At 33.1% G+C, this 72,089-nt stretch overlaps 2 protein-coding genes across 3 annotated transcripts; one reads left to right on the top strand and one right to left on the bottom strand.

Annotated features, from left to right (window-relative positions):
- Positions 1–49,163: 49,163 nt before the first annotated feature.
- Positions 49,164–51,727, top strand: LOC131612250 (F-box protein PP2-A13-like). Its single transcript, XM_058884064.1, has 3 exons — positions 49,164–49,832; positions 49,985–50,103; positions 51,133–51,727. The coding sequence occupies exons 1-3, from the start codon at positions 49,500–49,502 to the stop codon at positions 51,551–51,553; spliced, it is 873 nt and encodes a 290-aa protein (XP_058740047.1). The 5' UTR covers positions 49,164–49,499; the 3' UTR covers positions 51,554–51,727.
- Positions 51,728–55,953: 4,226 nt separating this feature from the next.
- LOC131612235 (dihydrodipicolinate reductase-like protein CRR1, chloroplastic) lies at positions 55,954–58,632 on the bottom strand. 2 transcript variants are annotated; one of them, XM_058884055.1, is made up of 9 exons: positions 58,406–58,630; positions 58,197–58,319; positions 57,886–57,960; positions 57,365–57,430; positions 57,176–57,271; positions 56,951–57,067; positions 56,659–56,850; positions 56,301–56,387; positions 55,954–56,206 (listed from the first exon to the last, which is right to left on the bottom strand). In XM_058884055.1, the coding sequence occupies exons 1-9, from the start codon at positions 58,526–58,528 to the stop codon at positions 56,174–56,176; spliced, it is 912 nt and encodes a 303-aa protein (XP_058740038.1). In that variant the 5' UTR covers positions 58,529–58,630; the 3' UTR covers positions 55,954–56,173. The 2 variants fall into 2 exon arrangements, with proteins under 2 accessions (XP_058740038.1, XP_058740029.1); XM_058884046.1 differs by lacking the exon at positions 55,954–56,206 and having other exon boundaries at positions 56,265–56,387; positions 58,406–58,632.
- Positions 58,633–72,089: the final 13,457 nt, after the last annotated feature.

Below are 72,089 nucleotides of genomic sequence, written 5' to 3'. Positions count from 1 at the left end.
CTCCTCGCCATCTTCTCTATGTTGAAAACTCCTCTTTGTTATTGCAGATTGCTTAATTGAAATTTGAAATTGTTATCTGGAAGTGTAATCAATTTTAAGATGATCTATTAGAGATTCCAATTTTGCAAATAAGTTTTTTTTCTTCTTCTTATTACTGTAAGTGAAAGATGTTGTTTGAGGATTGGTGAAATCATTAAAAGCAATACAAATGTATCAATTTTCCTATGTCGTATTGTCATACTCTAAAATTTGCCCTCATATATTTGCAAACGTCATTTTATTTCAAATAAGTGACATAGCCCAATTGGTAAGGATTTGAGGTTAAAAGGTACAAGAGCAAGAGGTCCCAGGCTCGAATCTCACTTCTAACATTTCTCCTTTTTTATTTGTTTTCTAACTTTATTTCCATTTATTCAAAAATCATAAAAATTGCATTTTTTATTATTTTAATTTAATTTTCGCACTAATTAAATAGACATTTTTTAAAATAGTTAATTTTCACTTTTATGCACTATTTAGTCAAAAAATAATCACAAATCATAAAATATTCAAAAAATCCAAAAAACAAGTTTTTAATTCTAATTTTCATTTTTATTTTAATTTATTTTGCAAATATTAATTTTTAATTATAATTCATTATTTTATGCATTTTATAGCTCAGAAATCAAAAAAAGAAAGTTTTAATTTGTTATTTTCATGTATCTTTCAAGAAAAGAAAGATTAATATAATTTGATTAATACAGTAAGAATCTAAAATCAAATTAATTTTGATTTAAGGTTTTAATTATGTTGATTGAAGAGTTAATTTTATTCTCTTTTTATTCTAACCTAATTCATTAGTATAAGAGGCTACTTTGACTAACATTTTGGAGGACCATTATTCACTCACCTACAGCACACAAAGAATAAACCCTTATTTTCTAACTCTCTCCCACGTACAGCCTCCATCTCTCCCCATACACCAATTTACTCTACATTAGAATACACAAAAAAAACTAACCACAACCCACTTTTTCCTTTGATTCTTTCATCACAAATCAAGCTCTTCCATCTATGTATTCTTACCTTGTATCGAATATGCATAACTTTAGTTTCTAGATTTTTTCAAGGACTGAAAGAACCTTTCTACTGCTTTTTAGGTAGGTTTAAGAGATATCTAGTTGTAACATGTATAAGGTAAACCAAATTTTAGTAGAAGTTAATATATTGCAAATGTGATTGTCATTATATTAACCCATGTGTAATCTACCAACACTTTATGTGCAATGTTTTAGAATATGCTATTGATTTTGTTTCTTCTGCATGTGTTTTTTTACAGGAAGATATTGGTATTTGTAGATCGTGCCTATCAGCCCTCATTAAAAACATATATACAGGTCAATTAGTGAACAAATGTAAGTTCATTTAACAATGATGTATGTTGTTATGGATTCTTATATAGACCCTAAATCATCAGTATTTACTGTTAAAATATAGTGTAAAATCAATGGAATGACTAAGCATAATTTGGTTTGAGTCATATATATTTTAGATGAAATTTAAGATTTCGATACTATTATTTATATGATGATTACATTGTTAATATAGTTGATGCCTTCTCTTTGGTTATTAATGTTTTTGCAGATCAATGGAAGAGGAATGAAGTTTGTATGGGCTAGTCATAGTTTTGATGTATGGGAGAATTGGACATGAAGATTCCATAGATGAACATATATTTGATAATGATTGTTTGTCATGAATAATAGTAAGGTAACAGTTCAAAATATTAACAATGATAAAGTTGATGTCCTGCATCAAAACAACTTTATACTTTTGAGGTTAAGTTTGTGTAACTGTTTTTTCTAAGCTTTGTTTATATAATGTTAGTTGTTTTGTTAAAACTGTTGTAATGTAAGACTTGCTTTAATGTGAGTAGTTGAAAGTTTAGAGTTTAATCAATTGTGAATATATATAAGGGTTAATACCTATTTTTCCCCCTGCTATATAGGCGACATTTGAAAAACCCCCTTGCAAAAAAAAAAGTTGCAAGAATTTCCCTAACATTTCAAGATTCTCTCATTTTAAACCTTCGTCAGATCCAGTCATCCAAAAAGCTTACGTGGCATGTATTTTTTTGATTTTTTTAATTTTTTTCGTTGACTAGATAGCCCATGTGGCTTTTTATATTTTTTCTTTCAACTTTTTTATCCACATGGCGTTTTTAATATTATTATATTGTTTAGTTCTTAAAATCATAAATATCAAAGTTTAAAAATTTGGTCCCAACAAGGGTTGAACCCAGGAACCATAGTATACAACTCAAACTCTATACCACTGCGCTGGAGCTTGTGTTTTGACATATATTTCCCTTAGAAGATATATAATAACCATCGTTTATGTTATTAAAATTAATATTTAATGTTTACATTATTAATTAATATTAATATTATTAGTTAATAATTATTAGTTATTAGTTTATATTTACGAGTTAATGTTAATGTTATTAGATAATATTAGTTATATTATAAAATAATAATTAATATTTATTTTACTGTTTAACTTAATTAAATTATAAAATATAAACTAAAATAATTAATTTTAAATAATATTAGTTTATATTAATTTAATTTAGTTTAATTTAATTTATATTTTATAATTAATACTATTTTAGTTTATATTTTACGGTAAATATTATTAATTAATATTTGTTTATATTATTTTAATTTAGTTTAGATTTTCTAATTAATATTAATTTAATTAAATTTAATGTTTATATTAATGTTTATATGTAATTTAATTTAATTAATGTTATTTTACCTTTAACATTATATTTAACTTAATAAATTTAATTTAAATATTTTATATAAATGTTTATATCTAATTTAATTTAATTTATTTTACTTTTAAGGTTATTAATTAATATTTGTTTATATTAATTTAATTTAGTTTATATTTTATATTTAATATTAGTTTAATTTAATTTAACATTTATGTTTAATTTAATTTAATTTATTTTTATTTAATTTATTTAATATTATTTTGCCATTAACGTTATATTTAAGTTAAGTAATTTAATTTAAACAATTTATATTAATAGTAAAATAAATATTAATAATAGTAACTTTATTATTTATATTATATTAATTTAGTTTAATTTAGTTTATAATTTAATTAACTTTAACAGTAAAATAAATATTATTATTTAATATTAATAGTAAAATAAATATAAATAATAAATATTAATTATATTAATTTAATTTAGTTTATAATTTAATTAACTTTAACAGTAAAATAAATATTAATTATTATTTTATAATTTAGTAATATTAATTAATAATATTAACTATTAACTATTAATTATTAACTAATAATATTGTTATTAAATAATAATGAAAATAGTAATTAAACAAAAACTAATAATGAGACGTTACACTGTCTATTATAAAGTAGCTAAGTCAATACTACAGCATAATATGAAGCCCAGCGCAGTGGTTAAATGTTAGTGTAGGATGTTATGGTTCCTGGTTCAACCCTTGTTGGGACCAAATTTTTAAACTTTGATATTTATGATTTTAAGAACTAAACAATATAATAATATTAAAAACGCCACGTGGATAAAAAAGTTGCAAGAAAAAATATAAAAAGCCACATGCGCTATCTAGTCAACGAAAAAAATTAAAAAAATAAAAAAAATACATGCCACGTAAGCTTTTTGGATGACTGGATCTGACGAAGGTTTAAAATGAGAGAATCTTGAAATGTTAGGGAAATTCTTGCAACTTTTTTTTTTGCAGGGGGGTTTTTCAAATGTCGCCTATATGGCAGGGGGGAAAATAGGTATTAACCCTATATATAAATATGAAATTGCTTTTTAGTCGTGTTCTCATTTTAAAATTTCAATTTTGTTTATTTGAACAAATGTTTAATTATTAACAATTACGATTTCCTAAAAATTAGTTTAATATGAATATTTTACAATTTTGCCTGATTAATTATTTAAAAATCGCTTTAAAATTTAGTTTGAGATTTATTACAATAATTTTGTAGCGATATTGCAGCTGAATAGTTAGAACACATAAAATCAAGACCGGCGTTTTGCTACCGTTTTGCCGTAGTTTAGCTAGGGTATTTTAAATTTTAGCTTTTTGTTAGGGAATATTTGCCTAGAAAAGTAGTCACTCAATCTATGCTACGACATAAATCGTAGTTAATCCACAACAAATCTCCAACTAACTTTGTTTTACTAGAGATTAGCTACAAATTATCTAGTATATTTGCTGTAGCTAATTGCAGATTTTCTTGTTGTGATATAAAGGAACTAGTTGGTGTTTCAAAATGAAATCGATAAAGGTGATTGAATTAAAACAAGTGGATGACAAGTCTAATTATTATTCATGTGTGATAGAAGAGTGTGTTAAAATGTTTGACCCTAATATTTCTCGTGTAACAAAAACATTTAATAAATTCAAAGAGGATGGTCATTTGAAAAGAAGAAGAAGAAAAATCAGGGTCATATGTCTCGTTTGACTTGTTTGTTTCCATTGCCGTGACAGCGAGACAAATTGTCGTGAGGATTAAGTAATAAATTTGAGATTTAGTAGTATGTTTATGTTTATTTTGCATTTAGATATTTCTTTAAATCAATATTAGAATATGAATTTTTTAAAAAGGTTAGAATATTAAATAGATATATTACTTAGGTGGACAAATACTCCTTATAGTTCACATTAATGCACATGTGACATGTCTATCAACCTATCACGTATTTATTATTTTAATCATGTGGCCTTTATGTTCATGTATGCTATTTTATTTTATTTATAGAATCAACTACTTTTGGGCCCCAGAAATCCTTAAGCCAGTTATTATATAAATAATATAATTAAAAATCCTCTTCAATAATCATAGCCTTTGACTAATTAACCCCTAATAAATTTTAAGTTTGCATTGTGATGTTATATAACCTGTCAAAAGATGTTCATACATAAAAATAAATAAAATATTAGTTAATAATTATAAACAATTAAATTTAAAATTAACAAAATAATTTATTATATATATCATTGAAAATTGACTTTTCAAAATACACATAATTTGTCATTAAAAATCAAATATTTGTAGGTATAAGTCTGAAAAACTTTTAGTAACACTCCCTTTAATGTCAACTAAAAGGAGGTGTGATGTGACGCTAATTTGAAGGTCACTGTAACTTCTAGCTACAGACAATATTTTAGCTTCAGTTATAATGACTATCATTATATGTTATCCTAGTTTTACATGTGTTGAATTTCTGAAACAACAATATCAGCAAAAAATTTCATAAGTCTCCAAGAGTAACAAATTCGACAAACATTAGACAAAAACTTGATTTTGTAGCTTCTAATATTGTTGACTGAAAACAATATTGGTTATTGTACGTCTATTTTAATATTTAAGAGGTAAAATAGAAATTACAAATCCAAACAAATTTTTTAAAAAATAAAAAATTTCACACTTTTTTCGTTTTGTTATTTTAGAATGGATCATTATAATAGGAAGTACGATTCATATGAATAACAATTCACATCCAAATACCCAACTCTTAACTCGGAAGAAATATATAAACTAGGTGTCACAACTAGAAAGCATTTAAAAATGGGAATGAACCTGATCATAAATAAGGGTGGTTTTGTCAAAGCATTTTTGTACTTCTTGCACTAAAAAAAATCTAATAGAATAGAATCTACGTATATAATTGACTCAGAAATTTTATTGTTGAAAGTCTACATCACTAAAACAAACATGTATAAAGTAAAAAGCTTAAAATGTTACCACCTACATGTATAAACATATAAACATATAAAGTAATGATGCTCACTAAACTTACTCAGAGGTCGATCAATTGTGCTGCATATCTTGGTTGGATTTGCCAGTCACTCCAAAAGCGCACTAAACTTACCCAGAGGTCGATCAAGGTTTTGGATGAATGAATCACTTAAAACTGATTTGAATTGTATTTACATTTGAATGAACGAGGTTATTTGAAAACTGATTTATTTTCCTTAAATACATCTTAAGAAACATCTGTAAATAGATGCATAAGTTTGAGACATTTCTATGAAGGTTTGCAATAGTTTAAAATGACAATGGTTCATGAAAAAATATAGTTCTGCATATAATACCCAGTTTTTTAAATTAGTTACACAATCCCCTGATTAAAAAAGTAAAGAAAGATTTTCAAATTTTAAATCGGTTAACTAGTTACCTGAGTTGAAAATTGTTGATTCAACGTTTTAAAATTTCTGGCATAGTGGGTATGTAATCGATTACCCCAAAAGTGTAACTGATTACCACCCTATAAAATTTTAAAAAAAATATACTTTAAAAAGGCTTGAATTTGGTGGTTTTGATGCATGAATGCTTAGGAACATTAGAGATGAAAAGACGGGTGTTTTTTTTAGCATCTAATGATATACATAATGAATTGCAATTGATTACCTTAGCATTAAGATCAATTTCCTTTTCTTCCAAAATATCCATAAGCTTATGTATTCTTGATACAAATTTCCTTTATATTGGTCTTTTATATGCTGACACTGGAAAAGTCGATGATTTAAAGAAAAAATTGAAGTCTTCTTTTTCAGAACTTTATATTCAATATCGAGGTTTTGAAGACTCTCAATCTAGCCATCTAGACACACCACCATATGAGGATGATGATAATATTTTCCGCCATTATAGTCAAGAAACTGGGCATAAGTTTGATCCTAAGACTGAAATTGAATCATATCTACAAGAAACACGGGTACCATATGTTAAAGGAGTTGAGTTTGACATCTTAGGCTGGTGGAAAGTCAACTTAATTAGATATCCTATTTTGGCAAGCATAGCTCGAGAAGTGTTGGCTATTCCCGCATCTACTGTAGCTTCAGAATCTGCTTTCAGCACGGGTGGAAGGGTTGTTAGTGATTATCGCACTTGTCTAACACCTAAAATGGTGGAAGCGCTTGTTTGCACGCAAGATTGGTTGAAAGGAAAATCCATCTCCTTATTTTCTGAGGAGGACCTTGATGAGATTCATCAATTAGAGCAAGGTAAATCAATTTTCTAACTTTTTAATAGTTATAATTTTTCAACTATAGTGATTCACATGAAAGTGGTGGAAAACTTTCAATTTTTAAAGGAAGTTATTCACATGGTTAATTTTATGTTAGTGTGATTTTTCTCAGAGTCCTTAGTATGTCTTGGATGAATTCTTTACTCAGTATTTTGAAAGAAAACTTGTTTGTAAACAACCTTATTTTAGAAGCCATATTTTCCTATTCAGTATTTAGAAAAACTACCAAGCCACTTTCTTCCTTCTATACCGTTGTTATTCTGGTTTGCTCTTTGAAAGTTGAAACACTGTTGTTGCTGGTCTCTGCTTGTTCCTTTTTTTTTTGTTGAGCTTTACTAGTTTGAAACTCTGCTGTGCTCACTAGTTACTGTTATTCTTTGGAATTCTCCATCCAGTTAAGACCTTTTTAAGTGCTTGTTGAATTGAGTGCTTTTCTTGTGTGTACAAAACAAAACTTACTAGGTGGGCCTTGTTTTGCCTGGGAATCACTTGTTAGAGAAAGAGCAAAGAACAATACAAAGAGTTTGGTTCTTTGGTCTATAGTTAGAACTTACTTAAGAGAAAACATATTAATAGCATTATATGGATTAATCAGAACTGTTTCTGTTGCAATTTCACCTCTAATACTATATGTGAGTCAAGATTGGAAAGATGATTGTTGATATAAAGTCATCTTGTTGTGCTTCTTGAGTTTCCATGTGGTATGAGGCAATTGAATAGATAATTGAAAATAAATAATCAATTGAATAGTTTGAAGTTCGAAAACGATTGATACTTGTAGTTTATTCTTAAATTCGGATACATTTAAGTGCTAATTTTGGAAGACATGTTGGTTATGGTTATGTTGATATCTTTCTTATTTGTCATTGTAATTTTGGCTTACATTTTAGTTGTGATATCTAACTTGGTTATGGTTATGTGATATCTAACTTGTCGTTGTAATTTTGATTTTGTTTTGTAGAGATAACATCTCCGACATCGGTAAATCTTGATGATGATGAAGACTTTGCAAGTTAAAAGAGTTTCAGAAGACCCTAGTTTAATTTTAGTTGATTTTGGTTTAAGAACTAGTTAGAATGAATTTTTGTTTAAGAAATGGTTCGATTGAATTTTTGTTTAAGAAAAGTTGTATTTAGATACTAGGATTGACTTTTCCGAGCTTATCTACTGATATAAGTTCTGTGACACTGTTTGCGAGACTTTTTCGAGCTTATCTACTGATATAAGTTTTGTGACACTGTTTGCGAGACTTTATCAATATAGCTTATGACATTTTTTGCTATTAAAATGACTTATACAAATTTTTTCATAAGTGCTTATTTTATAAGCAGTTGTGCTATAAGCTGTAAATAAGTTGTTTATCCAAACAGTCCTAAATATTGTAAAAATTAACTAATTTATGATTTTTTAATGAGTTTTGACTTTTGCAATTTTAAATTAATTTGGTTTTTGATTATCAATGTAGATAAAAAGAAATTAAGTTTAAATTATGTATAATAGTATATTGAAAAAAGCTTATAAGAAAATGCTAAAAATAAATTTAAATAGATTTTTTATTAAAAAAAATTAAAATTAAGTATAACGGTTCGGTTCTTCAGTAAATGGTTTGGTTTATAAAAATTGTCTTCTAATGGTTTGGTACGGTTCGGAATTCCGAACCGTTATGCCAAACCAAAACTTTTGGTTCAGTTCGGTTCTAAAAAAATTAAAACGGTTCGGTATGGTTCGGATGCCTTTATATAATGGTTCGGTTCGGTTCGGTTCAGTTTTCTGATAAAACCAAACCATGAACAGCCCTACGAAATTGTTTCTTTTTTTATATTTCTTTTTTGATAAGATTTTGTCATCATCAAAACTAAACTAAGATAGATGATGAAACATCTTCTTCACAATATTTTATATAATTTTTATTATATTTTATATAAATTATTAAACATTTTCATTTCTTTTAGTCTAATAAGGCTCGAAATAGATTTAATGCATACCAATTATGATTCTTATGATAAATTTCCGTTTTAATGCAATATTTTCTATTCTTTTGATAAAACTTTCAAAAGATGTAAAAGAACAATTAAATGCTAAGGAGATAATGGAAACTTCCATGGTAGCTAGCGATGAAGATCAAATCAATTTGGGGGAATTTTGACCCAAAATAGAAATTTGAGTACCATGCCACAAACACGCTATAGCCTGGGAACACATTGCAGCAAGGCACATTGTGTTTCCTCATATCCAAACGCAACATGTTTAACAAAGGCTCGTTTTTTATTCAATTAATCCCAATTTTTGCATTAATTACTACCAAATATTGAATCCTTGTGCATCAATAAGTGCGAAAATATAATCTCATGTTCATCAATCACTACAAATAATAGGATCTTTGTACTATTTTTAAGCAAAGGTCGGGAGTGAAACCAAAAGATTAGATTTTGAAAATAAGAATACGACAGTATAAAGAATAACATCATTGAAGGTGAAGAAAGAAGACACTCTTCATATATGGAGTTAGAGCTTCTCCTACTAACAAGGCCGGTCCCGACTTTTTAGAGGCCCGGGACAAACAAAAAAATGGACCCCTAACAAAAAAAATTACGTTTTACTCGGCTCCAAAATGAAGAAGAATTTCAGAGACAATATCAAAAATACGAAGTCTTGGTTGTTTCTAACTATAAGAAAAGTTTCAATGCAGATAAATAGTCATCTGCAAATTATTAAAGAACTCAAAATTGAAATATGATTAATTGAATTAAAAATGATTTTTTTTTAAATGTTGCTCCAATTTTTAGGCAACACCCACCATCTCAAAGAAATGAAAGTGACGTTTTCTCTTGCTTTAATTGCGGAAAACCAAATCGTATGGCTAAAAAAATAGGAATAGTAGCCGTAAATCATGTCCTGACCCTAATACGCAGGTTTACCTGATTGGTAAAAAGTTTATATGAAGTGATAGTGAATTTAATTTCATTTTAAAAATTTAATAAGAAATGAGTTAATTGTATGATAAACTTTTAAATATGTCTCTAAAATTTATATTAAAATAAATAAAAATAAAAATAATAGGAATAACAATAAATAACCATCTAAAATAAAATTTGATTTGAAATCTCATTATAAATTGTAATTAATTATATATAAATTATTTTATAATTAAAATTTAAGAAATGTTAATTGTCACAAAAATTACATAAGAAATTCATTGCAAACCTATGTAATTAGGTGGCACAGTATAATTGACTAATTTTGCCTATTTAAATGAATAACTATACTATTCAAAAAAAAAACTATTTATTGCCATCTTTATTTATTGGGTGAAAGAATGGAGTGTTCATGTAAAAGTTAATAATTAAAAAATTTGGAAAGTGTGAAAGAATGGAGTGTTGATGTAAAAGTTAATAATTAAAAAGTTTGGAAGCCACAGGGTCTCGAACTGCTAACACTAAGGTAACAAATAAGTGGCAGAACCGCTGGGCCAAGAGCAACGAATTGTTAATAGTTCCATTGATAAATATATATTTTATAATTTTAGTATTATAATTTTCTATTTCCACCCCATTTGAGGCCCCTATTTTTTTGAGGCCCTGGGCTGCGGGCCTGCTTGCCCGGGCCCAGGGCCGGCCCTGCCTACTAATATTTCTCGTGTAATTACTTTATTACTTCTATTGCAACAAAGTGTCATCAAGAACAAACCAATCTATATGTGAGAAAGATTGAGTTTCTTGAAAAAACACCAGAACCCTATTAGGTTTTTATGAAAGAGAGAGAAGAGAGAAGAAGAGAAGAAAATCAGGATTAGTTATAACTGTTTTACTATTCATTTACCCAATAAGGGTTCAAAGATTACAAGTGAATAACAACAATCAACCTCTCAACAATCTGAGAGCACTAGTCTATTTATAGACTACTAAGCTAACTTAAGCTACAAGCTAACTTAAAGCATGCAATGTCGAGACTAGAGTTCGATCCCAAATCTCACAAATCTCCACCTTGGAATAAACTTTACAATATCAAGGGAACAAACTAGCTTTCTTCATGCAACTTTATCAACTCCATACAGTGGATAAACTTGCAGCTTGGCAATATCTTGGTGATCAAATCAACAACATTATCTTCAGTTGAAACCTTCAGCACTTGGACATCTCCATGCTAGATTATTTCTTTAATGAAATGCAGTCTCACATCAATGTTCTTGCTTCGCTCATGATAGACTAAATTCTTCGACAGGTGTATTGCACTTTGGATATCACATTTAACAGTGATTGCTTGACCTTGAAGTTTTATCTCCTTAGCAAAACCTTCAAGCCACAATGCTTCTTTCACAACTTCAGTGAGGGCAATATATTCCGCTTCATTGGTTGGTAAGGCGACAACCTTCTGAAGTGTCATTTTCCACTGATTTATGTACCAAAAATAGTGAAAATATTATCCAAAAATATATTTTTTGGAATCCATACAAGAAGCATAATCAGAATCAACAAATCCTTTAATTTCTACTTTGCTATCATCACCAAAAGCTCCACCATAAATTAGGACTCTGCTTAGAGACTCATTTATGTACCTTAGAATCCCATTCAGTGCTTGCTAGTGCGCCTTTCCAAGAATTGCCATATACCTGCTTACAAGGCTCACTGCATATTCTAAGTCTAGCCTCGTACAGACCATGGCATACATCAAAGAACCTACTATACTAGCATATGGAATGCTATTCATAAAGGCTATTTCGACTTCAGTTCCAAGACACTGAATTATGCTGAGCTTGAAATGAGGATTTTTCGGAGTCGTAACTAGCTTTGAATTCTACATACCAAACTTATTAAGAATATTTTTCAAGTATGTATCTTGAGATAAGCATAATCTCAATTATTTTCTATCTCTCCTGATGTCAATCCCAAGGATTCTGGTGGTAGTACCACGATCCTTCATCTTGAACTCCTGTCCGAGTTCAGCCTTTAACCTTAATACTTCTTCGACACTATCACTTGATATGAGGATATCATCCATATAAAGCAACAAAATTATAAGTGAACTTCCAGGTAGAAATTTGAAGTAAACATAATGGTCAAATTGACTTCTAGTGAAACCTATGTGTGTCATGAATTTGTCGAATCTCGTATTCCATTGTCGAGGAGATTGTTTCAGGCCATACAAAGATCTATTCAGTTTACAAACATAATCATCCTTTCCATTTTCTTCATACCCTTCATGTTGCTTCATGAGGATTATTTCATCTAGATCACTATACAAGAAAGAAGTCTTCACATACATTTGTTCTAGTTCTAGGTCGAACATTGCCATCATGGAAAGCAACATTCGAATGAATCTGTGCTTTACAACAGGGGAGAACACATCATTAAAATGGATTCCATATTTCTGATTAAACCCCCTAGCAACTGATATTTCCTTGTATCTCTTCGAAATAACTCATTTGATTCCTTCTTTCACCTTGAAAATCCACTTACAATTGACTAATCTGGCTTTTGTGGGCTTCTCGATCAGCTCCCAAGTGTGGTTATCATTAAGATATTTCATGCCATCATCAATGGCCTTCAGCCATTCAGTCTTGTCTTAACTCCTCATAACTTCCTTATAGTCTCTAGGTTCTTTCTCTAGAACCTCTCTTGTAGATATTAAGTCATAAGATATAAGATTTGCATAGCCAAGTCTCTAAGGTGACTTAATGACTCTTCTCGACCTATCTCTTGTCAACAGGTAGTCATCGATAATTTCCTCAATTTCTTCAACATCTTGTGCTTCTTCCTCGACTTCATCTGGGTTTTGCATTTTAGCATCGTCATGGCACACCTTAATACGAGTCTCTTCCTGTTCCAGATTTTCTACAGAGATCTCAGTATTTCGACCAACATTATTAGCTTTCTTGAAAGTCATTTAAGCCTCATTAAAACTATATCATGACATGTGATACACCTTTTATGACCTAGTTCTAGGCACCATAACATATAAGCTTTTACTCCATCAAGATACCCCATAAACATGCATCTCATAGCTCTAGGTTCGAACTTGTTTTGCTTAATAGGAGCATACGCTACGCATCCAAATATTCTAAGTTTGTTGAGATCTGGTGGATGACCCGACCAAACTTCTTTAGGCGTTTTCATCCCCAAGGCAGTCGAGGGACACCTATTTATCAAGTATACTACAGCCCCAACAGTCTCAACCCAAAACACCTTCTTCACTCCAGCACTAACCAACATGCATCTAACCATTTCAAGGATTGTTCGATTAAGCTTCTCTGTCAGGCCATTTTGTTGAGAAGTATCTGCAGCAGTCTTGTGCCTTGCAACACTAGACATGACACAATAACTGTCGAAAGCTTCATTACAGAACTCAAGGCCATTGTCGGTTCTCAACCTCTTAACCTTCTTTCCAATATGATTTTTGACTAGAGTCTTCCAACTTTTGAAATTTTCAAAAGTTTCATCATTAGTCTTCTGGATGAATACCCATAGCTTTCTGGAATAATCATCAACTATGGATAGAAAATACCTTGCACTTGAATGTGTGTGACAGCTTGCAGACCCCCAAAGATCAGCATGGATGTAATCATGAGATCCATATGTTATTTGTTTGCCTTTATTGAACTTCACTCTACAAGATTTTCCAAATACACAAGGTTCGCAAAAATCAAGCTTTTCAACCTTGTCACCACATAGAAGACTTTGTTTCAACAATTAGACCAGGCCTCTATCACTAACATGGCCAAGTCTCATGTGCCATAGCTCAGTCTTTGACACACGTTTTATGGATACCACATCTGTTGAACCACTTACAACCTTAGCCTTAAGGGTATGTAGGCCTTTCCTTTTGATGTCTCTCAAGACTTCCTTCGACCCCTTCATTACCCTTAAGATACTTTGTTATCCTTTGAAAACATATCCTTTCTTGTCAAATCCACCAAGAGAAATCAAATTTCTCTTCAGATTAGGTACATACCTAACACAGTAAATAGATTGATTGACTCATCATGGAGGATGAATCTTATAGATCCCATTCATGCAATTTTGAAGGCTTTGTTGTTTCCCAACAGCACTGATCCACCATCTTGATCACATAATTCCTCTAACACATATTTGTTTGAAGTCATGTGACAAGTGCAAGAACATCAGATGATTCAAAATCATCCTGCATAATGGTTACGTTACCATTATCCTTACCACCATGATTGTTTTATCGATCAGGGCACGCCTTTTGTGTGTGACCCTCCTTCTTACAATTATTACACCTAATTGCAAAAGTATCACCACCATAAGATTTTTGTTGACCTTTACCCATCTTATTTTCAAACTTAGCATCTTTTTTCGAGAATTTCCCCTTAACGGACAAACCTTCACCAACAGACGGTGGTTTATGCTTCTTCCTCTCGTTCAAGTCCTTTGAGTACAAGGCAGATTGAACTTCTTCAAAGGTCAAGGAATATCTTCCATACAAGAGAGTTTCTTTGAATTGAGCATGAGAATGTGGTAAAGCACGCATCAACAATAATGCTTGATTTTCATCATTGATCTGGACATCGATATTTTCAAGATCGAGAATCAGCTTGTTGAACATATCCAACTGCTTAGCCAAGACTTTTTCTTCACTCATCTTGATTGAGTACAAAGCTTACTTCAGGTAGAGACGATAAACTAACGATTTGATCTTGTACAAACTTTGAGTTTCTTCCATACACCCGCTGTCGTCTTCTCCTTATCACCAAGGCTAAATACGATGGCAGGATTTCTATACCATCGTCATTTTCTCCTTCCCCGTTAGCGCATCATCCATGGTTGCATCTCCTTTCAACGCTTCTAGCAAATCCTGCTGAACTAGTAGGGCTGACATCTTCAATCGCCACAAATCGAAATTATTCACACCGGTGAATTTCTCAATCTCATACTTCATTGAAGACAACTTCTTCTCCATGCTCACTGCACCAGTTTGTTGTAACGAAGTATCATCAAGAACACAACAAAACTATGAGAAAGATTGAGTTTCTTGAACAAACACAAGAAACCCTATTTGATTTATCGAACCAAGAAGCTACCCTTGTCGAAACTAAATTTCGATCCAAAATCTCACAATTCCATTTGTTTTTTCTGGTTGAATAAAGAGTGCTTACCCCTTGTTGGGAATACATAATTGATTTTTGAAATAACCTGGTAGCATAACTAACATTTACAATTTGAATAATTACCATTGGGTTGTTTATCTAGTTTATGTTGTTAATTCTTTTATTGTTTGACCAATTCTCAAATTATTATGTAGTTTAACTTGTGAAACGAGAGTGAAATAAATGAATGCTTTGAACTATATATTCTAGTCGATCGCTACTTAGAGATCTGATGGGACTATAAAATTTATATTTTTGTTTATTAATAATGTTTATCCTTAATTTATAACTTTTCAAGATATTAAGGGATTCGTCTTAAAGGGGATAAAAATTTAATTGTTAAGAGATTAAAATTAAATAATGTTAAAATTGTATAACAATAGATAAAAAGACATTTAATTGGTAAGGTTAAATAGTACAAATGTTAATTTATGGTTTGACAACTTAGAGAAGAAGATGTAACTATGAAGTTAGGGTTTTTGAATTGCGGAAAGAGATGCAAGAATCTGGTAAATTGATATTATCACTGAAAAAAGTTATTATTATTAATAAAAAATTAATAGCATTAACATTATTATAAACTTAAAAAAATAACATGAAATAGAATTTAGCAAATAAGACATGAGACATCATCATACTCACACTCAGTACTAAGACAAAAACGAAAATAAAACAATTTTAAAATGAAGGGATACAAATTTAAAAATATAAAAAATAGAGAAGAAAATTGAAATTAAGATAAAACAAAATTTAAAAACAAACACATATCGACTTCTTGTCTTAAACAAAAATAAGCTCTCCTAGTACTTTTTATGGATTTTCTCAATCATGAGTACACTCATACAGTATATATGAAAACAAAATAAAAAATAAATAGATATCTCATTATTGAAATTCCAATATTATTTGTCACGTGTGAGTCTAGTATTTTTCATTAAATAAAATTCATATTTAATTTTTATTTTTATATTTTTTTTTTTAATAAGCAATTGAATATAAGAAATCACACTAGGGGTGCAACCCTTACAACGAAAACACACTAGTTAGTGATGTTACAAAGCAATGGTAGTTTATACCAATCGTAAAAATCGATCCTACGCAAAGTATCCCTCCTACTAATCCATCTCCATGAAAAGTACATAATATTTGATATCACCTCATCATGAGTAAAAGAGCCACTATCAAAAATGATTGTGTTTCTCATGTTCCAAATACACCAAATAAAGGCTAACCAAATTGTGTTAATAATAGCTTTGATGTTGTTGTTTGTCACCTTTTCTTGGATACTCCCGAAGTGCTTAAATTCTTCTTGAGACAAACTTGCATCGTCCCCCAACCAAAGATAAATTCTATTCCAAACCTCCTTTGTTACTTGCATTGGTAGAAAAGATGATCCAAAGATTCCGGATAATTAGAGCAAAAAGGGCAATCAATGGAAGTTGAGATAGGCACACCTCTATTAACAAGTTGATCCTTTAGCGGTAGTCTTTTGATGAAGAATCTCCACGCAAAAATCTTGATCTTTGCCGGAATGGTTGTCTTCCGAATAACATCCAATAGCTTGATGATGGAATTTGGCCAAGCTATCTCTTTTGCACTAGACATTAAGGTCGAGACACTAGACACCGTGAAGACTCCGTTAGAAGTGAGGTTCCAATGAAAATCATCCCTAGATGTTATGTCCAACACAACACCTTGTAAGAGCAAAATTAAAGCCCTAAGTTCGTCACCAATTGCCTTGCTCGTATCGGATAAGTTGGTTAAGTTGGCGTTCGGTTCCATATGCATCAAAACCTCATCACCGAAGATGGCTTCCCAAATCCACAAAATGTCACCATTGTTCGGAATAATAATGTCCTTCACCGTGCATAAGTTGTTGATTGTACGGTCAAACAAGAGTGGAAAATAAACACGGAGCGGTTGGTCGACCAACCAAACACTATGCCAAAAGAGAACATTATTACCTTGCTTTATGTCACATTTGATCCGATCCGTGAACCCATCGCCCAAAGCCTCCTCCTTGTAGTCATTAAGAACAATGTCTCTCCACCATCTAGAATCATCCCGGTTTATAAGATCCTTGCTAGCGGCTAGCACTTTTATCTTCGGGTTATGGTATCTCAAGCGTAAGAAATTACTCCATATTGCCTTATCTTCCTTTAATATTCTCCACTTCCATTTTAGGAGAAGAGATTTGTTCATTTCTCCCACATCTCTAATACCTAACCCACCTTTCCCTTTGGACTTGCAAATATTCTCCCATTTTACCCAATGGATGCATTTAGATTTTGTATTCCCGCACCACAAAAAGTTGCTAAGAAGGCTTCTTATCGCTTGGAGGATTTTGCTCGGGGCTTTGTAGAAAGAGAGGGTGAATATGGGAATAGCATTAAGCACGGAGCCAATAAGAGTAACCCTCCCTCCTATGGATATGTTCCTTCCTTTCCACTTGGATAGTCTAGATTTTATGTTGTCAACCACCTCTTGCCACACTTTTTTCTTGTTAGCACCTTCACCCACCCATATTCCAAGAAATTTAAACGGAAAGCTACCTTTTTTGCAAGCAAGAAAAGAAGTCGCGGATTTAATAAACCAATCTCCAATGTTGTTTCCAAAAAAGTTACTTTTGTGGAAATTGATCTTCAATCCGGAAATCAACTCAAATCCTCTTAACAACACTTTTAAACTCCAAAGATTATCGTAAGTAGGTTCTCCTAGGATAATGGTGTCATCCGCAAATTGTAAAATGTCCACAAAGTCATTTGCTCCATACTTGAAAGGCTTAAAGTCTCCCACCTCCACCGCTTTCTTGGTTAGAGCGGTCAAACCTTCCATAGCAAGAACGAATAAGAAAGGTGATATGGGATCCCCTTGTCTTAAGCCTCTTTGAACCTTGAACTCTTTTGTTGCACTTCCATTTACCAATACGGACATGTAATTGGTAAAGATACTTGATTCCATCCATTTCATCCATCTTTTACCAAACCCCATTCTCACCAAAATCCACCTTAGATAATTCCAAGAAATCGAGTCATAAGCCTTTTCAAAATCTACTTTAAGAAGTAAGCACCCCCTCTTCTTTTTTTTTGCCCAATCTAGTATCTCATTGACCAAAAGAACCCCGTCCATCATACTTCTTCCCGGAACGAAAGCGGTTTGATTGGTAGAGACCAACTTATCCACTACTCTTCTCATTCTCGCCGCTAAAATCTTAGCAATGATCTTATATAAGCTCCCCACTAAACATATTGGCCGGTATTCAAACAAATCTTGAGGATTCTTCTTTTTCGGAATGAGAGCAAGGAAGGAAGAAGTGATGGATTTAACAAGAGTACCTCTAAGATAGAAGTCGTTGCAACACTTCATGACATCGCCTTTGATAAGATACCAATACTTTTTGTAGAACTCCAAAGAAAAACCATCCGGCCCCGGGCTTTTGTTTCCATCACACGACCAAATTGCTTCCTTTACTTCGTCTTCCTCGAAAGGTTTCTCTAATGCCGATGAGTCTCCCGAAGATAAAGAGTTAAGGTTGATCCCACTAAGCTCCGGCCTACAAGGATTTTCTTCTTTAAAGAAGGTTTCGAAATGCTTGCAAGTGAACTTTTTAATGTCTTCTACACCTTCCAATCTTCCCTCCGAGGTGGCAATGGAACAAATAGAGTTTCTTCTCCTTCTATCTTTTAAGGAGTTGTGAAAATAGCGGGTGTTGTCATCTCCTTCGGAAAGCCAAAGTTGTCTCGACTTCAATCTAAGCAAGCCTTCTCTCTTATTGATGTTGTCCCAAAAGTCCTCCGCCACTTTTATTCTTTGGACTACAACATCTTCCGGAACATTACCTTCCTTCTCCGCACAAAGACCTAGAAACCCTTCGCCTCGAAAGCTAAAAGCAAGATTGAAGAGGTCCTTTTTCCACATCGTTAGAATGCCTCCCGACGCCCCGATAGCATCCAAGTGCGACCACTCCACATGATTATCACCCCACATATCTTTTACAACACTAAACTCTACTCCTCTTAACTTTGTCTCTTGAATGAAGCAAATATCTACATCCCCTTTTTGAACATGGTAGCCAACTCTCTTCCTCTTGGCTCGACTTCCTCCTCCTCTTAAGTTTAAGGAAAAAATAATCATGGAGATGGTCTAAAGTTGGTCCCCGTATTCACTACTACTCCTTTGGTGTCCCTATGTTCCATCTCTTTTATTTTTGTAATTGGATCAAAATTGTCGGAAGTGTTCTTGATGCCCAACTTAACCATTGAATTCCACAAACCCTCCGCTGCCTTGTTGAACACTCCATTGGATATTCTTTTGTTGCAGTTTGTAATATCAGTGCTAGAAATAGATTCACAAGTTAAAGGTAATCCTCTTGATAAATAATTCGATTTCAAAAAAAGTGTTTTCTTGTTGTGATGAGGGGAGGCTCCATCCACACTTGAAACCTTCTCTTCTTGTTGCCGAATCTCAACAGGATAAAAGAAATTTTCTGCTTGTTCCCCTATATCCAACACCTCTCTAATTTTCCTCCTTTCCTTTTTGCAATTCTTCACTCTTTGACAATGCTCATCGAAGCATAAAATCTGTTTTCCTTTATTCACGTGTTCCTTCCTCTTGAAATTTTTAACCACTTTCTTTATGGGCACTGCAAAATTCTTTGAGACTTTTTTGTTGTTTAAAGATATTCCTTGCATGCATGCTACGACATCCTCTGTAGTTCTCTTAAATTCAAACTCGCCCTGGCCCACCTTAACATTTAATAGGCCCAAATTTTCTTTTGGAACTTTTAAAATACTCCACTCCTCTTTTGTCGTTTCTCTACTTGCCGTGGGGATCACAACTTTCCCATGTACTTGTGAGCTTAGTCTCTCCAAAACCGGTTCCATGTTACTTTTCTCCGCCACGTCATCACTAATTAGAACGTTTTGAATTACTTGATTATTGTGAATAACCATTCCTCCTGGTCCCACCCTATCAACGTGGGTGTTAAAAGGGTTTTCTTCTTTTGCAACCTGCGTACCCTCGGTCCACTCCTTCTCCCTAGTGTGCGTTTTCTCTGAAATTGGATCTGAAGTACAGATGTTATCCGAAAGGTTAAGGGATTTCTCCCCTAAAAACTCAACGCATTTATTGTTTCCTGAAACTCCTCTTCGTCTCTGTGATCCGTCGCTTTCGTTATGCAGGTTTTCGACTGTGAAGTCGACATCACAATTAATGCTATGGTGCGGATTCCTAGGCGTGTAGCTGCTCTGTTTCGACCGGCGCCGCTGCGAATCGGTTTCTCCTCCGAGAGATCCCTGAATAGATGATGTGTTGTCTCCGATCGACGATGAGTCACACGAAGATAGGTTAACATCCGATTCTCCTGATGCCTAGGTCTGTTCTTCGATGACTAAAATATTGTACCAATCTCCATCTAGATTAACCCTAGCTCTGCTTCGAATTAACTCCAGATGATCCGTGGAAATCATGACTCTGCAAATGTCTAAACGGTTTTCTTTTTGATTCAGAAATTGGGGATTCAGCATCTTCCCATAACCTGCCAACAGGGTATTCAAGAATCTTTCGTTTCTGGAAAAGCAAGGAACACCGTAGATGGCCACCAACGCAATTCTAGCGCATTCAACATCCATTTTCTTCCATCTCCGCACTTCTTCAAACCAGTATTCCAACCAATCTTTCCCTTCCCGCATCAACGTTTCGAGTTCTCCGTCCGCTGTCTCCTCTAACAGACATAAACTTGGACCTAGAGCGGTTGCTGACACGGTGAATATCCCCTCCTCCAATAAATTGTTAGCCACAGCGTAAGCGTCTCCTACTCTTCTTGTTAAACCTACCATTGCTTTGATAAATCTCAATTTCTCAGACTCATTAGAAGTAAAGAAAAAGGACTGACTGGCTGTAAATTCCTCTGCAGGTTTCGGCGCTATATTTCCTTTGATAATGTGTGCGAAGGACTTCGAAGAACCCTCACCTCCCCCAACCTTAGTAGCCGTATTGGTTTTCCTGATAGCATTAGCTGAGAAACTCACCCTTTTAGGTAAAGTGTTCATCTCCTGATTCCTAGTATTAGCAGCAGAGTTATAGATATTTCTCACATCTTTCCTTTTGATCCTTGAAACATTGGCACTAATCTTATTTCCATCAAGCCAAACGTTGTCCATCTTGGTCTCCAAGAACTTCTCGTCTTCTACGTTTACGAATCTAACAAACCCAAATCTTTGACCGCGCCAATCCCTTTTTGGGGGTATTACTATCTCTTCAATCTCTCCCATCTCCTTGAATTCTATGTAAAGGTCTCTAGCGCACCATTTATCTGTGAAATCTGTGATGAAAATGGTGAGAACATCCTTCCTGTTTGACTCTATTTCCTTTCTTACAATGTCCCATTTGGGTCTCTCCATTACAGGTCTCTCCCTACGACTGTTCCTCTTCCCTGTAACCCTCCGCCAATCTCCTTCCAGGTCTATTATTTTTATATTGATATTGATATTCAAGCCTATGTTTTTTTTTTTTAAATAAGATTAGCATAGTATCAAAATAAACAGTACAGAACGAGAGGGACCAAACCAAAACCCTCTCAAGAAACAACAAACCTAAAGAAATACAAACTTAGTCTATTCTTTACAAAATCTGCCATATGTTTGCCAGTGAATCCGCACAACTATTACCTTCTCTGAAAATGTGAGAGACCACAAAAGAAATATTACCAATGATATTAATACAGTTCACTCATCTAGTACGGATTTTTTCAAGGAATATGTTAATAATGAACTGTATTACATTTTTAATGTAACAAAATTATTAATACTATTATTCTACACTTTAATCTGTTTTTTTTTCTTCAGGCGAATAAGTTCTTTGTTCTCCAATTGGACACTTCACGACAAAGAAAAGTTTTGTGATCTAGCTGTTGGATTGAAGATATTGTTTGATAACCTTTTTTCATGATCTTATAAAGTCAATGAATACTGTATATATGTGTTCATGGTGACACTAGCTGGCTAATCGAGAATCACGTTGTTACAATATTTTATTTTATTGTGAGAAAACTGTTGTTACCTTTAAGTAAAAAAATGGGAGAGTAGGTAAAACTTAGCCGTCTCTATAGAAAGAGTTTGAATAATATAATACATTAATTATATTTATAAGTATGGTACTTTCTCCGTCCCACAATGAGTGGTTCAGCACACCATTTCACACAGATTAAGAAAAATATATAAAAGTAAGAGAAAAAATGTTGTTTTTACTATAGTACTCTTATATGTATTGAAAATGGTAAAATTTTATTAATTAGAGGGTGGAATTAGAAAAAATTTATTGAAAATTGAAATGGGTAATAGGACATTATTTTATTCTAAATGGATCACTCAGTGTGGGACAGAGGAAGAATTCATTTTATAATTTGGATTTTGTATAAATTAGTTAAACCCAATCATTGTTTTAAGAATTTCTTTAAAAGAAAACAATTTTTTTCCCACCATATGTAAGAGAAGAATGGCTTAAGATCAATTTAAAAATACAACCACTCATTTACTTTGGTTTTTCAGTGATTTATGATTTTATTTATATTTTTGTGTGAAGTTGTTTTTTTTTATATTGTTTATTTGATTTAAATTAGCTAATCATATTAAATTCAGCATATTTAATAAATGATTTTGGTGTTGAGCATTTTTGCATGTGCAGAGGCATGGTATTCCAAACATATTCGTATACATTAGTTTTGTTAGATTTTAATTAAAATAATAGTATCTATGACATTTTTCCCACACTTTTCTGGAAAATAGGAAATTATTAAGGCATTTTGCTAGGCAAGTTTATCCTTGGCATATTGAGCAAATGTCGAAAATTTTGTGGGGGTTTTGGGCAAGGAAATTTGCAAAGCGAGATAGGTATCTCACAAATCACAATGCTAGCCAATAACAAAAAAGTATAAATGTTCTGCAAGATCAATTTCACTAAGCAAGCAATGTGGCAAATACTTTAGGGTGAAGAAATCCTTTCTTGTGAGGCGATCACACATTATATTTCGTTAGGAAATACGTCACTTGCTCATAATCTATAAATATAGCCTTATATAAGATTTTGATTATACCATGCATTTCATAAAAAGATAATTGTAGAAAATATAGCTCATCAATCTTGACGATTCGAGATGTTGATGCAATTTCATCTTCTCTACATCTTTGTGTAATCATGAGTATGGGTAATTAATTTTATATGTTGAGAGTAATGATAGGCTACGAGTGCACTATTCTATCAACTTAGTAAAAATTAATCGTTCTACGTAGGAACGTTCAAATTACCAACTTCTCTTACTGTGGTGTATAGTTAAAACAAGGATTTTTTTGATTTTGAATGATTTTAATTTGTTTTAAACAATTTATAAAAAGGGATTTAAGACTTTGGATTCTATCCTAAATTTGCTCACACGTGTTCTCATTATCTATTAATTATGAGAAATTTTACATTGTAGAAATGAATATTTAAATTTGATAAAATCAATTTTCGTTAGTGTATTATCTTGTCTTAAACTATCGAACTATCTATTTTTGCGACGCGGTCGTTTATTTAGAATCCTTTAGATTTGACTATTTTAAAAATGAGACTTTTATAATGATGGATGGCTTTAAGTCAACCTTTGTATCATAATAGTTTCTATGATTGGTACAAGTTACCGCTTTTCTGTTACAACTCTGTTTAGAGTTCTTGTTTTGTAAGGGTTGCACCCCTAGTGCGATATCTTATAAATTTGCTTATTGAAAAAAAAAATGAGACTTTTATCAATTAAACCAGAGACACTTTTTTAGTATTGATTTAACTGTTTAAGTTTTCTAATTCATATATCAACTATACATCGTAAGTATATGATTGATATCTATGAGCATCTCTATTTTTGTAGAGATATACACGTTTAAAGCAGAAAAGTAAAACAAACATATGTTTCTCGTTATTAATATATTAACAGGAAACTTACATGAGATCTATCATTTGGACAATCCTCATGGTCTTAAATCCTAAGGCGACTACTCAGACATGGATAAGGTAAAAAACATGCATTGTTTTGAATGAAGAAGTAATAAAGTAAATAAACGATTGAACGTGGATTGAAGTGTACAAGAACTACGTGCTCCAAAGATACTTTTATCAACTTCAAGTACATCTAACAAAATAAACTTATACAAAGAAATATAAAGTAATCTAATGAAAATAGAAAATATAAGCAATAATAATCTGAGTTTACAAGGTAATTAATAGGCCTAAGACCATAAAAAGGGACATAATTTCGTATTTAGAACCTCTAAAGCGCAACTATAACAATAATCATTGAAAAGATAAAAGAAACTATTCAGCAAAAATAGAATCAAATGTTGGTTCCAAGTGCACTACGACCGTAGTATCCACTACGCACGGGTCGTAATGTTCTCTATCTACATATCGGGCGCCAGTTTAAAAAAGGTGGAGTCATACAGCCACTATGATCCATACACTACACAGTATTGTTTTATTTGTATTTACCATGCCATTGTATGTTGTTCAGAGATCAGTGTCTCGACATCTCTTAGGACATCTGAGATCTGAATACTAAAATTCCAAGTTGTGTCGTTTTTAGGGTGACAGAAGAGGTATGGCTTACTGGTATAACATTATCGACTATGAATGTCTTCAAAAAATTTGCTTGGATAGTCGAGTCAGATATTTTAAAACAACATGAAGTCCATTTTGTCCTAGTTGATAAGTCTGTCATATTTCACAAATATCAGCAGCTATCTCATTATATTTCCACTTTCCTTTTGCCATTTGTATTGAAGAAGGATCTAACTTCCTATAGGACATGCCATATGATTGTTTTCAATATATTCATGAATGACATCCCAATCATATGGAACTTTGTAACGCCCGAAAAAATAATTATTGGTTTAATTTAGACATTTGCGATGTTTACTGAAATTTTCGCGTTTTGGGGCGATTTAGTCGGTATTAGTTCGGGATAGCGGATCGGCATTTAATCGAAGATTTTAATTTTTTAGTATTAAAAATATTAATGAGTTAATGTTTAGCGTTTTGGGAATTTTCTGAGTAATTAAGATTAGACCGGAAATATGAGACACTGAGTATTCAGTCGGTATATTAAAATAATTGGATTTTATTTTAATGATATTTAAGTGGAAGTATTATTATTATATTAAGTGTAGAAGGATTTTTGGCTTAAATAATGACATCTCTAAGTATTAAGGGGTATATTTTGTTAGACCCATTTGTATATTAAATGACTAAGATAGTCCTTTTTTAAAAATAAAATAAAATCATGGTAGTAGCATAGAGAGAAGAGTAACCGAGGAAAGAAAAGAAGGAAAAGAGGGGAGAAAAGTAGGGTTTGTGAAGAGGAGAAAAGGAGACCCAAAAGTGTTGCTCTTAAGTGCCATTTTCCGCAAAATTTTCATTGTTTCTTTTTAGAGCTGCACTTAATCCAAGGTAAGGGGAATTCTTTCTACCTAAATAGGAATATGATGGATTGTATTTAGGTTTAGGATATAGATTTGTCATTGTATTGTGTTGTGTTAATTTTATTCTCTACAATTGTTTGAAAATGTGCTGTCATAGAAAATTGAAATTGAGATAATATGAATTATGTGTGTATTTGGAATATTGGAAAAATAGGTCTCGTTAAGCTTCCTATTTCCACTTGCATTTTATGCTACTGTGACATATTTTCATTTTCTTTCTATACTTACTGTTGCTGTGTTGCTGTGTGGTGTTTCTTTAATTTTCATTTTGTTTTCAATATGTGCCCTGTTTCCATTTTGTGATACTATTATTAGAGGAATATATACATTGGTATGTTATAATAGAAAGGAGCCATAATTATGAGATGTTATAATTGAAACAGTATGGAGAAAAATTGTGAACAGTAACAATTATAGAACAAATGTAATTCAAAACAGTCTCATTTGACCGAAATAGCTGAATTAAGCGGTATAATTAGTTGTCCGGAATTTGATGAAACTTTACGTGGTTGCTAAGTTTAATTAGTAGGTTAACGTGGTAGTGATATTTTGTTGAAATTGTGCTATTTTACGAATCGACCGAAATTGTGTGGATATGAGTTTCATTTATATTAAATGTTAGTTTTGGAATAGAAAATGAAATAGTAAATTGGAAAATAAATTGAGAATAGAATATTGAATTGAATTAATATAATATGATTATTAATTGGTTGATTTAATCAATAGTAGAATTAATTTCAATAAGTCTATTTAATTGGAAAATACTTAGACTTGAATAAATTATTCGGTTTATCGGTGAATTACGGTATCTTGAGAATTTGACCGTAATTGTGTCTTGGTTGAATATCTATGTTGAGAATAATATATTGCTATTCCAATGATGTCGTTTTGATAATTAACATGATATATAATTTAGTTAAATGTTAATTGGAAGTTGATTCGGTTTACTTGATAAATTGGCATACTGAGATTATTTTGAGAATTGACCGAAAATTGTGATTTTATCTTACGGATTGGTTGTGAATATCTTTGTGATTATTTGCTATTAGTATTGACCGTTGATTTAATGAATTGTCGGAATCGTTCCGTGGTTATGTGAAGTTGTTGTATTATGTGTGAATTGTTAATACCTTTTATGAATTGATGATTGTGATATGGGTGTGTGCCTTGTGACGAATATTTTGTGAAGTAAATGATAAATGATGATGTTGTGGTGATTTTGTTAATATGCGAAGTTATATGTTTGTCGTGAAATACCGAAGCATGATGATGTCGTGATGAGTTTATTTTTATGTGAAGATGAATGATTATTTGTGACGTTGAATTACCTCTAATGATTGGTAATTACCAGTGATGTAGGCGTATGCCTCGCAGTGACGTGTGATTGTGATGAGTATGTTGTGTATGTCTTGTTTGTCGAGTCACATTGCATATGCATACTTTGTGACGGCCTGGATTGGCAAATTAGAGACGAAGGCTTATGCCTTGTGCCTCAGAAATGGGAAATTGGTGACGGGGGCTGAAGCTCCGATTGGTACCACATGCATATACATGAGTCATGTCCCATGTGTCTTATGTGATTCATAGTTGTGACGTTTTGTGACTACATTGTGATTGTATCTTGTGACTTGTTGAAATTGCTTATATGTTGACTTGTCGAGGTTGCTTATATGTGATTTGTTGAAGTTGCTTAAATGTTGACTTGTTGAAGATGCTCATATGATGATATTGATGATTATATGTTGACTTGTTGAATATGTTTATATGTTGATATTATGATTATTCATTGATGATGTTATTGGTGTTGTTTATGTTGATGTTGTGCGAAGCAGTGATTCATTTATATTCTTTACCTGATATATAATTTATCATGATCCTATTTATATAGTTTGATATCTCACCCTTTCTGCTGATGTTTTCCCTACCATGGGAAATGGGCAGGTACTCAAGTATAACTGTGGGAGTTTGTCGCTTCATCGAGTCCAGTTGGTGTGTCACTCTGATACGTAGCACTCGGGATGGGATAAATGAAATTGTTTATGTTGTTTCTATGATGGTTGTTGTACTAAGTTGTTGATGTTTTTAGTTGTTGAGTTCTAAGTTGATATTTGACTGTTAATTCGAATGCTATGTATCATTGTCGAATGAAATACAAGTTGAAGTTTTTAGTTAATATGTGATACTCCAATTTGTTGTTTAAAATTTTAAATACTCTGATATTTTCCGCATTATAATTTCGAGTAGAATTTGGGGTGTTACAAACTTCTCTGCTCCGTACCCAAGAAACTCTTGCTTATGGTACTTTGTCATTTGGGTTGGTGTTAGGTGCCAAATTGTGTTTATATTTAGTTTAATTAATGGCACCTTTCGACCGTTTTTATCGGATATTCGTACAATTCCCTGAAGTTTTAGATAATTATTTATAGTTTATAATATTAAGCTTTCATTTTATGTTAATATGTGTTTTAGTTATGATTTTTGTAGGTTTTAGCCAATTTTGGGGAAGTTTGGAGCTTGTTTTGAGCTTTGCAAGAGAGTGCCTGGCAGAAGTATGCGCGCGTCGCGCGGAGATGTGGGCGCGTCGCGCCCTGGGCGAGATATTTTGGAGCTTCCAGGCAGAGAGTTGCGCGCGTCGCGCGCATGGGCGGTTTATAATTTTAAGTGTATTGGCGCGAAGCGCGCTGGAGGGCGCGACGCGCCCTGGACAGAATTCAGAAATGCTATATAAAGGGGTTTTCAGATATTTTGTTTTTTGGTTGATCTTGAGAGCAAAAGAACACTTGTGCACTGTAGCAAACAAAGAATCGAAGATTGGAAGCTTTGATCGTCGATTAATCGCCTTTGATGCTTGTTGATCTTCATCCTTTACTTCTTGTGCAAGCTACCATTCTCATGGATAGCTAAATCACTTTTGTATCAAGATAAGATGTAATCTTCCTAGCCTTTTGTATGTTTTTCTTGTGAATATATGTGTATGAACAAGTGATGATCAATATAGATGGTTTAGTTTGTTTATTAAAGCTTTTTCTTTGGTATAAGTGTTTGAGACATCAATGTTTGTATCTAGACCTAACTAATCATCTTTCAAACTATAAGTTGCAGACATGGATTTAGAGTTTGAGGTTTACTAAGTATCGGTTCTTAAAACGTTATTTGTATTGTTTAAACGGTGGAGAAATCGTCGGTTAAACAATACGGTAAATCTAACTATATCGTTGCGGACACGGACGATATAGGTGTCGATACGTAATTATATTGATCGTTAGCAAGTTCATAAGCATCTATTTATAAGGAGACATACAAATTTAGGTCGATGAAATCGAATCTTGATACATTTTCTTTAACTTAGAACTTTCATTAATTTACTCTTTGCTACTAAAAGAATTGAATGATCTTTTGCAAACCCAAATTTAAAGTAACATTAACTCAAGACAAAATAGGCTATAGAACGGCGGTGATATCGCAATAATCCCTGTGGATATGATAATAGCGAAAAGTACACCACAATACTCTTTCAACAAAATGGCGCCGTTGCCGGGGATTGTTGTTTAGATATTGCAAGCATTGCAATAGTTTGTTTTGTATTGAGTCTTATAATTAATATCTTGTTTCTAAATTTATTTTCCTTGTGTTTGTTAATTTGCTTGGTTAGTTTTTCAGATTACAGTTTATGCGAGGACGTGTACCTGCAGATCAACTCCTTTTTGATCCTGAGATTGAGAGGACTGCTCGTAGAGAGAATAGCAAAACTCGTAGGAGGAGACAACTAGCTAGGGAAAGAAGACAGCAACAAGAGGCATCTTCTTCTTCAACTCCTGTTGAAAACTTGGTTGAGGAAGAAATGGCTGCGGATCCTCCAGCTCGAGGGCCATGTGTTAACAGCCCTCGTCTCAATGCACAATTTGCTCGTGATCAGGCCAATGGAAGAAACTCCGAAATGAAGACGGGGTTACTTCAATTATTATACCAAAATCCGTTCACAGGGGCAGATCACGAGGATCCATTTACTCATCTAACAAAGTTCTACGAGATTGCCGGAACAATTGGTGCTCCGGAAGACCAAGAAGAACAGGTGTTCAGGAGACTTTTTCCTCATTCCTTAATTGGAAAAGCTAAGGAATGGTACCTTGATCAACCTAATAATGTCATGACAAATTGGAACGAGTTAGAAGAGAAGTTCTTGGATCGGTTCTTTCCTCACAATAGGTTCATGGAAGCGAAAACTTCTATTGCGGTGTTCTCTCAAGGTTCGAATGAATCTCTCAATGAAGCATGGGAGAGGTTCAAGTCCATGGTTAGAAAGTGCAAAGGTCATGGGTTTGATGAGTTGTCTCAAATCCATATCTTTAGAAATGGACTCCAACCTCAACCAAAAACTCTTTTAGATGCTACCGCGGGTGGTTCATTGATGTCAAAAACTGCTGCAGAAGCGATTGCTATCATTGATAGAATGGCTTTGAATGATCATCAAGGGCAACACAACCGTAGTGCATTGCAAAGAAAACCGGGAGTTCTTGAATTGAATACTAGTGATGCAATACTTGCTCAAAACAAGTTATTGACACAACAAGTAGAATTGCTCACTCAACAAATGTCAAAACTCCCTCAACAAATCAAAGAGATAAATGGGAGCCCTTCTAAAAATCAACATGTGATGTGTTGTGAATTGTGTAGGGGTGACCATCAAACAGGTTTTTGTCCTCCACCGGGTGAAGAGGTGAATTATGTGTCTAATCCTAATCAAGGATATGGTGGAAGACAACAACAACAACCTTACAACAATAACCAAGGTTACCAACAAAGAGGTAATCAAGGTTATCAACAAGGATGGAGGCCGGAAGCGGGCCCATCGAATCGTCAAAATCCTTATCAAGGCGGTTACAATCAACAACCTCAACAAACAAAGCTTTCTATCGAGGACACTCTTAGCCAATTCATGCAATTGCAAATTGCAAGCCAAAAGAGTACGGATGCCGCAATTAAGAACCTTGAAACTCAAGTCGGGCAATTGTCAAAGCAACTTGCCGATCAAAACAAAGGTCCTTTTCCGGCTACTACACAAGAAAATCCTCGTGAGCATTGTAAGTCAATTCTAACTCGTAGCGGTAGAAATATTGATATGGGTGTAGGAGAAATAGTTGAGGAGGAAATTGTTGAGAGTGAAAAAGATAGGGTGATTGAAGTAGAAAAAAATGTTGAGGGTGATTTAGTTGAAAATGAGAAAGAGAAAGAATTAGTGGAAAAAGAAACTCTTGAGAAAGTTGTAGAAAAAGAGAGAAAAAAATTGAGTGTGAGTGAAAAGGGAAAGAAGAAGGTGGATGATTCTATACAAGTGAAGAAATTACCTTACCCTCCCGGTCCGTCAAAGAAAGAAGATGCAAAGCACTATGCTCGGTTCTTGGACATTTTTAGCAAGTTGCAAATCAATGTCCCTTTTTCCGAAGCATTAGAGCAAATGCCGATGTATGCAAAATTCATCAAAGACATCATCACTAAGAAGAGAAGATTCTTGGATCCGGAGGTAGTAACGGTGAGCTCTTGTTGTAATGCGTTAATTCAACGCACTACTCCGATAAAATCAAATGATCCTGGGCGGGTAACCTTACCAGTGTCTATTGGAAATGTTCACATAGGCAAAGGTTTGGTAGATACCGGTTCTAGCATTAATTTGATCCCATTGTCTATGGTGAGAAGATTAGGAATCAATGATTTGAAGCCGACAAGAATGACGTTATCATTAGCAGATAAATCCACAGCTCATCCTCATGGAGTTGCGGAAGACTTGCTTGTCAAGGTTGACAAATTTTGGTATCCTGTTGATTTTATCGTCATAGACATGGAAGAAGATCCTGAGATTCCATTGATCTTAGGAAGGCCTTTTATGAAGACGGCCCGAATGATGATCGATATTGATGATGGCTTAATGAAATTAAGGTACCAAGATGAAGAATTATGTCTTGATCTCTTTGAAGCCATCAAGCATCCTAATGATGAGGATGATTGTTTTAGAATCGATGCTACCGAAAGGGCTATTATGAAAGTGGAGAATCAAATGCACTTGTCGAATCCTCTTGAGAAGACTTTAATGGAAGCTCTCGAAGTTCTCACCAAAGATCAAGAGAAGGAAATTGAAGATTGCTTGAGAAATTTAGAGGCTTGTGAGGAGATGAATCCATTTGAAACTCAAATTGAAGAGTTGAAGGATGAACCTAAAGTTGAAGAGCAAAAGGTGGAGTTGAATGTGTTACCATCTCACTTGAAATACGTGTTTCTCGGTGACAATTCTACTAAGCCGGTTATCATTAATAGTGGTTTGTCTAACAAGGAAGAGCATCGATTGAAGGAAGTGTTGACGAAGAATCAAGAAGCAATAGGATGGGTTTTATCCGACTTGAAGGGTATTAGTCCGGCCTATTGTATGCATAAGATTATGTTAGAAGATGATTTTCGGCCCGTGGCACAACCTCAAAGGCGATTGAATCCAACCATGAAAGAAGTTGTTAGAAAAGAGGTTGTGAAGTTATTAGAGGCGGGGATGATTTATCCCATCTCCGATAGCGAATGGGTGAGCCCGGTGCATGTGGTTCCTAAGAAGGGTGGATTGACAGTCGTGAGAAATGAGAAGAATGAGTTGATTCCTTCGAGAGCGGTGACCGGGTGGCGTATGTGTATTGATTATAGGAGGTTGAACCAAGCAACAAGAAAAGATCACTTTCCATTGCCTTTTATGGATCAAATGTTAGAGAGGTTAGCCGGAAGAAATTTCTATTGTTTCTTGGATGGTTATTCGGGATACAATCAAATATCAGTGAATCCGGCGGACCACGAGAAAACTGCTTTTACATGTCCTTTTGGCGTTTTCGCTTACCGAAGAATGCCATTTGGACTATGTAATGCTCCTGCAACATTTCAAAGGTGCATGCAAGCTATCTTCTCTGATTTGATTGAGAAAAGCATCGAGGTGTTCATGGATGATTTTTCTGTGTACGGGTCGTCATTTGACTTGTGCTTAAAGAACCTTGATGTGGTAATGGAGAGATGCATTGAAACAAATTTGGTTCTCAACTGGGAGAAATGCACTTTCATGGTGACGGATGGGATTGTTCTTGGCCACAAGGTTTCTTCAAAGGGTCTTGAGGTCGATCCGGCAAAAATTGAAGTTATTGAAAAACTTCCCCCTCCGGTGAATGTGAAAGGCATAAGGAGCTTCTTGGGACATGCTGGGTTCTATAGAAGATTCATCAAGGATTTCTCCAAGGTCGCAAAGCCTTTGAGTAATTTGCTCAACAAAGGTATGGAATTTAATTTTGATGAATCATGTCTAAAAGCTTTCCTAGAACTTAAAGCAAATTTGACCACCACGCCCATAATTGTCGCTCCTAATTGGTCGCTTGAGTTTGAACTCATGTGCGATGCGAGTGACTATGCGGTTGGTGCGGTCTTAGGCCAAAGGAAGAACAAACAATTCCATGCTATACATTATGCGAGCAAAGTTTTAAATGAGGCACAGGTTAACTATGCCACTACCGAAAAAGAATTGCTCGCAATTGTATTTGCATTGGAAAAGTTTCGCTCTTACCTCATTGGTTCTAAAGTTGTGTGTTATACTGATCATGCCGCAATCAAATATCTTCTCACCAAGCCTGATTCAAAACAGAGGCTTATTCGGTGGATTCTTTTGCTTCAAGAATTTGATCTTGAAGTGAAAGATAAGAAAGGTACAGAAAATTTGATTGCGGATCATTTGTCTCGGTTAGTGAATACCGAGGTGACAAACAATGAAAAAGAGGTGAGGGAAGAATTCCCCGATGAAAAACTGTACATGGTACAAGAAGTTAGACCCTGGTTCGCAGATATGGCTAATCACAAAGCATCTGGCTGGATACTGGAGGATCTAACTTGGAATCAAAGAAAAAAGTTTTTAAACGATGCTAATTTTTATGTTTGGGACGATCCTCACTTGTTTAAGTTGAGTAGTGACAATCTTTTGAGAAGATGTGTCGCGGATGAGGAGGCAAAAAGCATTTTGTGGCATTGCCACAATTCGCCTTATGGTGGTCATTTTAATGGTTTGCGTACGGCCACAAAAGTCCTTCAATCGGGATTTTGGTGGCCTACTTTGTTCAAAGATGCTTACCACCATGTTGCCTCATGCGACAGTTGTCAAAGAACTGGTGGAATAGGGAAAAGAGAGGAAATGCCCCTCCAAAGTATTGTAGAAGTTGAGGTATTCGATTGTTGGGGCATTGATTTTGTTGGACCATTCCCTTCCTCAATGTCAAATGAATACATCTTGGTAGCTGTTGATTATGTGTCTAAGTGGGTGGAAGCGATTGCTTCACCCAAAGCAGATGGTAAGACCGTGATAAAGTTTTTGAAGAAAAATATATTTTCGCGGTTTGGCTCGCCAAGAGTGATAATTAGTGATGGTGGATCTCATTTTTGTAATGCTCCGCTTGAAAAAGTGTTGGAGCAATATGGAGTCAAGCACAAGGTAGCTACTCCATATCATCCACAAACAAATGGGCAAGTTGAGAGGACCAATCGAGAGATTAAAAGAATTCTTGAGAAAACTGTGTCTAGTTCTAGGAAGGATTGGTCAATGAAGTTAGATGAAACCTTGTGGGCGTATCGGACCGCTTTCAAAGCACCGATTGGTCTTACACCATTCCAAATGGTGTATGGTAAAAGTTGCCACCTTCCCGTAGAACTAGAGCATAAGGCATATTGGGCCTTGAAGCTTTTGAATTTTGACCACAAGTTGTGTGGAGAGAGAAGAAAAATCCAACTTAATGAGTTGGAAGAGATGAGATTGCATGCCTATAAGTCCAATTCGATTTACAAGGAAAAGACCAAATTCTATCATGATAGTAAGGTTAGAATGAAGGACTTTAAGGTAGGGCAATTAGTTTTACTCTTCAATTCCCGGTTAAGACTTTTTCCGGGAAAGTTGAAGTCTAAATGGTCCGGACCGTTTTTGGTCAAAGAAGTGAGAAGCCAAGGGGCTATTGTGATAGAGGACCAAAAATCAAACCAAGAGTGGGTAGTAAATGGTCAGAGGTTGAAGGTGTATCGAGGAAGCGATTTTAATCGTGAAACTTGCGTTTTATCGTTTGGCGATCCTTGATTGCCTTTGACCGTCGAGCTGACCGACGTTAAACAAAGCGCTCTTGGGAGGCACCCCAAGTTGTATATATTCACTTGTATTTGTGTTATTTTTGCAGGTGGGATTTTTGAGTTGTCGTCGAGCCAGAAACGATCTACCGGTATTTTTGGGCGTGCTAAAACAATGCAGTTTTTCTGCTGTTTCTGGTGTAGCGCGCGTCGCACCCATATGCGCGCGTCGCGCGCTATGTGTACTCAAGGACCCCTTCCAGGCAGAGATGAGGGCGCGTCGCGCCGAGTCTGCGCGCGTAGCGCGCTGTGCGTATTTTTAAAAAAAAATAATTTTGTTTGGGCCCACCCATGCTGGGCCCGACCCAAACCGAGGTTAGAAGGGGAGTTAGGGTTTTTGGAGGTCTGTTGCCTCCATTGTTTCACCCTTTTCCTCTTTGTTTCAAGAAAAAAAAAAAATCAAACACACACAAAGCTCTTAGTTCCTTGTGCAATTTCCTCACTAATTTTCGTCTCCCCATAATCATCATCATCAAAGGTTTGTTCTTGTTCCCTTCTCTTTCCATTAACTTAGTTTAGAAGTTAGGTTTTTAGATTTAGGAATTTCTTGATAATTTTGAAAAATTAGGGTAGAAAACATGTTATTGCTGTATATAATGCCTGCTGGGACCCTTAGAAGGGAGGAGAAGCTTGTTCTCCTCTTCTGTTTTGCATAAAATTGAAGAATTTTTCTGGGTTTCGCAGAGCGCGCGTCGCGCCCTGTTCAGCGCGCGTCGCGCCCTGGGTTAAATTTTGAATTTTTTTTATGCATTCTGTGAAGTTGTATAGGGTCTGTTTTGTGATTGATGATGAATGTGGATTGATGTAGGCTATTTAAATTGAGGTTATGCTAACTTTGTTTCAATTTGTGTGTGTTTTGTTTGATTTTAAATTTGTGCAGGAATGGCACCCTTTTTAAAGAGAAAGAAGACTGGTTCTGGTGAGGGATCTTCCTCACAAGCTGGCAGGTTTGATCGGACGAGGTTTCTAGGTCCGGAGCAAGAGGCGAGGTACCATGAGCTTGAAAGCCGCGTTGTGTGGAGTGAACGCACGGTGGTTCCTATTGACCACGGCCTCTTCCAAAGGGCGTGGACTGCTTTGTCTGAAACATGCTGGGACAAGTTGTTCACTCCACCACAATTCTATCAGGTGGAGATTGTTAGAGAGTTTTATGCAAATGCCTTGCCTCCGAGCAGTTGGACAGGTACTGAAGCTTACCCTTTTAAAACATGGGTGAGAGGTAAGGCCATTGATTTTAGCAAAGAGGCTATTTTTGATTTTCTGGATAACCCTCTTGCTTTGGTAGAAGAGTGTCAGTACCATCCCAGGTTGAATAGAGGAAATTGGGATGCAGACAGCATTAGGGACAGGATTTGCAGCACTGGTTTCACCTATACTCTGACTAAAGCTGGGCTGCCAAAGACTTTTACTCGTAGTCAGTTGACGGAGGAGGCTCAGTTGGTGGCTTCGGTGGTCCTTTACAACATTAGGCCACGGAGTCACACTTCTTCCCTCACCATTGATACGGCAGGTTTGGTTCAGGGTATTCTGAATAGTGATAACATTGATGTGTCCAGGATTGTGGCGAATGAGCTGAAAAGAGTCGCCCTGAATGGGACTCTTCATGGAGATGGGGTGAAATGTAGGTTGATTTTTCCTGGTTTAATAATGGGTTTGTGCAGGAAGGCTGGTGTCCGGTTCCCAACTGGTGGGATGATCCCCATGGATGGTATTATAGATGATATTTTTGCTAACAGGTACTGTTTGCCTGGAGGTCGTCCTTTTGGTGTTGCTGCTGGTGCATCTGACCTTCCCGATGCTTCTCAGGCTGTTCCGGTTGCTGCTGCACCGCCTGCTGGTCCACAGTATGGTGATGCAAGTGATTGGAACTATCAGATGCATATGGCGCATCAGAGAGCGTTTATGTTTTTGCAGGACTCTATCCGGCAGCTTTCTCTGCAGCAGCCTGTTGGTTCCAGGGATGATTTATCGGCCTATGCTGCATGGCCTGAGGGCAGGCCAGATCCTGAGGAGGGGATGGAGCAGGATGATCCGGAGACTTCCGATGAGGAGTAGACTTTGTTTTTTATTATTGCTTTATGTTTTATTGTTTTTAGTTTTATGTTAGAACAGTTTTTAGTTGTCTTTGTTTTTAATTTTGTTCCATCCTGGTGGATGAGGTACTTTGAAAGGCTAAGTTTACGCCTTTGGATAATTAACACCGTTTGGTGTGGTTTTTATTTTTATATAAGTTCAGTTTATTTTATTTTTGCATTTATTTATTTTTAAGTAGTTTATTTTAGTTTAGTGTTTATATTTTAGAAATAATGGTTTGACAAGTTGTCCTGATGATTAATTAGCTGGAACACAAATTTTTATTGCCACGATGAATTTGGATGATGCAACACAATTTGAGTGATGATGATATAAGTTGAAAACTGTACGCGCAAGGTACATCCTTTATCGTTTTATTTATCAAGTACCTTTGATTCTGATGCTTTTAATTGTACAAATTAGTTGTCATTAATTTCTGTGGATAAAATTAGTTCAATTGTGAATCACTTTAGCCTAGCTGTAGTTGTGAGGAGACTTTCCACTGTGTATATATATAAATTGTGCTGGATACCAGCAATGTGCGTTTTAACTCGTTTTTATTATGATTAATCTTGCATTGTTATTAAATTGTGTTAAGCATGAAAGTGATCAAGGCGTTTTGTTCTGCACTACGAGTATAACTTCTCTTCCAAATATAACCTACCCGGTGAGTGTGTGAGTATTTGCTAACCACTTTGAGCCATTTTGCCAAGATTCAATCGGTATCATGTCATGCCTTATAATTGCCGATTTTTGATTTGAATCTTGATGACTTTCTTTGAACCTTGAAAAGTACCATGAAATGTGGTTAGGATTGATTCCTTTTCGCCTTAGAATAGGGAGCATTCGTGATTATGTGGTGGTAATATTCAAGTTGGGGAGAATAAAATTTTGATCTTGGTTGTATTGGTGTGTAGAAGAAAATAAATAATTGCTCAAGAGAGAAAAAGAAAAAGAAAAAAAAAAAAGAAGAGAAAAAGAAAAAGGAAAAGAGAAGAGCTTTGTATATAGCTAGTTCTTTTAAAATAAAAAGATGAACTCTTGAGCAATAAAATTGTGTGATCGGTTGATAAGGATGTGTGGATATAATCATGATTTGAATGCTCTCTTAGGAATTGACCCCTTTTGTTTCAATGGCCTTGAGAAATGACACTTCCTTGTTAACCAAGCCAAGCTACAACCCGAAAGTCCTTAGTGATTCATGCTTATATACTTTTTATATATCTTATGCTTAGATGAGTTTATAATTAATTCGGTATGTTTGCGTCATTGTCTGGTGAGTGTTAGGATCCTCCATTTTTGTTCTCTCAGTAGAGAAATACGTAGGTGTGATTCATTCTTGAACTTCTTTTGCTTTGTGGAATTTCTGACATAGAATTTGTATATAGGATTAGCATTGTTATCATGGTACTTTGATGAAAACTGGTAAGGATTGATCTTTGTGTACTTTTGGAATTTGAACCATTAAATTGTTCTTGTTTCTGCCTTGTTGTTTCATTTGTGATATTTTGTGTTCCCGGTAATTTATCATTGTTTTGTTTGAGGACAAACAAGAGTTTAAGTTGGGGAGAGTTGTTAGGTGCCAAATTGTGTTTATATTTAGTTTAATTAATGGCACCTTTCGACCGTTTTTATCGGATATTCGTACAATTCCCTGAAGTTTTAGATAATTATTTATAGTTTATAATATTAAGCTTTCATTTTATGTTAATATGTGTTTTAGTTATGATTTTTGTAGGTTTTAGCCAATTTTGGGGAAGTTTGGAGCTTGTTTTGAGCTTTGCAAGAGAGTGCCTGGCAGAAGTATGCGCGCGTCGCGCGGAGATGTGGGCGCGTCGCGCCCTGGGCGAGATATTTTGGAGCTTCCAGGCAGAGAGTTGCGCGCGTCGCGCGCATGGGCGGTTTATAATTTTAAGTGTATTGGCGCGAAGCGCGCTGGAGGGCGCGACGCGCCCTGGACAGAATTCAGAAATGCTATATAAAGGGGTTTTCAGATATTTTGTTTTTTGGTTGATCTTGAGAGCAAAAGAACACTTGTGCACTGTAGCAAACAAAGAATCGAAGATTGGAAGCTTTGATCGTCGATTAATCGCCTTTGATGCTTGTTGATCTTCATCCTTTACTTCTTGTGCAAGCTACCATTCTCATGGATAGCTAAATCACTTTTGTATCAAGATAAGATGTAATCTTCCTAGCCTTTTGTATGTTTTTCTTGTGAATATATGTGTATGAACAAGTGATGATCAATATAGATGGTTTAGTTTGTTTATTAAAGCTTTTTCTTTGGTATAAGTGTTTGAGACATCAATGTTTGTATCTAGACCTAACTAATCATCTTTCAAACTATAAGTTGCAGACATGGATTTAGAGTTTGAGGTTTACTAAGTATCGGTTCTTAAAACGTTATTTGTATTGTTTAAACGGTGGAGAAATCGTCGGTTAAACAATACGGTAAATCTAACTATATCGTTGCGGACACGGACGATATAGGTGTCGATACGTAATTATATTGATCGTTAGCAAGTTCATAAGCATCTATTTATAAGGAGACATACAAATTTAGGTCGATGAAATCGAATCTTGATACATTTTCTTTAACTTAGAACTTTCATTAATTTACTCTTTGCTACTAAAAGAATTGAATGATCTTTTGCAAACCCAAATTTAAAGTAACATTAACTCAAGACAAAATAGGCTATAGAACGGCGGTGATATCGCAATAATCCCTGTGGATACGATAATAGCGAAAAGTACACCACAATACTCTTTCAACAGTTGGTGTGGTGTAAAACTCCATTAATATTTCCTGATTAATAAATTCATTAGGAGTAGCCAGAATACCTCAACCCCGTGAGTTAATTTCTCGCACCATATCTGAATATTCCACAGTATTTCGAACTCACGTTAAAACTGCTTGTGCATGCAGCTTTGGATTCTATGTGTATCCTATGGTACAGAAGATGAACCAATGTTTGAGCTTTGTCTCTTTCTTCTAGTGAGTGATCTTCCAGAACCCATCTGAAATAATTAGCAAACAACGTAAATGGAATTTGGACATGTTAGCATAATATGACATTATTTTCATATTTGCCAAAAAGCCTAATATTGCAGAAGTTACATGGATATGTTGCAGCAAATAAACATTTTATTACACAAATACAATACACATATAAATGATATTTCTAAATTCACCTAAGTTCATTGTATACCTAAGTGCTTCTAACATGCAAAAATTTCCTCTTTGCTCATCTAAGTACCCAATTCAAATTTCTAAGTAAATCAATTCTACCCTATCCTAAAGTATCATTATGAAGCATTAAAGTTTCTCTAAATTTGACCTAAATTAGGGCATTCATAAAAAGTTTAAATAAAAGTCCATAATGAATAAAAAATATTAAGAAAAATAAAATAAAATGACATACCTGGGCAATCTCTATACTGGATTAAAGTTTGAATTTGTGAAGATTTTAATCTTGGATCATGTTTTATAGTGTGTTCTAGAGTTTTTTCACAGGGGGGAGAAGAAAAATGAGTGAAAAAAATTGAGCAGAAAAGTTTAAATTTAAGTCTGTTCGCATTTCCCAATGTTTTGAAACAGACCTCGAGCTAGGAGAGCTATGCCGCGCTAATTGAGACCTCGTGTTCCTAATTTTTAGGTTTTCCCCTAGGTGCTTTGGGAGGAAAATGGCATGTTGCTTTTTATCAAGTGAATAAGTTGAAATTACCTATCTAAATCCTAGTTCTAAAGAAAAATGTACAATGTGGTTAAGTCGCTTCCCAACAAGTACTTATTTAACATAAGTAGCTTGATAGTGATTGGTGTCACGTAACACCGATTACATTGTATCTTATCTCACGATCTTTGATTATGACCTTGACTTCTCCTTTGTCCATGTCTACGAGCATCCTCCAAGTCTTCATAAACGGTCTTCCCAAGATGAGAGGTATTTTTGGGTTTGCCCTGATATCCAGTATTACAAAGTCTATATGAAATTATTGGTTATCAACTTGTATCAGTATATTGTTGAATTTACCATCGGGAGTCCTGCATGTTTTGTGTGCCATCTGCGGTGTTGATGTATGTGGTTATATCTACGTATACCCAATTCTATATACCACAGAAAGGGGCATAATATTGACACTTGCACTCAAATTAATAAAATTCTTTCTTCGGTAGGTCCTTCAACTCTTCTTGGAAGGCTTCATCCTGCACTCTATCTTCTAAGATTCTTTTGTTTCTCCTCGCTTGGCTTTAAGAACACTTTTATTATTCCTAATAATATCGTTGCAGTTTTCCTTTGGAATATTTTTTATGTTTGCACTGAATGTGTTACTTAGGAGATCTGAAAAGCTGTTTTGCTAATTGCCCCACCTATACTTCAAGGTTTTTATTGGAAGCTTCAGTGTTTTTGTGGCTGACCATAGATTCCTGCATGAATTGATTAAGTGTGTCCTCCAACTTTGCTACTCTGTCTGATAGTGGAGGTGTTCGTGAATAATGTTGGAAAGGTTGTTTAATGGATGGACCATCATTGAATCTTCATCCTTGATTGAAATTATTCTTGTGCGGTAAGTTGTTATTTTGATATTGCCCAGGCCTTTGATTTCCTAAATAGTTTACTTCCCCATCATTAAGGTAAAAACCCGGTTGGATGATCGCTGCTATAGAGTTCATAGAATACAATATGCCTTTGTTGAGGTACTTCATGCATTTCCTTTAATTGTTGCGGTATCTTTGAAAGTTGTTTAGTTAGTTCATCCACCGTCTGATTTAACAATTGGTTTTCACCTAGAATGACATCATTGATATTCAATTTTATAATATCATTCTTCCTTTGAGCGGGGTACCTATGGTTTTTTCCTTGATAACAACCGAGTGTCATCCGTTCAATGATTTCAGTTGTATCTTCAATGCTTATGGACATTAAAGAACCTTCAACAATAACATCTAGTAAAAACTTAGGTTTTTTAAGTCCATTTCTAAAAAAATAGGTATTTGTGTGATTTCGTCAAATCTGTGGTTTGGACATCATCTTAGTATGGATTTTTACATTAACATGCTTTACATAGAGTATCTATTATGACTTGGGAAAAGACCACTATCATAGTCTTTGCTTCCATGAATTTGTTATGAGGAAAAGAAATTTAGGAACTTTTCCTCCAACGAGTTCCAATTTGTCATCGTCAATGTGGGTTGGTCTAGATACCACTCTTTTGCTTTTCCAATTAGTGATTGTGGAAATAACCATAGGAATACCACCTCTTCCTCATCATCTGACACTCCTAGTGTACCAGGAATCTCATAGATTTTTATAAGGTGTGTATACAGTTCTTCACGATCTAAACAATCAAAAGGGTTATCATACAAAAATTTTAACAATCCCGTTTTCATTTCACTTTGTCAGACATTTCTTTGTGTTCTAGCTAAGTGAGCTAGGCGTCGGGGACTATGTTGACATGGTGTGCGAACATTGTTGTTTTCATTATTGTTGTTTACATCAACCACTTTTCTTTCGTATGTTGAGATAAAAGACTCTTCTAGATCTCGACTTTCAACTCTTTTTTTCCTTTTTCTATTTTCACCAAGTTTTCTGCGTATCGCTCTTTCGATTTCAGTACCGAGCAAAATTTTCTTACCTCGGATAAACTAGTAAAAACATATCTAAATCTAAAATTTACTAGGTTAGTGATTATAAAACAAATATACATACTATAAAATTATACACAAATATAAACATACTTAAAATAATAAATTGTGCTATATATTTAAAAATTACTACTAGTCCCCGACAACAACACCATTTTTTTTGTTAGCAGCAAAAGTAAGTTTTACAATTACCGTATCCACATAGACCGATGTTTTTAAAGACAATTTTATTTAGCATTTTTTATTAATCTAAGTAGGAAAGAGTTTTGTTTTTGTTGTGAGGCGTAAAATTAAATGACAAAAAATAAATGATAGAAAGTAAAGTTGGAAGTTTCAGTGTTAATAGTAAGAATGGTTGTTAGGGGTACATTTCATCATTATGTATCTATCATGCACATTCATAGGTCAGTAATATGCTCCTTTAATCAGCTTATAATACTACCACATATTACCTTCATTCGAATCTTCTTTTGGTATCCACACCATGATATTAGTGTGTTACCGAATAACCGATATATCAGACTATCAACCAACACAGAGCATTAAGTCCAAAAAATTGTAAAGTAGCGTGACTCAAAACAAATCTTGCTAAAATATAAGTGGATTTTAATCACATACCTATGTCTAGGCTTAGTATGTAATAGATAACTATTTTGGATCTATTAATGATAAGCACCCTTCGATGTCAGGCCACACTATGAAAAATAAGTTTTAGGTTGCAAAACAAAAATAAGCATTAAGATTAAAGAGTCATCGATATTATAGCATGAATAAATTTACATAGAACACCATGACCTATTTAGTACATAAATATAGGACTACATCTAACCCCAAAAATAGAGATTTTAGCCACACTTACGCATGGAAGCATAATAACCGATATTTCTAGAGAAGTTAACCTTGGAAGTGGTATATGCCTTGTCACCTTAGGAGTACTCGCGCCTTCAAACTTCCTCTTTTGTTCTCTTGTAGTAGACTTGAGTGAACCTACTCTAATATTATATTCCTCTGATCCACCGAAACTCCCTTTGCACTAAACTAAAAACTTCTATTTATAAAAAAAAATTGAGGTTTTTGCTGGGCGCACTGTCCTTGCTCCCGATGCTCCAACCTTGCTCTACCACTATGACCAACCAACTTTTTCTTCTTCAATAAGAAATATTTGCATGTCTTCTACGTGTCCTTGATCGCCTTTACTCGCCCAACCCACCACCTATACAACTAGCGTGCTAACCCTTGTTTCACCATGAGGTAATTGCATTTGGACATGTCACCTAGTCCTATCATGCGTCTAGCGCTCCTGTAGCTTTGGCCTAGCGAACCTTGCTTCTTCATGGTTTTGTTTTTCTTGTTTTCTACATGCTGATTGGTGGTTTTCCAGTATTTTTCATCTGTTTTTTATTAATGCATATAAGAAAAGTATAAACAGTTGTTTTCTTACTATTTATAGATGGGTTAAATATGTTTTTAGTCCTTATAAATATGCGACTCTACATTTTTAGTCCCTATAAAATTTTCCTTCAATGAATGGTCCTTATAAAATTATTATGCACCTAGTTTCAGTTCCTACTGTCAAACCAATGTGTATTTTAGATTGATTGTTTTGCAGACATGTTCCTAATGTTTTAAAAAGTTCTTGGAAAAAAAAGAAACTCAAAATTTAATTTCTAAGTTGAGATTTTCGTTACTTTTATCATTATTTTTTGAAATTTGAAAAAATCATATTTAATTCTTCTTATTTTAAAAAATTCTAAAACTTGGTAAGTAAATATTTTACATTATTCTAAACATATATAAAAACAAGGGTTAATACCTATTTTCACCCCTGCCATATGGGGTGTATTTGAAAAACCCCCCTGCGAAAAAAAAAGTTGCAATTATTACCTTAACAAATTTTAAAAGTTTCAATTTGGACCTTTAGCCAGCCACATCATCCAAAAATCTGACGTGGCAACTTTTTTTTAATTTATTATTATTATTTTAATTATGTGGCTGGCTTATGTGGCATTCTTCTTATTTTTTTATTTAGTTCTTAACATGTTAAATATCAAAGTTTAAAAAATTGGTCCCATGGGGTGTTGAACCCATGCACCATACAATACATGTGAAACACCTCAACACTAGGCTACGCTTCACTTTGTGTTAGAGATATGACTTAGCTGTATTATAATAGATAGTGTTAATGTTACATTATTAATAGGAAGGATTGCTTACCACTGGGTCGCTTCACATTGTGTTAGTTTTGACTTATACTATTAAAGTTAATTAAATTATAAACTAAATTAATTTAATATAAAATAATATTAATTAATAAAATTAATATTAAATTAAATATAAATATTAATATAAATTGTTTAAATTAAATTAATTAACTTAAATATAATGTTAATAGTAAGATAATATTAATTAAATTAAATTAAAATAAATTAAATTAAATTAAACATAAACGTTAAATTAAATTAAACTAATATTAAATTAAATTAAATTAAACATAAACGTTAAATTAAATTAAACTAATATTAAATTAAATTAAATTAAACATAAACGTTAAATTAAATTAAACTAATATTAAATTAAGTTAAACTAAACATTAAATTAAATTAAACTAATATTAAATTAAATTAAATTTAACATAGACGTTAAATTAAATTAAACTAATATTAAATTAAATTAAACTAAACGTTAAATTAAATTAAACTAATATTAAATTAAATTAAATTAAATTAAATTTATTAAGTTAAATTAAATTAAACTAATATTGAATTAAATTAAACATAAACGTTAAATTAAATTAAACTAATATTAAATTAAATTAAATTAAATTAAATTAAATTTATTAAGTTAAATTAAATTAAACTAATATTAAATTAAATTAAACATAAACGTTAAATTAAATTAAACTAATATTAAATTAAATTAAACATAAACGTTAAATTAAATTAAACTAATATTTAAATTAAATTAAACATAAACGTTAAATTTAATTAAACTAATATTAAATTAAATTAAATTAAATTTATTAAGTTAAATATAATGTTAAAAGTAAAATAATATTAATTAAATTAAATTACATATAAACCTTGATATAAACATTAAATTTAATCAAACTAATATTAATTAGAATATATAAACTGAATTAAATTAATATAAACAAATATTAATTAATAATGTTAACAGTAAAATATAAATTAAAATAGTATTAATTATAAAATATAAATCAAATTAAACTAAATTAAATTAATATAAACTAATATTAGTTAAAATTAATTAATTTAGTTTATATTTAATAATTTAATTAAGTTAAATAGTAAAATAAATATTAATTATTATTTTGTAATTTAACTAATATTATTTAATAACGTTAAGATTAACTAATAAATATTAACTTATAACTAATAATTATTAAATAATAATGTAAATATTAACATTAATCTTAATAACGTAGCAGCAGTTATTATATAATTTCTATGGGAACTTTAATACAAAAAACGAAACACAGCATAGTGGTAAGGTGTTTCACCTGTATTGTATGGTGCATGGGTTCAACACCCCATGGGACCAATTTTTTAAACTTTGATATTTAACATGTTAAGAACTAAATAATATAATAATAATAAAAATGCCACATGGAATTAAATTAAATAAAAAAATAAGAAGAATGCCACATAAGCCAGCCACATAATTAAAATAATAATAATAAATTAAAAAAAAATTGCCACGTCAGATTTTTGGATGATGTGGCTGGCTAAAGGTCAAAATTGAAACTTTTAAAATTTGTTAAGGTAATAATTGCAACTTTTTTTTTCGCAGGGGGGTTTTTCAAATACACCCTATATGGCAGGGGTGAAAATAGGTATTAACCCTAAAAACAATTATTCAAAAATTTAAAAATTAAAGGGTAATTAAACAGTTTTTAAAATTTTAGAAAATAGCAGGGACTGAAATTACATGCATAAAAATTTTAGAAGGACCATTCATTGAAGAAAAGTTTTATAGGGACTAAAAATGCAGGGTCGCATATTTATAGGGACTAAAAACATATTTAACCCTTTATAGATAAATAAAAGGTTTTTGTAACAATACATGTGAAATCAGTCAATAAGTGCTGGCATATTTAATGTAAATTTGGCACTCATCAGTTTCTCTCTCCGATCTAGGCCATCAAAGGTGTTTCGAGGAAGGAACATCGTCCCGAACTTCTCTAGACTCAAAGATAAGGGATAAGGTTTCCTCCCTTTCCCGAATAGGAGAGTAGGAATTCCCATCCACCAAGGCATGCATGGTAGAAGTCAGATTCACATTCTCGGCCCCCTAGGGGACTACTTGAATAGCTTTCCATACAACCGGAGCAGATGGTGTCCCGACAATTATGCCCGAAGCTGAAATTCTACCGATAGAGGGTGTTCTCGGAATTCTGACAAATGCAGCAGAGGCCCATGCCTCTTTTTGTCATCGTCGCATGGCATCTTTGCTCCTCATCATATCTACAAATAAAAAGGAAACATTTCAGAAAACTAGAAGGGATAAGAAAGAAGCATGTAATATTAGAACCAACGTACCAAAAAACTCATTCCTCTCTTCTTTAGACTTGGTATCTATAATTCAGCGGGTCTGAATACACCTCTTTAAACACTTCTTGGAAAAAAAGACAACATGGATCACTCTGCCTACATAGACAAGTTCTTGGTAAAAAGATACCAACTGATTTTTTAAATACAAATCCTCCTAATACAAATCTTCGTCCTTGTAATGACACAACCCTCTCAAAAAGGGACCCTGAATCTAGTACTTGCAAAAGTTGTTCGTACAAGAAGAAGGAAACCCCAAATTAAAGTTACAGATTTTTGAATGGGCTTCCTGGTTGAGAGGGATCACCCAGAACAAGCGATCCTTGAAGATCTTCATGATATCAGAATAAGTCTTGAAATATTTAATATACTGCCATAGAGAAATAATCCCAGAGGCATCTGCAGATTTAGAACCACTATGTACTGGCTTATTTCCTTTATACTCACACTAGTGTTGAAAACCCTTTATAAAAGCCCAATTCACATGATGGAATTGTGAAGGGGCAATCAATAAGTGATTTAGGACATTAATCTCAAACTCATTAAAAGGGAGACGATACCCAATCAAGGAAAATAAACATTTATGAAAAACGATTGCACACCTACTTTATAGCTCTATAACCTTTGATCTTCAGTTGGAGGAAGGACACCTCGATCTTCAGATGGAACTACATTTGTCATAGCCTGAGAAAAGGAATCGCCTCAGGAGAAAAAGGACGTTCTACATGAGATGTCTAAACTTACCCAAATCTTAGAGATATCCTTAATGGCCCTTCTAGTTGATACATAAGAAATGACCATTTTTGTGGAATCAAAGATCAAGTACAACAACATACCAGCTACGCGAATGAGCTCTAAGAAACGAGGAAACCCTAAAAACAGTAAAGAAGGATAAGTAACGAAAACTTAAGAGCCAAGTCTCAGAAGTATGAATAAATCAAATACACAAAAACCAAACTAACGAGGGAAATATTTTCAGATATAAGATTAGGTCATACTCCCATAATACTAAAGACAGAAAGGAGAAAAAGAAAAAGCTTTCCACAAAAGTCAGTATGCAGGATAGCAAAAGGAATAAAGTCCCTTCGAAAATCCATTGAACTTCCTTAAACAAATCAAATCCACACAATCATACCCCATTACCAACGATTGAGATTTCTTTACGACTGTTGACGTGACATTATAGCGCCTTAGGGAAATCATGCGAACGATTGATTAGTATAAGGGGCATGTGTCAATAATTATCTCTTTTTGACATGCAACACCAATAATCGTAAAGTCCTTCATCTTTTTGCAACAAAAAACAAGGGTTTGAGAGATATTTGTTCTGAGGCCGGTCGCCAAGGCCTAGTGGGAAGCAAGGAAATACCCAAGGGAAGAAAATAATGGAAAATATAGACTAATTTGTAACTCGTGACTCATGTGGAGAATACAATTAGTGCCATCAAATCTATCCTACGGCTTTCTACAATTCTCGCCCTCCCTCCAGGTTTCAGTTACTAACAAACTCCTCTATAAAAGGAAGAAAAGCGCACCACTTAAAAACTTCACTCCGATTTAAAATTTTATTATTCACTGCTTGCACTAACTTGAATGTTGAAGTTATAATCTTACAAATTAATTTCGTCAACCACATCAGAATTAAAACTCCGCAACAACACAATACTCATATCAGCTTATCTAATCATTATCATATTCTCGTGCGGAAACAAAAAAAAACTATTTTTTGTTACAGAATAAAAAATCTATTTATTCTTCTTTTTAATCGTCATTTGATTGCACAAGCACATGTAAACTTTCTTATCTTGAACTTGTGAAGCTTTGAATAGTATTTCACAAAAATGAATAAAATAAATTTGCAAATGTGTACACGAAAAGTAAATAGGGGCACATAATCTCCACAATCGACAAAGAGGTACTATTATTTATTTATTCATGGACAAAAGATAGCATGTATGTTTATGTATATGTATGGCAAGAAATTAATTATCTAGACCCACCAATTTCCATGCACGTCCCATTCACCAACAAATTCTTTCCTCTTGTTGGAAATTCAAAGATTAAATTGACATAAAAGAATTACACTTTATGCCTTTTCCCATTTCACAAACCCACACTACTCACATGCTCATTTTTTAATTCAAAAACTAATATATTAAAGAAAAACATGTGTTAACTTTGTCACCACTCTTCCATACCAAGCCTAGAAAATGGAAGCTCTTTCTTCATCTTCATTCTCTCCTCCAATCTCTTACACACTTTATCTCCTCTTTTATCTTTGAAACCCTTTTCTCCAAATTCTCTTCTCATTTCATTTATTCAACAAAGATCCATTTCTTCAATTATTTCATTCATGGGGTCTAGTATTTCTTCAAGTGCATCTAATATTAGAGAAAAAAATTATTCTTCATCATCATCAAGAAGAACGAGTTTTGGTGATATTCCAGAAAGCTGCATCTCTTCTATCCTCATAAATCTTGATCCACCTGATATATGTAAATTGGCTAGAGTCAACCATGCTTTTCATAGAGCTTCTTCATCTGATTTTGTGTGGGAATCTAAGTTGCCATCATGCTACAAGTTTCTTGCTAGGAAAGTTCTTGATGAAGAAAGTGTTTCCACTATGACTAAGAAAGAGATCTACACAAAACTATGTCAACGCAATCTCTTTGATTGTGATACCAAAGTAAGTTATAATTTTTCATGGTAGCGACAAAACTTGTTGCGGGTTTACCGGTTATTTCTGTATAATCTTGATTAACAATATATATTTCTTTATTTTATTTTCCTTTGATTTTTTTATTAAATTATTAACAATTTTTTGATCTGTTTGTATAGGAAGTTTTGTTGGATAAATGCAGTGGACAAATTTGTTTGTTCATGTCATCAAAGTCTTTGAAGATAACTGGAATAGATGATAGAAGATATTGGATTTACATTCCAACTGAGGAATCAAGGTGAGAAAATGTTAGAGTTAATGATTCTTTTTATTATTAGCTTATGAAGATGAAACTATTTGCATTATATATATGATTTTTTATTTGATTTATTTATTTTGCATCCTTTATGGAAGGTTATGTTTTTGGTCAAAATCATGTGTCTTGACTCTTTAACAAGCTCAATTTTCTGTCTGTTTCATGGACCTGCTTATGTCTAATGAAAATTACTACATATTGAATTATTCATTTTCATAATTATTGGATTTTTTGTATATAGAAAAATATTCAATTCTCTCCTTAGATGATGAATATGTAAAAATGAATTAAAATTATTATAAAAAGTTAATAAAATTTAAGATTCTATCAATTTAGGACATTATTAATTCATCAACTCAACAAGTTTAATAGTATGAGCATGAAGGGGTATATATGATACAAGAGAATATGGAATGAAAGAATGGTGCTACATGCATATTTAAATTAATTATAATGGTCATGGATGTGAAAATGCTATAAATCACTTCAAATCAATAGCAGAGAATAATTTGAACATTATTACATCATTGATTAAAATATCATTTACTTTATTTTCATATTGAAAAAATTGTAATACCTAAATTATTATCATTATTATTTTAAAGTCTTATGTGGACATTTAACCTTAAAGAAGGAACAATTCTTCTAAATGATTTTATTAATATTAAAAATCTTGTATTATTAGTTGTAGAACATGACATTTTCCCTATGGTAATTTCTTAATGATGGGACGTTGATTTTATAAGCCTACTTGCAAATTCTATTGGCTTATATGTTTTTGGTGGTCAAATAATATCTATCTAATAGATATTTTAAGAAAATAAAGAAGAGTGCAAGCTATCTTTTCCAAGAATAATGGCTTATGGCTACAATAGAGAATCAATTCCATATTCTTTTTAGTTTGGTTCTAAAGCAATGCTATATTCTATATTCCTGGCATATAATTCTTTGTACATTGCTTGATACAAAAGATTTAAATAAAAAATTATTAATTTTTTTTTGTATTTACAGGTTTAAGAATGTGGCTTATCTTCAACAAATGTGGTGGGTTGAAATCATAGGAGAGTTAGAGTTTTTATTTCCTGTGGGGAGTTACAGCGTAAATTTCAGACTAAAATTGGGAAAGTCGTCGAAACGATTGGGCCGACGTGTTTGCAACGTTGATCAGGTGCATGGCTGGGATGTAAAGCCGGTTAGATTTAAATTGACTACATCGGACGGTGAATGTTCGATCTCGGAGTGTTATTTGAATGAGCCAGGGGAATGGGTTTATTACCATGTGGGAGATTTTGTGGTTGTAAAGCCCAATGAGCCCATGAAAATTAAGTTTTCTTTGGCCCAAATTGATTGTACTCATACCAAAGGTGGGTTATGTGTAGATAGTGCAATTATTTGCCCAAGTGAGTTTAGAGAAAGACTCAAGCAGTATTAGGTGAAAATAAGAACAATTTGTTTAGATAACACAATATTTGGTGTTTGTGGTAATTGAAAATTTCTCAAGTAGCCCTTTATTTTAGGTGGGTTTGAGCTTTCTTTTGTAATAACTTATATTATATGAAGTTGTTATACATTGGAGAAATATTCAATTATGTTCTGTTATTTTTTTATGTAATTCACGTGCTGTTATTTAAGAAAAAGGAACTATTTAAGACGTAATGCTCCACCGCTTGAATTCATAAATGAAAACTCTTAAAAGAAAATAATTTATCAAAACTACCAAATACACGACCTAAATACTCCAAATCATACAAAATAAGTGGAAAAGGTTTGCACCTGAATGAGTGTTGACATTTTGGTTACCTAACTTTGAAAGGGAGGAAAAATGTGTCTTTTCAAATATTTTTAATTTGTTCAAAGTTCATGAACATTTGCAACTTACTGAGCTTTATTAGAGATGTAAAACACTTGACTACGTCTTAGCTAACATGAAGTAGAATTGCAAGATTTGGAACCAAAAATATTTAGAGAAGCAGTCAAAAGCAAAGATAGTAAAAAATATTGATGCCGGTAAATGATGAGATGAATTTATTGATGAAGAATTCTATTTAGAAGTTTGTGAGACTACCTAAGAAATAAAGAGTGGTTGGATGTATGTGGATCTTCAAGAAGAAGGAAATATTCCATAAATTAAAGAATCAAAATTTAAGTCAAGACTTGTAGCTAAGAGTTTTACTCATGTTGAGGGGGTGTATTGTCCAAAAAAATACAGGTATATGCATGTTCTCTCTACAAGGGCAGAGAGACTTAAAGGTCCTAGTAGATATATTACACGAAGGGGGTGAGGGCTAGCCCACGACGGTGAGTAGCCCCTTTTAAGGTAGTTTTTGAGAGTATTTAGGCAGGCATGTCACTTGAGGTGAGTGGTCTTGACGGTGGTCGGCGTTGTTAGGTTACATGCGGGTAGTTAGAGTGGTGTTTTAGGTGGCTACTCGGAGCAGAGCACTCTCTGAGTAGTATTGCGTGGTAATAAGTGAGTGTCACTTGAATAAATGATGATCCTTTATCCCTTTGAGGGAGGGGTATTTATAGGGATTCTTGATTCTTAGGGTTTCCTTGGAGAAGGTCATCGTCCACTCAGTAAAGAGGTGAATCGTAAAACTCCTATTTCGAAAGGATACATGAGTCAGTAAGTATCTTGACTTTCCCAGAATCTAAGACACGTTATATCCTAGATTTTCTCTTTCTAGGGGCAAGGAAAACGTAATGGACGATGCCTCCTTTTGGGCGACCTCGTATCGTCGCTCTTTCCTAGGGAGGTTGTAGATATCGCCCTATGTAAGATTATGTATAAATGTAACACTACAAGAGGATTGATTACAATGAAATTTGTTCACCTGTGATAAAACATTGTTCTGTAACAATACTTATGACAATTGTAAATCAATATAATCTTAGAATAGATGGACGTAAGAACATTTTTCTTACACGGAGATCTTGAAGAGACAATCTACATAGAATAACTTGAAGGTTTTGTTGAAAATAATGATAAATTATATTTATTGAAGGAATTTTTGTATAATTTGAAATAGAGCCCAAGGCAGTGGTATCATCGATTTGATGAACTTATTCTCAAACATGATTTTCTAAGAAGTAATTATGACAGTTGTGTATACATATTGAAGGGGAATGAGAAAATCATTATCTACCTCCTTTTATATTTTAATGATATTTTGATGGAAAACTCTAGAAAGATAGAGATCGATAAGCTCAAGGAGATATTGAACGGTAAATTTGAGATGAAAGATTTTGATGAAGTTAAAAGAATTGTGGGTATGGTTATCCTGAGAAGCCGCGAAAAGAGTAAATTATTCATATCTCTATCTAATTACTTGAAGAAATGGGTGAAGTTGTTTATAATGCAAGATGTTAAAACTGTCAATATTTTGTTGGATTATTACACGAAGCTTCTGGTTAAGAAATTTCCTCAAACTGAGGAAGAGAAAAAAATAATGAAGACTACTCCCTACATAAGTGTAATTGAAACATTGTGTATGGTATGATTTGTAGTAGATTATATTTAGCATATGCAGTCAACATAGTAATTTGGTTTATGGAAATCTTGGCCAGATTTATTAGAAAGGTTTGAAGTGGTTTTTGAGGTATTTGAATGATTCTCTAAAGAATGATTTGAAGTACACAAATTCAGTGTATTTGAATAGTTCTCTAAAGGATGATTTGATGTACACAAAGTCAACTCAAGACGAAGACACTTTTGAGCCTTTTGTAGATTCAAACTATGCAGGTAATATGGAAATTAGAAAATCTCTATCAAGATTTGTGTTTACGTTGTTTGGAACAACAATAAGCTAGAAAGCAAATCAACAATTAGCTGTCACATTATCTACAACTCAAGCTAACTATATTTCCATTGTTGAAGGGGTCAAGGAAGCGACTTGACTGAAAGACATGGTTGTGGATTTAGGAATTATCCAAAAATATATGAAGATAAATTGTGATAATTAAATTGTCATTCACTTAGCCAATCATCAAATTTACTATGAAAGAACAAAATACAATGATATTCATTTACACTTTATAAGGGACATAATAGAGTAAAAGGAGATTCAAGTTCAGAAAGTGCCCTCAAAAGAGAATCCAACAAATATGTTCATCAAATCATTGTCAAGATCAAGGTTCAAATCATCCTTTATTTTGTATATAAAATTTATTTTGGGGGTATCCATGACAAAGAGAAGAAAGACATCATGAAGATCAGATGTTACATGGAGGGTGCACTCCCTTTCAAATACCTGGGAGTTCCAGTGTCAAGTAGGAAGCTTAAGTTACAGCAATGTCGACCTCTTATTGATAAGATTGTTGCTAAGGTGAAACATTGGACGACAAAATTACTCAGTTATGCAGGGAGATGGAAACTCATCAAAATTGTCCTATTCGGTGTAACTGCTTATTGGATGCAGATTTTTTCGCTTCGTCATGGTGTTACGAAACATATCGAATCAATATGTCGTAGTTACTAGTGGAGTGGTATAGAGGAGATTCGTAGGAAAGCCCCAATAACGTGGTAGAAAATATGCGATCCCAAGGATATCGGTGGATTGATTATTACAGCCTTGAAGGAATGGAATAGAGCCACAGTCGGGAAGCTTCTATGGAACATCCATATGAATGCGGATAAACTGTGGATATGATGGCTAGATACGTATTACCTAAAAGACACAGATATCATGTCTTGGCAAGTCAAGTAAAGCTGCTCATGGATAGTAAAGAAGATAACACAAGTAAGAGATACTGTGTGTGGCACAACATATTGGAGAAAAGTTGTTCAACGGGGGCGGTACAACACTGGTGATATGTATAAGGAGCTGTGTGGTGCGAAAACTCTGGTGGCTTGGAAAAAGACGATGTGGGATAACTATGCACGTCCTCGTGCAGTTTTCACGCTATGGATGACTTTGATGGAAAGGTTGCCCACTAGAGATAGATTGATCAAATATGGTGTTAATATAGATAAACAGTGTTTTTTTTTTGTACTAAAGAGGAGAGTATCAAGCACCTTTTCTTTGAGTGCAAAATCACACAAAGTATCTGGCAGAAGGTCTTACATTGGATGGGTCTTAATAGACAACCTTCAGATTGGACGCGGGAAACTGGTTGGTTGATTATGGAAACGAAGAAGAAAGACTTAAAGAGACAAGTCCTAAAGATGGCAATTGCGGAGACGATTTATGAGCTTTGGCATAGTAGGAATGACATGAGCTTTTCACAAAAGCAAATGAATCTGAACATGGCAGAGATTATTATACACAATGTCAAACTTAGATGTGGCATGTATAGAAAGCTAAGTACACATATTTTGAATTATGCTTAGTTTAGTTGTTTATTGATTTCTTGGATCCAAGTGATCGGTTGTAACTAAACGTTTTTGGATAATGAGAAATTATACTTTGACTCAAAAAAAAAAGTTAATGTCGGAAAATCATTTTTATTTATTTTTTCGATCAAAGTGTATTATTGACAACCAATCCTATTTCAAAAGCTGTCTTTCATTTAATTGCTTTTTGTATATTACGATTCACAAAGGTTTTATTTCACCCGATCACTCTTGTTATATTTCTAGTTCTTGAAATGCACATTCATGACATTAGATTGTATTCAGTCCGTGTCAAATTATACGACACTTTACTAATTTCACCCAAATTAAAAAAAATGTAGTATATTAATTACACGGTAAATTTGAAAATATACACAATACAAAAATGATAAATGATATGGTTCACATTTTCCAAAAAAACTATATTAATTATTTTATTAATATTTTTATAGAAAAGGAAAACTATAATCTGAATTTATATAGACAACATAAACTGAGAGTTAATAAAAAAAAACATTCTTCATTATGAAAAGAGAAATCAATAGAGTCCTTACAAAATAACTGAATCAAATGATATCCTCTAGAATGCAAACTTTGAGGTTCTTTTTTTAATATATTACAACCAAACTTTCTCTATGATATTTGTCAATAGGCTAGTCAGGAAAGTCCCTTGATTCTAACCATGCCAACAGATTTTGGCAAGAAAAATGAACAACATAGTCACAAAAACTTCTCCAAGCCATATACCAAATTCTTCAAAAAAGTAACAAAAAATTGAATCAGGTTAAGCAGAATTATATATTATATTGAACTAGCTTAAACCATAGACTTGAAATAGTTGAGGTACCTTGATTCTCACTACTTTTCTAATGGCTAAAAGCAACCCTGGCATGAGACATTGTACATCTGTAATATCATGCTTGATGGTGTAAATCTGCAGCAATCCAACTCATGTTGAGAAGATAAAATCTATGAAACACTAATACCGAAAACACGACACTGATACCGAAAACACGACACTAATACTGACACGTCAATACTGGTAATAATTTGAAGAAAAAAAATGAAGAAAAAAAATAAAATAAACGTAATCACAAATGTCAGTTATGGTTTCGTACATCGACACTACACATACACATCTTTTTTAGATGTGTCGGTATAAAGGATAATACATGCTTATATTTCGGGTTTCGGGAAGGACATACCTCTCCTAGGCCAGAAAAGTGAACTGTTGTACTAGAAGGAAGCCCTGGTAAGACCAAACTATGCACACGAATTCCATCTCCCAAAACTTGACCCCTTGCCAAAACATCTGTTGAGGAATCTTCTCTGTTATAGATTTGACCGAGGTTCGAGAGATTGTTCGCAATTTGGTTTGCATCTGCTGATGGAAGATCCTGCTCAACAAGGCTTTTTCAGTATATTGATTTGATTTCACATTTTCTGAACATTTTTATGTAATGTAATGTAACTATAAAGAAAAACATAAACTATTACATTTGCATTAGACTTGGATTCCACGATTTCGATGTTGCGGTAATGGAAAGAAGCTGAAATTGCAGCCTGCTGTAATAATATTGATCCTATGGAAAGAGTTGGAGCAACCAAAACACCCTGACATTATGGCTAACCAAATGGATTAGTAGCAGGTTTAGTCTTAAGATCCTATTGAAGTAGACTATGTATCTGTTCTTATATTTATATATCTCACCCCTTGCTCACCATGCTGGCTTTGTCACAGAATGCAGATAATGCTGCCACCGTATCTGATTTGATTCGTGGTACGTAAATGACGCTTTTCATGCCGAATGCTGTTGCCTAGTGAAGAATGAACCATGGTAGAATTTATAGTTCAATTTATATGCATATTTGGCAAAAAAAGATAAGTATATTGGTAACCAGAATTCAAACCTGTTTTACATTGTCATATACTGTGGAAGGGTCGGTGAAATCAACTACAACTGCTGTGGCCTTGGACTGCAAAAAGTCATTCTAGATCAAAATGATTAAAGAAGTACTAATTGAGTTTCTAGTGGCTTTAGACCTTAAATTCTAACTCAATTGGCAAAAGCTGATACTGTTAGTTTAGACGACAATAATCAATGCTTCGAAGCCTGACTCTCACAGATGAATGTGTGTGAGTTTCTAGTGGCCTTAGACCGCAAACCCTAACTCAATTGGCAAAATCCGATATTGTTAGGTTGGATATCAACAGCATTGAGGTTCGAACCTTGTGTCTATGAGTTTTTAGTGGCCTTGGCCCGCCTATTTTAACTCAAGTAACAATAGTTAATATTGCTAGGTTGAACGTTAACAACACCAAGGTTCGAACTCTGATTCTCACGAATGTGAGTTTCTACTGGGCATGACAATTTCCTCTGCATATAATAAAAAAGAATAATATTACGTTTGAAAATGCCAATTCACATTACCTGAGATATAGAGCCCAAAACCATAGTAAGGTCATTTAGTATAGGTATTTCAAGGGGCTCTTCCATTCCACAAACCTATAAGAAAGTCCAAAATTCAGCCCCATTTATATAAACAGCTTCGTTAAGCACTTAGAGCATCATAAAAGTGCTTATGTAAAAGCTATTTCTATAACAAAAGATAAAATAAAGTCAAATTGTTATCATATGAACTATAAACTGTTTTCATAATCATAAGCTATTTTCATAGAAAATAAGCTAAAAACAGCTTATGGACATGTCATAATAATCATAAGTCCTCTTAAACAAAAAACCTGTCCAATATCTTCTCCAACATGGTGAGTATCAATGGCTCCAGCAACTTCCATTCCTCTAGCATTTGTCACAGCTAATACTGCAGCTCTTCCTATTTCCTTGGCTGCTCCATTTATCACAACCTATTCCCCAAAGGTGTTGAAAAATTGAAATCACTTTCTAATTTCTCATTCAAAATGATTTTTTAAAAAGCTCTTTTAGTTAGTACCTTTATATTGCTTTGCATAGGCTGTGATGATGAGCATGAAATTATGGAATGCTTGGTTCTGGTTTTGAGCTTCTGAGAATTCAAGTAGTTGATGGAATGAAACTGGCAGCTTAAGGCTGCCATTGCTGCTTAAGCTTCTGTTAACAAAAGAAGATAAGTTTGTATATTCTGTGACACACACATAGCTTTAGCTGGGTAATATTTTGATAGATAAGGTAACGTTTTTTGAGTAATTCTTAATCCTCTAATATACACACCCTCAACTCATTCAACTATTCAAGGCTCATTTTACCGGTGTCTTTTTTAAAATCTTTAACGCAAATGAGCCAAAGTTTCATGTTTAATCAATTATCTACCTAAGCAAATTGGAGTTATATGCACTTCCATATTTATCTTTTCTGATAAAAAAAAACTCACCTATTCGTCAGTGGCGGAGCCAAATCAAAATTTTTGGGATGGCCGCCTAAAAATTATAAATAAATATAAAAAGTATAATATATACAACACTTAAATTATAATTAAATTTAATAATATGTTTATAAAACAACTATTGAGACTGATTTGAGATAAATTTTAATTATAGAGACTTTTAAGATAGATTTTAGAGAAAATACATAGTTATTTATTGTTTTATTAAATTTTTTAGAAATTTTGTCTAAAATTCGTGTAAAATATTGAGACGGATTTTAAACGGAATCCCATTGTATATATAAACTTTGAAATGAATTTTAGACATAATACAAAATTGTTATTTACTTTACTATTTTTTATTTCATCTCAAATCTGTGTAAAATATTAAGGCGAATTTGAGACAAAATTATGAAGAGTCTTTAAAACAATAATTTACAAAATACACAATTGTCATTTATCTTACTTATTTTTATGAAAATTTTGTCTCGATTTCTTATCAAATATTTAGACGAATTTCAGTTCTTTATATAATCATTGAAATGTATTTAAAACATAATACACAACTATTATTATTATTATTATTATTATTATTGTTGTTGTTGTTGTTGTTATTATTATTATTATTATTATTACTTTGTAGATTCCGTAACAAAACCGTGTGAAATATTGAGAAAGATTTAGAAAAAATATTCAATTAAATAGAGTATTTGAGATATATTTTAGACAAAATATAGATTATAACTTATAAAACAAAGATTTTGTCTGTTAAATAAAAACAATGTTGATTAAAATAAAATAGTTATTGTGCTGATTACTCATGAATTGAAACATTTTATTATGGTATTTGTGTGCTAATTTCATGTTTGTATTTCTCATTAACAATCAACAAAAATCTTAAGGATATATAATGAATTAACACGAAATTCATGTACTTTACTCAGCGAATGAGGGGTGAGAACTCAAAAAATGAACGTGAGTCTTAGATCATGACAAGTTTGATGCTCAATATCACTTATATTACAAAATTAAGTTATAAAATGTTAGTGTACACAGATGTTAGATATGATGTTTCGAGGTTTTAAATATCTCTTGTCTTCTAAAACTAAACCGAGATAAAAAGAATTGAACGAAAATGAAGTCGATAAATGTTTTGTTTGTAATACGGGATAAATGTTTTAAATTTATTTATTTTTTATTTGGAATCATGGAGTAGTTGTGATAATGAAAAAGACGGAAAATTTTATTTTTTATTTTTTAACTTTAAAATTTGTGATTGATTGTGCGTAAAACGAAAATTTCTTTATTGACCTCCCTATGGGGAAAACCCCCAGCGAAAATCCAAAAATACCCCTACTTCGGAAATACATTTCCGAAGTAATTTTTTTTCCAGATTTTTTCAAATTTCGGAAATGTATTTCCGAAAATATCAAATGGGGGGTGTTTTCGGAGATGCATTTCCGAAAACACCCATTTTTTAGAATTTCGGAAGTTAACTTCCGAAAAAAAAAGCAGAACATCTCAATGAGCATAAACAAACAGAACCCAGATGCCAAAATCACTTTTTTTTCAATAAAATTGAAAGAAAATGGAGAATTTGAATCCAACTAAGCAACAAGCACTAAAAAGAACAAAACTTCATTGCTTTGAAGAAAGTGAAATTACAGAGGTGAAGAAATTGAAAGATCTTAGAGATCTGTGAATTGATTAATCGTAGAGAAATTCCATGTGAATTGTGATTGATTCCATTATTATTGCTACCATTATCTTGTTACTTTAGGAGTTGCAGAGAATAAAAAGCAAAGTGAGCATGAAACACGCTCACAACCAAAAAAACAAACAAAGGACAAACCTGTATTTTTTTCGGAAATGAATTTCTGAAACACCAAAAAATGGGGTATTTCGGAAATACATCTCCGAAAACACTTATTTTTTTTAAAAAAAAATTATTTTCGGAAATGCATCTCCGAAATAACTCATTTTTAGGTGTTTCGGAAATGCATTTCCAAAATATAGGGGCATTTTGGGTTTTTCGCCGCGGGTGACCAAGAAGATAGGGAGGTCAATAAAAAAATTCTTGGTAAAACTACATGTTGTATTTGTGTCTATCTAAGAATTTTGCGTAATACGGATAGACTTCCTGACTAAAATTGTAGAATGATATGTATGCAATGAAACACAACATTTTAAAACCAATCTTCATATTCAACTCAACAAATTGTATGAACACAATAATAAAACAACTTGCGTGACGATTATTTTATTTTTCTACTAAAGGTCTATATCAAGTGTTAATAAATACATGTTTTGTTGGAAAAGAATTTCAAGTCAAGTTGTTTCTTAATATGTATTTAGGCATTTCTTAATACACTCTTATGGATTTTTAGAGTTCTTTGGCGAAATTCTCGTAATACCCCCTTACTCGGATATGTATATCCGAACTCACCACATTCCAATTTTTTATCGAATAGGTTCGGAGATACATATCCGAAGACACCAAATAGTAGCTTTCGGACACATATCCGAAATAAATACTTACCACCAAACAGAAACAAAAACCTTAAAAACAAAACAACTTAACATAGATTTAACATAGATAGTTGAAATTACATAGATAGTGGAATATAAATTTAACATTACATATTGTTATATCGGTACCTAAGGACATTGCATCATTTTGATAACATCTTCTCTCGATATTTGAAGCATCGCATCGACTTCAATCGGACCATTAGTAGAGTATCAGTGAAAAGTACTCCACATAACCTTTAAATCGTCATCCATCTTTAGTGCAAACTGGGTGAACTTTATCTTTCCTTCAGTGACAAGTTAGGGTGAACAATACTCGAGTTTGACCACCTTTCGATTTTTTGAATATTGCAGGAGAGAATTCAGTATGGTAATCAGCTCGGCGAGAGGCGCGTCCACGGAAAACCTAAATTGAAGTGGCGGTATCTCACCACTGAAGTAGCCAAAAGTAATGTGAGGATATGTTTGGCTAATCTCTTTTTGTGATTTGTGATGTTAAAGAAATGGTTTGGAGATCCTATTTATAGAAGATTTGGAGTAATTTGGGCCCAAGAATTCTTATTGAGCCACCAAGGCATGTTTCGGATATTAACCTCCGAATTCACTATTTTTTATGAAAATAAAGGGTTTTCGAATAGACATATCCAAAATAACTCCTCTTGTTGTTTTTTTTAATAAAGGGTATTTCGGCAATGTATATCTAAAAATACCACTAAATTCAAACGTTCAAATAATAATAATAATAATAATAATAATAATAATAATATAATAATAATATAATATAATATAATAATAATAATAATAATAATAATAATAATAATAATAATAAGAATAAGAATAAGAATAAGAATAAGAATAAGAATAACGTATAAACAGGAGTATTTTCGAAGATGGATTTCTGAAACACTTTATAAATTGATTTAAAGTGTATTTGAAGATGCATCACCGAAAGATATTTTTGAATTTTTAGAGGATTATTTTACTCCTATAAGAAAGTATTAAGAAAACTCCTATGTACTTATGTACTTCTTTTTTGTTGTGACATGATTTCTTTGTGTGCATATGTTTTGTGAATTAAGAAGTAAAAATAATATACTGAATTCTAAGAAATATGAGAATATTTTGATACTGAAATAAATGTTAACACTCTTAAACCATTCAATTGTTTCATTCCTATCTAAAAATAGGAAGAGTTATTATTATTATTATTATTATTATTATTATTATTATTATTATTATTATTATTATTATTATTATTATTATTATTATTATTATTATTATTATTATTACTATTATTATTATTTTATTATTATTATTATTATTATTATTATTATTATTACTATTATTATTATTATTATTATTATTATTATTATTATTATTATTATTTGTTATTATAATTTATATGAGAAAATGGGTGATGCACTGACAGTGTAAAATAGTTTTACACTGTCAACCAATCACAACTAAGTATTCAATTAAAATCCTCTTTTATCTTAAAAAACTTTTAATGACATGGCATATTTGTGATTTTCTATTGGATGACAGTGTAAAACTATTTTACATTGTCTGTGCATATTCATTAAACCCAATTTATATTACCCGTAGGAAAGACATATTCACTTCTAGAATGATTGAATTCACAGAGAAATTTTTGGTGACTTCTTTGAATTATAAAGCTAAACGAATAGAATAATGTGTAAATCTCAATTTTAAGTAACAAACTTCCACTATAAACATAGTCATGCAGTTAAAAATCACAATAAAACTAACTCAAATAGGTTGTGTGTCATTTGTGAGCTCCAAGTTTCAATCCTTATCAATGTGAGTCTTAGTTTTCTTCTTCTTCTATTATAAAAATGTGTCAAGTTATAAAACGATCAACTTATATACAACAGTTATACAATCAAATTTGTAATCATAATTTCACAAACATTTGATTAAGTGAATGCACCACGACTTACACAAAACATTACCTCGGTCTTCTCTTATTGGTTGTCCATTATCGCCTTACCTGGATCCTCATCAACCTCTATTTGGAATGAGACAAATTATGATAAAAGCTTAAAAATCAATTTCACATTCCGTTTTCAAGAAAGGGTTGTGGAAAGAATGGGTGGTGTCAATAAAAACTAAAAGATCAGATCTAGAATGGATAGTCATACTTCATTGGTTAGTCATGTTTCCTGCCAAGTGTATATTGGAAATGAGACATTTGGAGTATTTTTCACAAGCTTCTCAATCTGCTTTACATGAGCAAAATCTTTTTCATCCCTATGAAAACCAACGGCGGGAAAAATGCAAAAACACTCATAAGCTTTAAAGCAAAGAACTAAAATAGTTTCAAGACAGTTATGATTCTAACGTGCGAGTTTTCTATAGTATTTTAAAAAAATTCATTATCTCTTCACAAGACATTAACTCTTCAAACGCAAAAGACCATATGAGCTTTCACACTTTCTCTTTTTTCACAAATCTAAAGCTTCAAGTCTTGACATAATTATCTTTAAATTTAGCATCACACAAAAACCTTAAGCCTAATGGCTTAATGATGCTTTAGATATCTTCAACTTTATTACCATCATTATATTTGATGAAGGTAAACCATAAGTGAACCTTGAAACATAAATCATCACTTAAATGTCGTTTGACCTAGGCATGGCAAATAAATCCGGTCCTGTCCATCCCCGCCTCATATTTAACGGGGAAAACCCAATTTAATTGGGGACGAGTGCCACAAAAACCCAATTTTTAATTAAGGGTGCGGATGCGGAGGCGGGGATGCTAGTAACCGCCCACACACATCCCCGCCCCGCCCCCTCCTATTAAATTTAATTTATTAACTTTATTTTTAATATTTATGTTATTCATTTATTCGTATTTAATGTTAAATATCATGTTTATTAGAATTATTATATATTATTTTGAAGATACAAATTACTCCCTCTGGTCCTATTTATAATCCTATTTATAAGAAAAAATTCTTTTTTTAGATACATTGAATAAATAATGTATCTGGACAAAATGTTGTCCAGATACATTATTTATTCAAAGTATCTAAAAAGAGAATCTTTTCTTATAAATGAGACCGGAGGTAGTAAATAAAAATGATTAAGTATTATAATTTTTTTAAGTAATTAGTTGTTTAGTTTAATTAATTATTAACTTTTATTACTATTGGAAAAAATATGCATTTTAAAAAAAATTATAATTTATGTCGGGGGGCAGGTGCAGGACGGGGAAACCCGTTCGTTGTTGGGGGCGGTGGCGGGGGATAAATTATTGGCCTCGATCGGGTTTGGGGGTGAGTGCCATAAAAACCCAATTTTTAATTAAGGGTGCGGATGCTGAGGCGGGGGTGTTACTAACCGCTAGGGGTGGGAATAGGCCAGGCCGACCTACAGGAGCCTATGGCCTAGCCTATATAAGGCCATGCCAGACTTATTTAACAAAAAGACCAGGCTTAGGCTTTTTTAAAAGCCTATTTAATAAAATAGGTCAGGCTTAGGCTATTAAAAGAGCCTATGAAGCCTTATAGGCCGACCTATATTTTCATGTATATTAAAAATAGGCTAAATAGATCGGTATATATTTGCATGTATATTAGAAAAAACGCTTAATAGGCAAGCCTATATATGCATATATATTACAACAAAGGCTAAATAGGCCTACCTATATATGCATATATAGGACGACTTATAAGGTTCTTAAATAATATGGATTAATTGAAAACCATAAAGAAAAATAGGCTTTTAAATAGGCTTTTAGGTCAGGCCAGACTTTTAAAAAGGTCAGGCCAAGCCAAAAATGATAGCCTATTATAGGCCACAGGTCAGGCTCAGGCCTTTCAAGTTTATCATAGGCCAGACCCAGACCTTATAAAGCCTAGCCTAGCCTAGCCTATTTTCACCTCTACTAACCGCCCACACCCAGCTCCGCCCTACCCTTATCCTATTAAATTTAATTTATTAACTTTATTTTTAATATTTATGTTATTCATTTATACGTATTTAATGTTAAATATCATGTTTATTAGAATTATTATATATTATTTTGAAGATAAAAATTACTCCCTTTGGTCTTATTTATAAGAAAAGATTCATTTTTTAGATATATTGAATAAATAATGTATCTGGACAAAATGTTGTCCAGATACATTATTTATTCAATGTATCTAAAAAGAGCATTTTTTTCTTATAAATGGGACCAGAGGTAGTAAATAAATATGGTTAAGTATTATGATTTTTTAAAAATAATTAATTGTTTAGTTTAATTATTAACTTTTATTGCTATTGGAAAAAATATGCATTTTAAAAAAATTATAATTTATGTCGGGGGACAGGTGCAGGACGGGGAAACCCGTTCGTTGTTGGGGGCGGTGGCGGAGGACAAATTATTGGCCTCGATCGGTTTTGGGGTGGAGGCAGGGTTGGATCTGGGGGCGGGGTTGGATATGCTTAAATCCGCCCCCACCCCGCCCCGTTGCCATGCCTAGTTTGACCATTGTGTTGACTTCAAATAAATGAATTGATCTTCAACAACATCCTTAAGAGGATAGCTTTATTCAAGGAGATGGCTTGATAAATCATATTTGACATCTTTGACCGCTTGAGTAGGGATGGCAATGGACAGGGTTTAGGCAGGGTACGTACTATAATACTTGCCCCCATACCCGCGGTTGAAAAAAATCTTTGTACCCCGAGCGCAAACCCGCATGGACACCAATGTTCATACTCGTACTCGTATCCTATGGCTACATCAATACACATACTCGTGCCCGTTTACTTGTGTTTGTTGAGTTAAAAAATAAACACTTTTATTAAAATATGTAATAGATTAATAGTGATATATTTTTAAAAAATTGATAAACGTGTATTTTTATATCATAACATAGATGACATTATATAAATATGTAGTGCGGGGATAGAGTAGGGTGGATAGTAAGGTACTCGTACCCATACCCGTTTATTTTAATGGATAATTACTCGTACCCGTATCCATTTTGCGGGTTTTTACCTACCCGTTATGTGTATTTTTTGCGGGTACCCATAGGGTATCATCCAAATTGTCATCCCTACTCTTGAGCTATCTTTAACATATGAGAACTTTATTAGACAATATTTGATATCAAGTGTTGCCATTATCAAAACCAAATAGCTACTCAGTTGACTTGAAACTTTTTTATCAACAAATTTCACCACCTTTGACAATACCTCTAAGCACATAGATCCATTTGACAACACCTACAAGCACAAAGATCTATATTTTCCCCCTTTTTGATGATGACAACGCATCTCTCAGAGAATGGTAAAGAGAAAACAGACAAGTAAGTTTTTGAATGGTCAAACTCCATATCACATGAGTAGATAGTATATTCTATTCCCGTGAGAGTATACTTCTTCCCCTTTGACATAATCAAAAAACAGAAAAGATACTAAAAAGTAATGATAAACATCTAAGCACATAATTTACATAAATCAACATGATTAACTCAATAAGGTAAGCACATAATTCTAATAGATTAGAACAATTTTAAACAAAAAGAAAGGATTTCATGAATTAAAAATTACTTGTACAAAGGAAGGGAAACAACATGGATGAAAAAATAACAAAAACTTGTATATCCTCATCAAAATTAAGGTGCTTATACTGATTCTTGTGTGTTTGTTATATGGTTTTCCTCTTCTAAATCAAAGCCAATATGTTTCATTTTCGTGATTGGTCCATTATATAATAAATACATGTTCTTCTTTTTGTTCTCATCATGTAATGGATCACTGCACTAGTCCAATTATTTAAACTATATTTTCCCAAAAATCATACTGCAACAATTTCAGATTTGATTAAATGGATAGAGTTTCTTTCCTTTGGGAAAAGAACATGAATGGCCTTCATGGTCAAGAAAGGTTGAACGATACTCGAGTTTAACCACTTTTTAATTTGTTAGATATTATAAGAAAAAATTCAGTATGATAATCAATTCGGCGAGAGATGAATCTTTAGAGAACCTAAATTTAACTCATTTAACTCATAACTCAAGTATATATAACTCAAGTGTATAAATTGATTATTTAATCGAATTTCATACTTTTTCAATTGCATTGAGTCATTGCAAGCCTAATTCCATCCTAATAAATGGTATTCACTCACTCGATATTGTGTAATTAAAAACAAAATAACAAAAACTTAAGTGATATTTAATTAAAGAGGAATGATATTCTTACACCCAAATAATACAATTGCATCATATAATTATACGATTTGATTTTTTTTATTATTTTTATAATCAATGTTCACTTTTTTTCGATACAAAACAACACATGCCTTATTGTATTTTTTATGGTATATATATAAGAATTTTAGTGTAAGCATAACAATGCTCTTGATTAAAATCTCACTCGGTCGATACTTTGTATCTAATCAAATGTGTCTCCTTGCCTCGAAAAGACATTCTATAACACTGATTTGGCAGCTTAATTTTTATTTGTTATCCAAATTGTTTACTCATTCAGCATGAACACATAGGTTACACCGCCTCTTTTGAGCACTGGATCCCACCCACCTAGCTAAGCAGTTTCTCACGTGGAACAACATAGGGAGTGTCACGTACGGCCAAACTCGGGCGCGCCAAAGTGTCGGTGGATACGAAGAGTCAGACTTTGAAGAAAGTTGAAAGAAAAAAATGTTGTCTGTGCTTTTTGCTTTGAATTTAGTACCTTACTTGATGCATCCAATGCAGGACATGTGTTTCAACATTTGTAACTTCAATTTTGGTGTCTCATTAATTCGTTAAGTGAACTTTGTCTTTCAAAGTTTCAATATGAAAATGAAACTACAAATGATCATCTACGACTACATCCGCAAGAAAATCCTCAGCTCCAAAAAAGAAACTATTCAAAATAATTTTTTTATATAAGAAAAAATATTTTTCATTAAATTCTACAAGAAATTATATAATTAAAAATATGATTAATATAATATTGGAAATAACATAAATTGTTTTATTGCTTTATATTATTGGATGTAGTATTACAAACTACATATGTAGGTGTTCAAGCAGATATAAACAGAAGAAAAAAATTTAATCTAATAATGAAACTCTGATTAAATTTAATCTAATAATGAAACTCTGATTCTACAATAATAGTGTGATTCTGTATTAATAGTCTGATGATTCTATAATTTGCATATTAATCTTATAATGTGTTATGATATTTGGATTGAACTCTAGTCTCGACAAGAGTAGCTTTATGGTTCGATGGAGTAGTGCATGTTGTAGTCGAAGTCTATTTTAGCATGCAGTAGTGAAAGATGCGTGTGTGTTGTAGTCGAAGTTTGCTCCAGCATGCAGTTGTATAAGTTAGTGAAATTTCTGTGGTACAGTGGTAGATACATGTTGATATTGATGTTCCAACACTAGAACATGACATCAAGACAGATGTTATAACATTTGATCCTGATACAAAACACTAACATTCACCTGATACTTTTGCACACAAATAAATCACATAATGACAACCATCACAAATCACAAGTTGAGAGTAATATCTCAACTCAAACAACAATGTCAGGACAAATGTCTTAACATCTTCTGCTGACAAAACACATATTTACCAAACCGAAGAATATGCAGAAAACTAATGCAGAATGATAAATAACACAAGAATTATTAACCCAGTTCAGTGCAACAGCACCTAATCTGAGGGCTACCAAGCCAGGAAGGAAGACCACTATCAGCAATATTAATTCAAAGCTAAATAGTCCCAACTTACAACTTCTCGTCTAATCTCTATCCAACACTACCTCTGCCTAGAAGTCGACATCTAGACTTGAGAAGTCGACATCCCATTTCCAATCACCTCAATGATAAAAGATAGTTACAACCCAGCAACTATATAAACAACTTGTTGCAATCACGTCAACAAGGATCAAAACATGTCACAATCATAGTGACAAAACCTGTCACAAACTAGTGACAAGGGAAAACTACACTTCTAGTAAAATATACTTAGTCTTGCTTCATAGCTTCAACTAAGAACAAAAATTGATCTTGCTTAAAAAATTTGATCAAGAACAACACTCAACTATATGCTTAAAAACTTAAAGAGTGAGGACAACACTCAACTCATTACCTAAAGGCTTTTGAGTGAGAACAAATAGCTTGAAAAATAGTCAAGCGACATACAGTCTGCCACACAGTATCAAAAGATACGTGGGGGACTTGAAACACAAGAGACTCTCAAAACTACATATCAAATATTACTTGATGCACACGCTAAGAATTGCAACAAATCTATAGATAAATCTCAATTAATCTTGGAACAAATATTCAAGTTTCCTAAATTATCCAATCAACCAATTTTAGAAACTTTAATATTGACTTTATTTGATTCACTAGTTCCAGATTGAAACTTCTTGGCCTGCGAATATTATTGAGATATATCTGAAAGATATATCACAAAATCAAATCAAACCTCAGATGATCCAAGATGAATACGTTCTTCCTTCTAACATTTATCAAGTTCAACCAAGCTATCAGAAGCTGGTGAAGAAGAAGATGATAGAAGTTTAAGAGCTTTAGGTTGTTGTCTGTAAGAAGCTACTTAAAGAAAAGAAGACCACGCATCAAGCTACAATACAATGTAATATTCTTAGTGTGTATTAGGATCTTCTTATGTACTTAATTGAGTTTACTCTTGCTTGTGTAGAAGCATTATATTGTAAGTAAACCTTTATCAAACTGTTGTTTGATTGTTCCTTGAGTAACCGAGTGAAGGTTAGAAGCTCGAGAAGACAGTGGTTGCGGTCATTATAGGAAATCCTCTTAGAAGACCGAGTGAAGGTCAGGAATCTAAAAGGGTCAATGAATGTTATATCTGTGAATCAGATCATTGAATATTTCATTATTGGTCAGTCACAAGTGGTTCTTGTGCAAGGGTGTTAGTCATAAACAGTGGTTTGTGCAGGGAACAATGAATGTTATATCTGTTAACTCAGATCACTGAACATGTCATTGGGTGTTAGTCACCGGTTGTTGCCTGTGCAGGTCGTTAGTCACAGATGTTATCTATGCAAACGTTAGTCACCGGCTGTTGCCGTGCGATTGTAATCAGTTTGGTTATAGTGGATTAAGTCCTTATGCTCAAGGCGAAATCACCTCGGAAGGGTGGACTGGATTAGCTTGGGAGTTTCTCAAGTGAACTAGGATATATCTTATGTTCTTTACTCTTATGCTTTATTGTTTATGCTTCTGCATTGTTCTTATAAAGCATCAATTAATATAATGATGTTAAGAAGCGAGAAACTGTCAAAGAGTGAAAACCCTATTCAAACTCCCTTTTTCTAGTGCTTTCTTCACCTTCAGCAGTGAGGGAGGAAATTTGTGAATTCTTAAGCACTGAATCAGTAAGTTCTCAATCCAGCAAAGGTCTACCTACTGAATAACAGATAAAAAAATCTAAGGAATTGATTACAAGACACCCTAATAAAGGGGACATAACTGAATTTCATGAGAAAGTATCAAATGATGATGGGGGTTTTGCCTTGAGGAATAGTTTGTTTTTCTGGATTAATAAGAAGCAAGTACGTGCTTCTTGGTGTACTGCTGAAGCTGAACTTCGGGAAACAAGAGGAAATTTCTCTAAACTGATATAGAATAAACAAATGTTGAAAGATTATGATATCAAATATGATGTCTTGACCTTACACTGTGCAGATATGAATGTTATCAGATATCTCATTCAACATGGCTGAAACAAGAATCTTGATAGTTATAGTGAACTAATCAAGAATTTTGCTGAAGGAAAGGTTATTACTCTGGAGCATATGGACAACAAGGAACAACTTATTGTTATGTTCAAAACAAATCAGATTGAAAACACAAGCAGTGGGATTGGAACTTGCACTATTGAGGAGTTATAACAATTACAGACATAGAGGAATGCAACTTTTATTGCATATTTCCTCTACTCTCTGAGGCCTGAGAAGCCTAAGCAAATTGCTATTGATAAGAGATGGAACAAAATATCTCTACAAGACAGCAACAACGAGTGCAGAGAGGTCTTTGACAAAGGCAAGAGGATGGAAGATCGCCTGAAGATAATATGAGTTATGTGTGTTTCCATATGAGATTTTGTGCTTATATATGTGTTTATATATTATGTGCAATGTGTGTGCTTCCATTGTTTACATTTACTCTAATTTTTGTCAATTTTTGGCTAAAAAGGGAGAGTAAAGTGTTAGTGTATTCTTGTTGTCTTGATGTTATGACACATGTCTTGACATGTTGATGGGACTGTGCTACTACTAAGGGGAGAGTAGTTATTGTGGTTTCTTGCTGGATGCAATTATTTAGGAAGAGCATGATAGTCTATCATGCATGTTGGTTCTGTTGTACTACTACTTCTAATGGAGAATGGAGGATTTGTATGCATGATGTCTTACTTGATAATCTGACATCTTGTCTAAAGTGTAAAATCCTGACGTGAGGCTTAGCTATCTTCTGTTGGATGTGTCTCTAATGTGTGAACTTGGTTAGTTCATATTTGGTGAAGTTTATTTTTAGATTTGGGTTTTCCTTTTGAGGGGGAGAAATGGTTTTGTATGACAAGGGGAATAATGGACCTGTCTGATAATACAAGCTCCAATCGCTGTTTTCATGTGATGTTAGACCCCATGTCTGAACATATGACTTCTGGAGAGCTTTAAAGAAATGGTCTCTCTGATATATTCTTATTTTTGTAGTTTGTAC

Source organism: Vicia villosa, linkage group LG1 (genome assembly GCF_029867415.1).
Source record: "Vicia villosa cultivar HV-30 ecotype Madison, WI linkage group LG1, Vvil1.0, whole genome shotgun sequence".
Classification (NCBI taxonomy): domain Eukaryota; kingdom Viridiplantae; phylum Streptophyta; class Magnoliopsida; order Fabales; family Fabaceae; genus Vicia; species Vicia villosa.
This window is presented reverse-complemented; position numbering and strand designations above follow the sequence as displayed.

Bases quoted from the DNA above. Each gene is read 5' to 3' on its own strand.
- LOC131612235 (XM_058884046.1), bottom strand. From the start codon at position 58,528: ATGGCAGCCTTAAGCTGCCAGTTTCATTCCATCAACTACTTGAATTCT. The intron at 57,068-57,175 runs GTGAGCAAGGGG...CCATAATGTCAG, and splicing joins TCTGTGACAAAGCCAGCATG to GGTGTTTTGGTTGCTCCAAC. The intron at 56,851-56,950 runs GTAATAGTTTAT...CTTGTTGAGCAG, and splicing joins AATCCAAGTCTAATGCAAAT to GATCTTCCATCAGCAGATGC.
- LOC131612250 (XM_058884064.1), top strand. From the start codon at position 49,500: ATGGGGTCTAGTATTTCTTCAAGTGCATCTAATATTAGAGAAAAAAAT. The intron at 49,833-49,984 runs GTAAGTTATAAT...CTGTTTGTATAG, and splicing joins TCTTTGATTGTGATACCAAA to GAAGTTTTGTTGGATAAATG. The intron at 50,104-51,132 runs GTGAGAAAATGT...TTGTATTTACAG, and splicing joins ATTCCAACTGAGGAATCAAG to GTTTAAGAATGTGGCTTATC.